Here is a 72,089-nt window from a genome sequence, read left to right as displayed (position 1 = left end):
CCCTGATCCTGCTTGCTGTTCCACTACGCTGATTCTCCAGTTTCCTGATTTTCTGGCCTGTCCTATGATGTGACTACGTTGCTCTGTTTACCTTTTACTATCATTATTATTAAACAAGTGTTGTTTTAACTGCACTTCTGTCTCGGTCTGATTCATGGTTTATGACAATCACAGATAATATCTGGCTACCTTTTAAAGCTGACTGTCATTAATGTTGACCTGCAACACCCCTACTATATTTATTGGAGAAGCCTTATGCAATACTGAATTGCTACATTAGGTAATTTATGGATTTGATGATTGCAAGATGGAAATTTTTAATAAAAATATTTGAGAAAAAATAGTCAATGATTTGAGCCTTGGTACTGAAACAGAGGAGTCAAAGTGGATAGAAAGGGTTGTAAGTGACAACAATGAGTATATATGGCACCATATCCCTAAATATATACAGTATCTCACAAACGTGAGTACACCATTCACATTTTTGTAAATGTTTTATTATATCTTTTCATGTGACCACACTGAAGAAATGACACTTTGCTACAATGTAAAGTAGTGAGTGTACAGCTTGTATAACAGTTTAAATGTGCTGTCCCCTCAATATAACCCAACACACAGCCATTAATGTCTAAACTGCTGGCAACAAAAGTGAGTACACCCCTAAGTGAAAATTTCCAAATTGGGCCCAATTAGCCATTTTCCCTCCCCGGTGTCATGTGACTCGTTAGTGTTATAAGGTCTCAGGTATGAATGGAGAGCAGGTGTGTTACATCTGGTGTTATCGCTCTCACTCTCTCATACTGGTCACTGGAAGTTCAACATGGCATCTCATGCCAAAGAACTCTCTGAGGATCTGAAAAAAATAATTATTGCTCCACATAAAGAAGGCCTAGGCTATAAGAAGATTGCCAAGTCCCTGAAACTGAGCTGCAGCACAGTGGCCAAGACCATACAGCGGTTTAGCAGGACAGGTTCCACTCAGAACAGGCCTCGCCATGGTTGACCGAAGAAGTTGAGTGCACTTGAATGGAGAGCAGGTGTGTTACATTTGGTGCTATCACTCTCACTCTCTCATACTGGTCACTGGAAGTTCAACATGGCATCTCATGCCAAAGAACTCCCAGGATCTGAAAAAAAGAATTATTGCTCAACATAAAGAAGGCCTAGGCTATAAGAAGATTGCCAAGTCCCTGAAACTGAGCTGCAGCTGGCCAAGACCATACAGCGGTTTAGCAGGACAGGTTCCACTCACAACAGGCCTCGCCATGGTTGACTGAAGAAGTTGAGTGCACGTCCATCATGTGCAGAGGTTGTCTTTGGGAAATAGACATATGAGTGCTGCCAGCATTGCTACAGAGGTTGAACCTGTTACTGCTCAGACCATATGCCACACACTGCATTAAATTGATCTGCATGGCCGTCGTCCCAGAAGGGCTTCTTCTAAAGATAATTCACAAGAAAGTCCACAAACAATTTGCTGAAGACAATCAGACTAAGGACATGGCTTACTGGAAATGAAACCAGTCAGTAAAAGCAGGGGCGTAACTAGAAATCACAGGGCCCCATAGCAAAATGTTGTATGGGCCCCCCCCCACCAAAAAAAATGAACTAATGCCATTAAACAACAGACTACCACACCCATGTGGCACAGTACCCAGGCAACGGCTTATATTAATTTTGAACAACAAAGTATGCAGTATACTCTATGCAGCCCCTGAAGGGAACACATTGCTGACCTCCAGGCCTTTTAACCAATTTCTGTTCTGTTATATAAAATGAAATAGTTCAACTCACCATAATGCAAAATCAGTGGGATCCCTGAGCGTGTCACTTGCCATCATCGCCTGCCACCAGATGCAGATTGTAACTTGTCAAACGTTGCGGAATGTCACCTACCACATGTTGCGGATTGTCACTTGCCAAGTCACCTGCCACACATTATGGATTGTCACTTGCCACGTCCTGGATTGTCCCTTGCCACACATTATGGATTGTCACATGCCACGTCCTGGATTGTCACTTGCCACGTCACTTGCCACACATTATGGATTGTAACTTGCCACGTCCTGGATTGTCACTTGCCACACATTAAGGATTGTCACTTGTCACATCACCTGCTACACATTGCAGATTGTCCACTTGCCACGTCGCCTGCCACCAGATGCAGATTGTCACTTGTCACACGTTGCAGAATGTCACCTGCCACATGTTGCGGATTGTCCACTTGCCAAGTCCCGGATTGTCACTTGCCACATTACCTGCCACACATTACGGATTGTCACTTGCCATGTCCTAGATTGTCACTTGCCACGTCTCGGGTTGTCACTTGCCACGTCACCTGCCACACATTACGGATTGTCACTTGCCACGTCACCTGCCACACATTACGGATTGTCACTTGTCACATCACGGATTTTCACTTGCCATGTCACCTGCCACATGTTACAGATTGTCACTTGCCACATCCAGGTTGTCACTTGCCACGTCACCTGCCACACATTACGGATTGTCACTTGCCACGTCCTAGATTGCCACACATTACAGATTGTCACTTACCACATCCTAGATTGTCACTTGCCACACATTATGGATTGTCACTTGCACGTCCCAGGTTGTCACTTGCCACGTCACCTGCCACACATTACGGATTGTCACGTCACGGATTTTCACTTGCCACGTCACCTGCCACATGTTACAGATTGTCACTTGCCACATCCAGGTTGTCACTTGCCATGTCACCTGCCACACATTACGGATTGTCACTTGCCACGTCCTAGATTGCCACACATTACAGATTGTCACTTACCACATCCTAGATTGTCACTTGCCACACATTATGGATTGTCACTTGCACGTCCCGGGTTGTCACTTGCCACGTCACCTGCCACACATTACGGATTGTCACTTGTCACATCACGGATTGTCACTTGCCACGTTACCTGCCACATGTTATGGATTGTCACTTGCCACATCCAGGTTGTCACTTGCCATGTCACCTGCCACACGTTACGGATTGTCACTTGCCACGTCCCTGGTTGTCACTTGCCACGTTGCCTGCCACACATTATGGATTGTCATTTGCCACGTCATGGATTTTCACTTGCCACGTCACCTGCCACACGTTACGGATTGTCACTTGCCACGTCCTGGGTTGTCACTTGCCACGTCGCCTGCCACACATTATGGATTGTCACTTGCTCTGCCACTTTCCTGCTGTGTCACAGAGTCAGCCAGCAGATTATCAGTCAGGCAGCAGAGAGATAATGTCATCTCTCTGCTTCCTGGCTGCCTGCACAGTGAGGGGGAACTGCACTGCAGGGATGAGAGGGCGGCGAGAGATGATGTCATCTCTATGCTCCCTCGCCCGTCAGCTCCCTGATTGGCCAGCCCGCTCACGCCCACTCTCTCACCAGCGGACCGGCCACTCTCATCTGCCTCCCACTATCACCCGCGGAGCCCCCCGCGGACCCGCGGAGCCCCCCGCGGACCCGCGGACTGCCCGCTCTCACCCGCGGAGCCGCCCGCGGAGCCGCAGACTACCCGCGGGCCGCCAGCAGACCGCCAGCTCTCACCCGCGGAGCCGCCCGCGGACCACCCGCGGAGCCGCGGACTGCCCGCGGGCCACCCGCGGAGCCGCCCGCTATCTCCCGCGGAGCCATAGCGCCTGTCCTCACCGGGCCCCATTTGACTGCGGGCCCCATAGCGCCCGCATGTGCTGCTATGGCGGTAGTTCCGCCACTGAGTAAAAGTGAAATGAATTCTGCTACTACAGAGAAGCAATAAGTACAAAGCATTTAGCTAACACTGAACTGGGCTAGTTACAGCAAATAGTTTCAAGACTCAGTAATGTCCCAGTCACACTACAGTGATCTGTGAGGAGACCAGTGTGAAGAATACACTGAGAAGTCAGTTATCTGCAAAGCAAGTTGTTACTGCTAAATTCAGATTGTGTAGATTGTGAAGCTGATAGAAATCCAGCATTTGTCTGTGCATAGAACATCTCCTGCAACCGTGTCTCCTCTCTAAGACGCATATTGGTAAAATTCCATTCATCTTTATATTAAAAAAACAAAAATCTTTGATTAATAGTCTTTAGCAAAATTAAAAAATACAGTGCTTAGCAATAAATGCCTGAGTACACCCCTTTTGAAAAGTAAGATTTTAATCAATATCTCAATGAACTCAAGTACAATTGTCAAAATGTTGACAAAACTTGAGTTTGATAGAACATTTGTTTAACTCATTCCATGAAAGTAAGGTTAATAATATAACTTAGATAGAAAAATCTTCAGTTTTAGTCAAAGTAGCTGATGCAAAAATAAATACGCCCCACAAAAAACTACTACATCTAGTATTTTGTATTACCTCCATGATTTGTCAGGACAGCACCAAGTCTTCTGGGCATGGAATGAACAAGTTGGTGACATATTGCAACATCTATCTTTTTCATTCTTGAAGAACAACCTCTTTTAGAGTCTGAATGTTGGATGGTGAGTAATGCTCAACTTGTCTCTTCAGAATTCACCATAGGTGTTCAATTGAGTTCAGATCAGGAGATATACTTGGCCACTGAATCACTTTCACCCTGTTCTTCTTCAGAAATGCAACCGTGGCCTTAGATGTGTGTTTTGGATAATTGTTATGTTGTAAAAGTGCACAAGGACCAAGGGTACAGAATTATGGTAGAATCTTTTCTTTCAATATAGAGCAGTACATCTGTGAATTCATGATATCATCAATGAAATGCAGCTCCCAACAGTGTCACGGGAAACAATCACCCCAGTTTGGCTTTCTACTTTAGCTAACTGCAGTGAACTTTCATGGCTATTTTCTTCAACCCTTCTCTTCAGAAGATGCTTCTGTCGAGGTGTTAACTTCCATGGATGGCCTGGACGTCTCTGTGCAATGTTTTCAGTTCCATCTTTTACATTTTTGTATCACTTTTGCTACAGTATTCTGACTGATAAGTAAAGCTTTGCTGATCTTCTTGAAGCCTTCACCATTCTTATGTAAATGATTTTTTTTCTCAGGCCTTGTGACATTTCTCTTCCATGTGATGCCATTGCTGACAGCATGAAATGGGAAGGGGCTCTCTTTCTTAACACCCTTTTATAGTCAATTGTCTGTGGGACACCTGTTTAATTAGACTCACCTCTAGTTGAATTCTTGTTAATTAGGATTTTGTTGTCTAAAATGTAGCTTTGCTTCTAAGACTTTCATTGGAGTGTATTCATTTTGCAACATGGCCTTGAATGAATTTGTTAGGAAAAATATTTTTTGTGTGTGCAAATGAACAAATCTTGGTTGCAATCAATGGTCCGCATTTGTGGCAGTATTTTGTAGTATAGTGTCCCATAGAAAATGCTGAAAGGAAAGTTAAAGTTCTCTGACACATCTGTTGGGGTGTACTCATTTATACTGAGCAGTGCATTTGAGTATCTTAGTAAAGTAGTAAAGGAAAGTAGAAATGCAGGCAGAAGTTGCCTTCAAGAAAGAAAAATGGAGGCAGGATCTGCCCGCAAGAAGGAAGAAAAATAGGTATTTGCTGCTCACAAGAGATGAAGGGTGATGCTGCCTGCAAGAAAGCAGAAACAGAAGTGCTGCAGAGGAAAGGCACTAAGGGTATAAAGCCAAAACAGCATATTTTTTGTTACTTATGATGTCAGGAAGGGCTGGCAGCCCTTCTGGTTGGGAACCTCTCCAACTGGAAAAGAAGAACCCTGCTCTCTGGTACTCCAAACTATCTATGCCCCTTTACCACCATCTGGGCACACCTCCCCAGGGATTGGCTAGAGCTGCATAAATATTCAGGTTGCTTGTCTGACTCTCCCACCCACAATATTCTGGAAATATCCAGAAAACAGGGGGAAGCAGTCAAACTTGCAGCCTGTAGAGCCCAGAGCAGCCTAAAGCAATTACACTCTGCTCCACTGATTACCGCAGAGCCACAAAGCTAAATTTGCCTACTCCTCACTGCATTAGTATGGGTTGCCAAGAATAGTAACATTAAAGTAGAAATCCATACAATATCTTTATTTTATTTTTTATTTAATTCATCAGTCTGTCAGACAATCTGATCGTGTGTGGGCTAATCCGATTGTTTTTCATTAAAAAAATCAGACGGACCTAGAAATAGAACATCTGTCTGACGGACTCAATTCGGGAAAACCGTTCGTCTGTATGCTGGTCCGACGGACCAAATATGACGCAAGGGAAGCTATTGGTTACTGGCTATTGAACTTCCTTTTTTAGTCCGTCTTACGTAATCACGTTCAAAATGAACGGACTTTCGAACGGACTTAGTCCATTCGTGTGTGGCCAAGTCTGTTCATTCGGAAAGTCCGTTGGAACTCCGCTGAAAGTCCATCGGGAAGACCGCCAGACCTAGTCTGCTGGTGTTCTGGCAAAAACTGTCCCCCCCATCAGACAGTGTCCGCTTCATACTGTGCAGGCGCATCGCTTGCGCAGTACGAAGGACAAGGAGACTCCGAAATTCTCTGAAGATGAACGGCGCCTGCGCACTGAGTCCAGGTTGAAGCCCCACCATCCGAGTGGACATACGGTAGCAGTTAGTAAGATGGCCCCTCACAGGCTCGCTTTGCTCGCCACGCCTCGGGCACGGCCTCGCTTCGCTCTGCAATTTTTTATTCTAACTCTATGTCTACTTGGATGGTGGAGCTTGAACCTGGACTCAGTGCGCAGGCACCGTTCATCTTCACAGACTTTCGGCGTCTCCATTTCTTCTGTACTGCACAAGCACGGTACAGGGCGGACACTATCCGACGGGGGACAGTATTCGGCACAACACCGGAAAGTCCGGTCTAGACCTATAGGAAATGTAATATGGTATGATTTATATACTTCAGGAATCTTAAATGTTACATGGAATGTGTTAGGTGTTATGTAAATATGTGATTTATATGGTCGTATTGTATTTTTTTTGAACGTCATGTATTTTGTTGCTTATTCTGTTTTTAAAAAAATGTAATAAAAAAAGTTGAAAGAATAAAACACAAAAAAACAAAACAAAAAAAAACAATATGTTTTAGGTAGAGTAGAGAAGATAAATAATAAAAAAAAATACGTTTAGGTGTTTTGATATGTAATGCCAATATTTCATTGAATCATGTACAGTTTGTGCACTATAACACTCAAAAACTACTTCATGCTTGTATTGTATGTACTGTACATTCAGCAAAAATCTTTAAACTGTACCAGTGAATCAAATGGTAAAGTTCTCATACGTACGCCATTTCCCATAAAAAAAAAAAGCATAATTCTACTAGTAATAATGTTAAGTGCATATAAGGTAAGAGAAAAAGATAAATAGACACAGACTGACAATACTGAAAAACATGACATGTATATTTAATAATCATAGTGTGATGGGCAGGTTTTAGAAACCACTAAGCTAAAACAGAAAAAAATTGTAAATGTGAATATACAAATCTCTTTAGAAAAAAAAATTGAAACAGTTCCCCAAGGTGACAGGAAGATATCCAGAAGTTGTGATTTATAAAGTCTGTTTCAGTCATATGTAAGCTCATGCAGTGATTCACAGCCCAGCAGTGTGTGTAGTGATCTGAAGGGGAATTGGTTCACATGATAATGTGTTATCCCTGCTGATAAACTTCTGTATCAATCTCACGCTCACTGGTTTTCCTGTCTTTTTAAGTGCTTACCGATGCCACCTCCACAGAGTCAATACACCTCATATATTATTACTTTGATTAGACCTGTTTTTTTCTCAAAGGTGATCCATTTAGCATCTTAATTTTATATAAGTATGCACTGAACTTTTGCTATGGTACAGTAACATTTTCCTGAAAAATGCATTATTGATTCAGTGAAAAAAAATCCCAACCTCCCACGACAGGAGGGACATTTTTTCTAAACATGTTTACATAAATGCTTACAGTATTACTTTTAATTACATCCTATTCACCCCACGTGACTGAAATGTACCTTGCATTTCATATGCGGTATTCCGGCATCCAGCCTCATTGTATTTTACAGATTCAGATTGTAAATAGGTTTAGGTTTTTCAGAGTGTGTGACATAAATAGCTATCCAATGTTCATAAATATGAAAGTCCATATATCATAGAGGACACCAAAAGTGTGTTGGTATGACAAACTGTAAATTAAAAGGTGCTCTTCCACCAACACCACAGCACACTGGGCCTCTTACCCAGGGCCGCTGATAGAAATCATGGGGCCCCGTACAGCCTGCCTGATGGGGCCCCCTTCAGCTCCACCCTGGCCCCACCCATTGCCCCTCCCAAGACCCCGCCTTGAAACAAAGTTTAGGTTTGTCTACAAGTGATATTTGTTTTTCTGCAACCAGTTATAGGTTTGATTATCCAAAAGAAATACTGTTTTCAGATGAGAACAGACCTCTTTAATATCTATATGTAATACAAACCATTAATGAATAAAAAAATGGTATTTTGGAGAGTATTGGCAGGGTATTTATTGCAGAGTATTGGCAGGGTATTTATTGCAGAGTATTGGCAGGGTAAGTATTGCAGAGTATTGGCAGGGTAAGTATTGCAGAGTATTGCAGAGTATTGCCAGGGTATTGGCGGGGTATGTATTGCAGAGTATTGGCGGGGTAAGTATTGCAGAGTATTGGCAGGGTAAGTATTGCAGAGTATTGGCAGGGTATTGGCAGGGTAAGTATTGCAGAGCATTGGCAGAGTATTGGCAGGGTAAGTATTGCAGAGTATTGGCAGGGTAAGTATAAAGTATTGCAGAGTATTGGCACAGTATGTATTGCAGTGTATTGGCAGAGTATGTATTGCAGAGTAGTAGTAGATGTTGAACTTCAAGCCCCCCCCCCCCCCCCCCCCAAGTAAGCATACACCTCACCTGTGTAACTGTTAGCTCCAGCAGGGCAGCAGAGATCACTTTCTCCCTCTTCCTGAGTGTCCACAATAGCTCGATCGCCCGGCCCCTGTACTCTCTGCTCCTCTCACTCTGCTACTTCTTCTCACGCGGAGAGAGAGAGAGAGAGAGGAATATCACTCTGCAACACCATAGGGTATGCTGGCCGGGACTTGTGCGGAGCAGGAGGAGCGGGCGCAGAAGACGATGATCGGTGGAGGAGAATCTTTTTTTTTTTTTTACTTTGAAGTTCAGGTTGCCCGGGCCCCCCCTGCTGGTCAGGCCCGGTACAGCAGGGCCAGTTGTACTGGCCTATCAGCGACCCTGCTCTTACCCCAAAATATGGACCACTAAATAATAGGTGGTCTAGAAGCGCTCCAACACCCCTCTGGCTCCAACACCCCTCTGGCTTGCTCTTGTTCAACAGATACAGCATCAGAATAATTCCATTAACCCCTATCAGGATATCACTCTACAGGTCAAATATGTTGAAATAAGAATATACACCATCTCATAGTGTAGTAAGTTAGAACATTCAAATGTTTATTAAAAAGCAATTCCAATATGCTTACATTATTCCAATAAAAGTTAGTGTGTCAAATAACAAATGCCCGATGGCATCTAACCAACAAGATGGCCACAGTTCGTGCATGCTGCAATGTGACCTGTAGTATCCAGGCTCCATCTTACACGTTTCGTTCAATCAGAACATCGACAAGGGCCCCTGTGTCACACAGAGGAATTATGGTGTCCTCTGTGAGTTGCTTACAATACCAAATGGGACCAAAACAAATGCAAGATTTAGGTATGTGATTGGGTCATGCACAACTGCAGAGAGAGGAGCACGTATGATGTTTGTACTTGGTGTAAATGTAGATACACAGAAAAAAACCTGTGGATACACTTCCCTGGTTATATACAGTGGTGTGAAAAAGTGTTTGCCCCCTTCCTCATTTCCTGTTCCTTTGCATGTTTGTCACACTTAAGTGTTTCGGAACATCAAACCAATTTAAACAATAGTCAAGGACAACACAAGTAAACACAAAATGCAATTTGTAAATTAAGGTGTTTATTATTAAAGGTGAAAAAAAATCCAAACCATCATGGCCCTGTGTGAAAAAGTGATTGCCCCCTAAACCAAATAACTGGTTGGGCCACCCTTAGCAGCAACAACTGCAACCAAGCGTTTGCGATAACGTGCAATGAGGCTTTTACAGCGTCCTGGAGGAATTTTGGCCCACTCATCTTTGCAGAATTGTCCTAATTCAGTTACATTAGAGGGTTTTCGAGCATGAACGGCCTTTTTAAGGTCATACCACAACATCTCAATAGGATTCAGGTCAGGACTTTGGCTAGGCCACTCCAAAGTCTTCATTTTGTTTTTCTTCAGCCATTCGGTGGTGGACTTGCTGGTGTGTTTAGGATCATTGTCCTGCTGCAGAACCCAAGTTTGTTTCAGCTTGAGTACACGAACAGATGGTCGGACATTCTCCTTCAGGATCTCTTGGTAGACAGCAGAATTCATAGTTCCTTTTATCACGGCAAGTCTTCCAGGTCCTGAAGCAGCAAAACAGCCCCAGACCATCACACTACCACCACCATATTTTACTGTTGGTATAATGTTCTTTTTATGAAATGCAGTGTTCCTTCTACGCCAGATATACTTGGACACACACCTTCCAAAGAGTTCCACTTTTGTCTCATCGGTCCACAGAATGTTGTCCCAAAAGTCTTGGGGATCATCATGATGTGTTGTGGAGAAATTGAGACGAGCTTTGATGTTCTTTTTGCTCAGCAGTGGTTTTCTCCTTGGAACTCTGCCATGCAGGCCATTTTTGCCCAGTCTTTTCCTGATGGTGGAGGCATGAACGCTGACCTTAACTGAGGCAAGTGAGGCCTGCAGTTCCTTGGACGTTGTTGTGGGGTCTTTTGTGACCTCTTGGATGAGTCGTCGCTGCGCTCTTGGGGTAATTTTGGGCGGCCGGCCACTCCTGGGAAGGTTCACCACTGTTCCATGTCTTCGCCATTTGTGGATAATGGCTCTCACTGTGGTTCGCTGGATTCCCAAAGCTTTGGAAATGGCTTTATAACCCTTTCCAGACTGATAGATCTCAATTACTTTCTTTCTCAATTGTTCCTGAATTTCTTTGGGTCTCGGCATGATGTGTAGCTTTTAAGGATCTTCTGGTGGACCTTACTGTGTCAAGCAGCTCCTATTTAAGTGATGCCTTGATTGTGAACAGGTGTGGCAATAATCAGGCCTGGGTGTGGCTAGAGAAATTGAACTCAGGTGTGGACAACCACAGTTATAGTATGTTTTAACAAGGGGGGCAATCACTTTTTCACACAGGGCCATGATGGTTTGGATTTTTTTTCACCTTTAATAATAAACACCTTCATTTACAAATTGCATTTTGTGTTTACTTGTGTTGTCCTTGACTATTGTTTAAATTGGTTTGATGTTCCGAAACACTTAAGTGTGACAAACATGCAAAGGAACAGGAAATGAGGAAGGGGGCAAACACTTTTTCACACCACTGTAGGTCATGTCTAATTAGGTTACAAGTGAGGGGATTAGTTACAGTGGTTGGATGATAGCAGATCAGGCCTAGTACCCTGGACATATTAAAACCTGGTACATACTAATAGTTGATGTACCAGTGGCGTAGCGTGGGTTGTCAGCACCCGGGGCAAGTCAAGTAATTTGCGCCCCCTAACCCATGTCATTTTAGTTTTCCCTTCCACTAGTACAGTATTAATCCCCTTACCCCCTAAGTGCATGTATTGTATTTTGAGAAAACACTGATGTATAGTGATGGACGAACTTCTGACGGGACATTTCGCGAACGCGGACAGCGAATGCGGCCAAAAGTTTGCGAAGTGCAAAGTTCGTGGCGGACCCCATTGACTTTGATGGCAGGCGAACCTTAAAAACCTACAGGTCATATTTTCAGCCACAAAATACTTACTAGATGTGCAAACATAGTCGCACCACATGGACACTGACATAACAAAAGTATTAAGTGAATCTGGGATCGACAACGACAGGCATTCTTTTTTTATCTGTGAAAATTTGACAATTCAGGAGCGCATGAAGGCCATGGAGGAGAGGAAAGGTCAGGACAGGCTGAAGATGGTGCAGGAGATGATCAACCGAACCGTGATAGAGAGCACTGACACCAGCACCGAGATAGAGAGCACTGACACCCCACCAGCACCGTGATAGAGAGCACTGACACCAGCACTGTGATATAGAGCACTGACACCAACACCGTGATAGAGAGCACTGACACCAGCACCATGATAGAGAGCACCAACACCATGATAGAGACTGTCCCTCAGTCCCTACACTGATAAAAGACAGCTGCAGAATCGGGCAGCAGTCAAGTATAATATTCTTTCTATATTTGAAAGAAAGTAGATTATACGTGTACAACCCTATATACTGTACACCTATACCAGTCCTTAAAAGGACCTTTGTGGACCTAGTAGCTAGTGATTTGCAGACTGTCCCTCAGTCCCTACACTGACAAAAGACAGCTGCAGAATTGGGCAGCAGTGCAATCAGCAATCACCAGCACCCTATATACTGTACACCTATATCAGTCCTTAAAAGGACCTTTGTGGACCTAATAGTAATAGCTAGTGATTAAACTGACTGTCCCTGCTCCACACAGCGTCCTGTCCCTACACTGACAAAAGACAGCTGCAGAATCAGTCAGCAGTGCACTAAGCAATCACCAGCACAGCAGTGAACCAGAACCCTATATACTGTACACCTATACCAGTCCTTAAAAGGACCTTTGTGGATCTAGTAGCTAGTGATTTGCAGACTGCCCCTCAGTCCTTACACTGATAAAAGACAGCTGCAGAATCGGGCAGCAGTCAAGTATAATATTCTTTCTATATTTGAAAGAAAGTAGATGATACGTGTACAACACTATATACTGTACACCTATACCAGTCCTTAAAAAGACCTTTGTGGACCTAGTAGCTAGTGATTTGCAGACTGTCCCTCAGTCCCTACACTGACCAAAGACAGCTGCAGAATCAGGCAGCAGTGCACTCAGCAATCACCAGCACCCTATATACTGTACACCTATACCAGTCCTTAAAAGGACCTTTGGGGACCTAATGGTAATAGCTAGTGATTAAACTGACTGTCCCTGCTCCACACAGCGTCCTGTCCCTACACTGACAAAATACAGCTGCAGAATCAGTCAGCAGTGCACTCAGCAATCACCAGCACAGCAGTGCACTCAACCCTATATACTGTACTACACCTATACCATACCAGTCCTTAAAAGGACTTTTGTGGACCTAATAGCTAGCGATTTGTGTCACTACAGTCTCTCCCTGCTCCACACAGCAACCTTTCCCTACACTGACAAAAGACAGAATGTAAAATGGCTGCTAGATCAGGTCTATTTATAAGGTAGGGATAATGTCCAATTGTCCATGTGCTGAAATGTCTCAATTGGCTGTCCTGTACCCCATGATGGATGTGTCATCATGGGTCAAAGTTCTTTCACAATGTAAATGCATATGTCCGCCGGGGCGAACAGCGCCAGAAGTCCGCCGGTTTGGCGAATCGAGAACACTCAAAATTCGCCGCAAACCGACCGCCGGGCGAACCGCAAGGCCATCTCTACTGATGTAATTAAACCCATGTATCATATATACACTGACCCCCCATCACCCCATGTATTTCACACTGCCCCCCACGTATTATATATAACACTGACCCCCTCCATGTATTATATATACACTGACCCCCCCATCAATTATATATACACTGACCCCCCTGCCCTTTTTTTATATACATTAACCCCATATATTATATATACACTGACCCCATATATTATATACGTACTTACCCCCATGTATTATATATACATTAACCCCTTCTATTATGTATACACTATCTCACAAAAGTGAGTACACCCCTCACATTTTTGTAAATATTTTATTATATCTTTTCATGTGACAAAACTGAAGAAATTACACTTTGCTATAATGTAAAGTAGTGAGTGTACAGCTTGTATAACAGTGTACATTTGCTGTCCCTTCAAAATAACTCAACACACAGCCATTAATGTCTAAACCGCTGGCAAAAAAAAGTGAGTACACCCCTAAGTGAAAATGTCCAAATTGGGCCCGAATTTTTAATATTTTGTGTGGCCACCATTATTTTCCAGCATTGCCTTAACCCTCCTGGCCATGGAGTTCACCAGAGCTTTACATGTTGCCACTGGAGTTCTCTTCCACTCCTCCATGACGACATCACAGAGCTGGTGGATGTTAGAGAATTTGCGCGCTTCCACCTTCTGTTTGAGGATGCCTCACAGATGCTCAATAGGGTTTAGGTCTGGAGACATGCTTGGTCAGTCCATCATCTTTACTCTCAGCTTCTTTAGCAAGCCAGTGGTCATCTTGGAGGTGTGTTTGGGGTCGTTATCATGTTGGAATACTGCCCTGCGGCCCGGTCTGTGAAGGGAGAGGATCATGTTCTGCTTCAGTATGTCATAGTACATGTTGGCATTCATGGTTCCCTCAATGAACTGTAGCTCCCCGGTGCCAGCAGCACACATGCAGCCCCAGACCATGACACTCCCACCACCACGCTTGACTATAGACAAGACACACTTGTCTTTGTACTCCTCACCTGGTTGCTGCCACACGCGCTTGACACCATCTGACCCAAATAAATGTATCTTGGTAATCAGACCACAGGACATGGTTCCAGTAATCCATGTCCTTAATTTGCTTGTCTTCAGCAAACTGTTTGCAGGCTTTCTTGTGCATCATCTAGAAGAGTCTTTCTTCTGGTACGACAGCCATGTAGACCAATGTGATGCAGTGTGTGGCGTATGGTCTGAGCACTGACAGACTGACCCCCCACCCCTTCAACCTGTGAAGCAATGCTGGTACTCATACATTTATTTGCCAAGGACAACCTCAGAATATGATGCTGAGCATGTGCAACCTACTTCTTTTTTCGACCAGTTCTGAGTGGAACCTGTCCTGTTAAACTGCTGTATGGTCTTGGCCACCCTGAGCAGCTCAGTTTCAGGGTCTTGGCAATCTTCTTATAGCCTAGGCCATCTTTATGTAGAGCAACAATTATGTAGAGCAACAATTATTTTTTTCAGATCCTCAAAAAGTTCTTTGCCATGAGGTGCCATGTTGAACTTCCAGTGACCAGTATGAGAGAATGAGAGTGATAACACCAAATTTAACACACCTTGTAAAACTAATGAGTGATATGACATCCGGGAGGGAAAATGGCTAACTGGGCCCAATTTGAACATCTTCACCTAAGTGTGTACTCACTTTTGTTGCCAGAGGTTTAGACTTTAATGGCTGTGTGCTGAGTTATTTCGAGGGGACAGCAAATTTACACTGTTATACAAGCTGTACACTCACTACTTTACATTGTAGCAAAGTGTAATTTCTTCAGTGTTGTCACATGAAAAGGTATAATAAAACATTTACAAAAATGTGAGGGATGTACTGACTTTTGTGAGATACTGTACACTGCCCCAACCATCACCCCATATATTTTATTTACACTGAATTTTATATATATACTGACCCCAAAGTATAATATATACACTGTTCCCCAAGTATTATGTATATACTGACCCTCCCCACATATGTACTATGTATATAAATATACACCTGTACATGGGGATCATATAAACGTGATGGTGTCAACATAAACTGCCCGACATGTTTCGTAATACCTTATGTCCTCCTGGGGCACAGGTCATATGTTGATCCATCATTTAAATATTAGTAGGTGTAAACCAGGCCTCAACTTCATCTAGACGCCATTTTCTTGTAGTCCAGGAATGAACCAGATGCCATTTTATTGAGGTCCAGAAATAAACCAGACCTCCCTATCATAATAAATACCAAACTGCCAACCTAGACCCATTCTATTCCGTAAACAAACACCGCCCATCCTCCTTATAATATACAAGGGTACCTAGATGCCTAGATGGTATTACAATGTTACAATCAGGAGAGAAGATTCCCATTCTCCTCTCCGCATTATGTGTATGACTAGCCCCATTTCTATATTAATACAGGGGGCTAAAATAATTAACTAGAAAATAAATAATAAATTAAAATTAAATTACAAGCCCCCATTGAAGTCGGGTCCATTCCTGTACAAACAGATCATACACATTACAGTTTAAATTTGCTGTCGCCTTAAAATAACTCAACATGCAGTCATTCATTTCGAAACCGCTGGCAACAACAGTGAGCACACCCCTAAGTGAAAATGTCAAAACTGGGCCCTATTAGCCATTTTCTCTCCCCAGTGTCACGTGACTCGTTAGTGTTACAAGGTCTCAGGTGTGAATGGGGAGCGGGTATGTTAAATTTGATGTTATCGCTCTCATCCTCTGATACTGGTCACTGGAAGTTCAACATGGCACCTCATGGCAAAGAACTCTCTGATATTGTTGCTCTACATAAAGATGGCCTAGGCTATAAGAAGATTGCCAAGACCTGTAAACTTAGCTGCAGCATGTTGGCCAAGACAATACAGTGGTTTAACAGGACAGGTTCCGTTCAGAACAGGCTTAGCCATGGTCAACCAAAGAAGCCGAGTGCCTGTGCTCAGTGTCATTTCCCGAGGTTGTCTTTGGGAAACAGATGTATGAGTGCTGCTAGCATTTCTGCAGAAGTTGAAGGAGTGGGGGGGGGGGGGGGGGGGTAAGCCTGCCAGTGCCCAGACCATATGTTGCACACTGCATCAAATTGGTCTGCATGGCTGTTGTCCCAGAAGGAAGCCTCTTCTAAAGATTATGTACAAGAAAGCCTGCAAACAGTTTGCTGAAGACAAGCAGACTAAGGACATGGATTACTGGAACCATGTCCTGTAGTCTGATGAGAGCAAGATAAACTTACTTGGTTCAGATGGTGTCAAGCGTGTGTGGTGGCAACCAGATGAGGAGTACAAAGACAAGTGTGTCTTGCCTACAGTCAAGCATGGTTGTGCGAGTGTTATGGTCTGGGGCTGCATGAGTGCTGCTGGCACTGGGAAGCTCATTGAGGGACCAATAAATGGCAAGACGTACTGTGACATACTGAAGCAGAGCATGATCCCCTCCCTTTGGCGAATGGGCTGCAGGGCAGTATACCAACATGATAACGACTCCAAACACACCTCCAAGACGAACACTACCTTGCTAAAGAAGCTGATGGTAAAGGTGATGGACTGGCCAAGCATGTCTCCAGACCTAAACCCTATTGAGCATCTGTGGGGCATCTTTAAAATGGAAGGTGGATGAGTGCAAGGTTTTTAACATCCACCAGCTCTGTGATTTCGTCATTGAGGAGTGAAAGAGGACTCCAGGGACAACTTGTGAAGCTCTGGTGAACACCATGCCCACACTCACTTATGTGAGATACTGTATAATATATATATATATATATATATATATATATATATATATATATATATATATATATATATATATATATATATACTGCCCCCCCCTCATCATCCCATGTAATATATAAACACTGACCCCCCATGTATGAAGCACAGAGCATACAGAAAGCTCTGGGTGCATGTTGGCAATTATCATTTCCCAGTATGTGAGAATGTATCCCCCTCCCAGGATGTGAGGTGTCCCAGAACTGGTAGAAAAGCAACACTTCAGATAAACTTCCTCCCTCATCTCATTTCAGCCTGGCAGAAAACATGTCACCGTGGATGAAGAACCCGCTGTAAATCCCCACTATCCCCGTCCTACCTGATCTGATTCCTTGTTCATTGCTGAGCCTGCTTGTTTCCAGCCAGCCCAGCCCGACACAGCAGTACACAGCCATCACTCACCCAGGCTCTTCCAGTCTCACATATGCAGACATGCGGAGTGTGGTGGAAGCCCGCCCAGGCCCAGCCAGGGATGAGACCTGGACAATGAGGCGGGAGCACTGTCTGCCGCTGCGCCCACACATGACTGAGTGAGTGCAGCCAATTGCAGAGAGTGTCCATCACTGAGGCTGGAAGGCTGGAGAAGCTCCGGCAGCACTAGCACGAAACCATGGAGAGCGGCGGAGATGGGGCGCAGACAGTGGCAGATTCGGGACTCTTGGAGTCCCGAGTCAGAAAATGGGATGGAAGGAGTCAGAACAGCAGGTGTCGGGACTTCCACGCCCCTCTAGATATTGCGCCCAGGCCCACTGTTCCCCCAGCCCCCCCCCCCACTCTACGCCACTGCAATGTACTAATGATCCAATGTTAGTATAGTAAGTTAGTTAGTATCTTCCCTCCCCTGAACTGTTGTGTTCTGACAGGGGGGTGCCCCCCCCCCCGCCTGAACACTTTGATCAGCGCTCTCAGCCACTGGCTGATTGGGAGCTGATTGGCTGCGGGTTTTCCAGCATGCCCGTCCGACAGAAGCCAGCCAAACGACTGCCTTCTATCAGACTGGCTGACATATGCATAGGCCGAATGTCAGACATTTTTTATTGAATAGGTTGATGTCTCCAAACATTTGACCTGTGTGTACTAGGCATAAGGAAGAAAACTGTAATTGTTTCTAGGTTTACAGTACTGAAAGTATCAGCACACATTAATGTTGTGTTTTTAACCTCTTCCTATCCTGGCTATAGTCAAATGACATCCACAGACGGCATCTCCCATAATGGGCGGGCGTCATATGATGTCCTCAGCTTAAAGCCAGTATAGGGGGTGCTCGTGCACCGGGCATCCGCGATCGCTAGTGACAGAGCAGGAATGGGGATCTGTGTGTAAACACACAGATCTATATCCTGTCAGGGGAAAGGAGACAGATCGTGTGTTCCTAGTATATAGGAGCACCGATCGGACTCCTCCCCCAGTCAGTCATATCCACATCCACCCACAGTTAGAACTCACAGTGAGGGAACACAATTAACCCCTTGATTGCCCCCTAGTGTTAACCCCTTCCTTGGCAGTGACATTTACACAGTAATCAGTGCATATTTATAGCATTGATCACTGTATACATGTCAATGGTTTTAAAAAAGTGTCAAAAGTGTCCAATCTGTCCACCGCAATGTCGCTGTCACAATAAAAACCACAGATCGCCGCCATTACTAGTAATAAAATAATAAAAATGCCATAAATCAATAACCTATTTTGTAGGCTCTATAACTTTTGTGCAAACCAATCAATATACGTTTATTACAATTCTTTTTACCAAAAATATGTAGAAGAATACATATTAGCCTAAACTGAGGAAAAACTTGTTTTAAAAAATTGGGGTATTTATTATATCAAAAAGTAAAAAATATTGGGGGTTATTTACAAAAGGCAAATCCACTTTGCACTGCAAGTGCACTTGGAAGTGCAGTCACTGTAGATCTGAGGGGGACATGCAGGGAAAATAAAAAACACCATTTTAACTTTGCACATGCTTGCATGATAAAATCAGCAGAGCTTCCCCTCATTTCAGATCTACCCCTCAGATTTACAACGACTACACTTTCAGTGCACTTTTAAGTGCACTTGTAGTGCAAAGTGGATTTTCCTTTCGTAAATAACCCCCATTGTGTTTTTTTTTTCTAAATTGACGCTATTTTTTTGTAAATACCACCAAAAAGAAGCTCTATTTGTGGGAAAAAAAGTACATTAATTTTGTGTGGATACAATGTCACATGACTGTGCAATTATCAGTTAAAATGACGCAGTGCCGTATCACAAAAAATGGCCCGGGCAGAAAGGGGGTATATTCTTCTGGGGCAGAAGTGGTTAAAGAAGTCACCTTACAATAAATGTTTTTTTTTTGTGTGTTCTGTATAAATATAAAATCCAATTTAAATGTATTCCTAGGTCAATAGAAAAGCAACTTAGAAAGAAAAAGAGTAGTAGTGTACTGTGTGAATGCTTATCATACATTTGCTTTGAAGCAGTGTTTGAAGCTGTTCACTGGCTTAAATGATCAATATTCAATTTCCTTGGGCAGTTTGCCATGATAGTTCTGTAAATAGGGAAACCCTGAACACTAGTGTGTATGAAAAAGCTTTTCTTTTCTTGCAGCATGCATACACAATCAGTATGAATGCATTGTACTTGTTAGATTTTAAGTATTTGTAGTCACCACAAAGAAATAGAGTAGAAAGACTGGGGCTAATTTACTAAAACTGGACTGTCCCGGCAATTTCTGTACTGTTGGCAATTTTGCTATACGTTTAAAAATTGTTACCTGAAGTTCGTCTTTAATTTGTTAGCCAAGTCTGATCTAAATTTGCTAGTGCATCTCATAACAATAAAATTCCTCTATATCTGTTGTCTCTAAATGTCAAAAAGGCATTCAATCGCTTAAAGGATAAGTTCACTTTTCATAATAAATAGAAGTGCTTTCCCATGCCATTTCTGGCCCAGCTATCCCAGTGTACTCACTTACCTTATCCACAGGAGGTTTAAAATCTTGTCAGTTTATTTGTATTTTTAAAAGGATTTTCATATTCCATAATTTCCTGTAGATTCTCTCAGATTTTACTTCCTGTTAGGTCATGTCCCAGAAGCCTTCACTTCCTTGTTGCATCACAGTAGAGGGTGTGATAGGGTGTGTTCACCACTCTGGACCACACCTCCCACAATACAATACTACCTTCCACCCACTTCCTATACAATGTTATTGTACAATCTCCTTTAAAACTCTCATCAGCTATGTAGCGAAAGGACCTGTCTGATTTAATACAAATTTAATGGATTGTTCAGGTGGGCCCTCTTTTTCCATAGTTCTGGTAAATCTAAAGGAAATTGTACATAGATTGTACAATATTATTGCATAGTGTATGGCCATCTTTATACAAGTACATAGGAGGGAGTGGATGGAAATACCATGTAGTAAAAATGTAGTGAAAATGCACATGCCAGCATGCCTTTGTTTTGGGTATTTTGGAGTGTTTTCACACGTCATGCATAGGACAGCCCATTCACTTGAATGGGCTGCCCTACATGCAACAATCACCTCAGAAAAGTTCCAGAACTTTTTTTGGAGAGAAGCGTGATGCGTTACCGCATTTTTTGATGCGTTTGCACAATTGAGGTGGCTTTAACATGTAATGACAACACAAGCACAATGCACATTTGCAGCGTTTCTGAAATGCATGGCAAAGCGTACATTGTGCGTTTTGCCATGCGTTTGGAAACACACAGATGTAAATGGAGTCTCATTGTTCTTCTGTAAACACACCAATTTCACTTTTATGCCCCATTCACACCTAGACTACTGGGAACGCATGTTTTTTGGCTTGTTTTTCCAGTGACAGGACACAGGGAAGCCCGTCGAGTTCTATGGGCTGCGCTATATGTGGCAGAGTAGCTCATGGGACATTTTTGCACGTTTTTTTCTGCACTTCTCACTTGTTTTTCATGTGACAAAATGTGTGTTTGCTTCTGTGTTTGGTGTGCTGTTAACAATTAATGACACTAAAAGTGCAACTAGGTAATTATAAGCGTATAAATGTGACCATACACTATACAATCTGATTGTACAATCTCCTTTAGATTTACTAAAACTATATAATAGGAGGACACACCATCTATCAATCACTCTTTATCCAATTGGCCAGGCCCTTGCACTACATCAGGGTTGTCCAATGGACAGACCATTATAGGTATTTAAACAGTGCTGACCATTTACACAGCACTTTACATTTTTAAGTCAGGCAAATGCATGTGTTAGCAATTTTTATAACCCATGAGAACTGCGTATTTTGCAATTTAATAAATCAAGCTGTAAGAGTGAGCTAAAGCTATTCATAATGTCCATGGCAACGGATGCCACAACAGAGTGAAAATCAACAGGAACTTCTTTATCTGATGCTTAAGGTGGCAAAGCACATCACTTCTGCTTGGATAAATATGCCCCAATGACATGATAATACCACTCTAGAGTATGATAACAGTCTGAATGGCAAATTACAGTGTTTCTTTTTCTCTTGTATTGTGACAGTGGAATACTTTGCCTAGCGAAAGTACACAGATGGCTGCACAGATGGTCAGATATGAAGAAGGGCCATTGTTGTCTTGAAAACTTCTATACCCTAACACCTAGGCAGAATTTTTATGTTAGTTCCATAAAAGGTAACATCATTTCAAGGTAAACCTAGAGACATTTGTTTCTTTGTCGTTAATGCTAACTCTTTGGAATAACAAAACAAGATAATTGGAATTAAAAAGGTAGATGATGTTTTTTTTTTTCTCACAGTAAAGATTTTATTGAAACTGAAAAAAGCAGTACAGATAAGTGTACACAGTATATAATATAATTTTGCTGTTTACAAATCTCCTATGAATAATCATTGTAAAACATCATATATATAAACATTGACATTAGAATAAATGTTGAAGGCTAGTATTTTACTAGACATATAAAGCAGGGGTGGCCTGTCCATTAACCTCCCTGGTGGTATGATTATTTCAGATTTTAGGTGCTGAAAGCGGTACTATTATTTTGCATGGAAATTTGGAGTTTTATATTGTAGGCCTGTAATTCATAAAAATAATTCACTTAAATCCATCCAAACAAGAATCTAATAGACATCACGGGTATGATAAAATTTGAAATATGAAATCATAATATATATATATATATATATATATATATATATATATATATATATATATAATAAAATAAATAACTATAAATAATTATAACAAATAATAATATAATAATAATAAAAATGAAATGTGCTGAGTTGCAGAATTGTCGCTGTCATTACTTTTAGTGTTTGATGACGAATTTTCCCTATCGCTCAATTCTACGAGTGATTCCAGTTTATTATCGCTGTTTTCTAGCTGGTCTAGATGTTTTTGATGTAAACTGAAATTTTTTGGTTGCTATGGACAATCTCCAGTTTCCTGGCATAAAGAACAGTATATATAATATAAAACTGCATGCAGGGCACTGGACAAACCACTAGGGACAAAGGGGATGTGTAATTATTTGATACAAGTACTGTAATCTGTAAGATTACAGTATACTGTATCTATACTGTGGTTTTTACTTTTGAATTTGGCACCGAACTCCATCCCCGTGCGTCGCAACGCTCGCAGGGAACGGAGCTCGGCCCTGTGACAGATCGAGCGAGACACGGCGGCTGGCTGATCACATCGGGGAGACATTGCTGGATCCAGGGGACAAGGTAAGTAACCCCCTCCATGGATCCAGTGATGCAATCCCGAGTCTGGCTCAGGAATACCGCTTATGGTAATGAAATCTTACCCCAAGCCAGACTCGGGAATACCGCCAGGGAGGCTATGGGTGCAAGGGCGCCACCCCCCATCCATCGCCCAACTCCCCTATCCATGTGTCAACAATTGTGTACCGTTAGTATGCAAGACAAGTTCCTGGCACACGCCGTTTGGATAAAAATCAGATGCTCGGTTGGCCAACAATCTGATCGTGTGTACGAGGCTTAAAAATCAGAATCAGTGCATTGCTATACCATAGGGTTTTTGTTCTCAATCAGTGCTACATGAGTAGCTGTACTTCTTCTTGCTGTTAAATTGCCATATTATAGGTTAACATGCATCACTGAGGCTGAAATAATATCATACATGTAGCCATTTAACCCCACTATGGAAATTTAAGGAAACATGCTTTACATGAATGAATGCTCAGCAGCAGAAGGTTTGTGGAAGATGTTCCAGATTTTGTTAAACATATCTAAAATAAAAAAAATAAAAAACACCAAAAAATTGCAGCTTACCAGTTTTTTAGAAGTAGTAACTATGTTTGTTTTTTATTTATTTTTTTCTGGTTATTTTACTTTTATTGTAGCCTGGCAATCCTGAAAATAATACACTTCGGTGAAGATATACTAAAACTGGCACACATGGAATCAGGTGCAGCTGTGCACAGCCAATCAGCTTCTAGGTTTTATTGCCAAAGCTTAAAGCGGAGTTCCAGGCTAAAACTCAACTCTTTTAAAAAGAAGAACATACCTTTTTGGTATGTTTTCTTTAAGACTTCTGTCCCATGTCACTGTGGCAAGGTACGTCACTACCGTGCCCTCCTCTTTCACCCCCATTGCCTTCTAGGACCTGTGTGTGTCCCATAAAATGACGGGGCCATTCAGAAAGTGCCATGCGACTCATGCATGCACAGTAGGAAACCGGCTGTGAAGCTTCACTTCCCGTTTCCCTTAGCAAGGATGCCAGCACCTCCACCCAGAGCCGATGGACAGGTCGGCTTCAGGTGCCAACATCGCGGGCTCCCTGGACAGGTAAGTGTCCTTATATTGAAAGTCAGTAGCTACAGTATTTGTAGCTGCTGACTTTTAATTTTTTTTCACCCAGGCTGGAAGTCCGCCTGGGTGAGTTTAATAATTCTCCCTCTTTATATCTCTTCATGATCTATGTCTCCCCCCCCCCCCCCCCAGTGTATCTATGTGGGCAGCCATTGTTGTCACACATGCAAACATTCAAAGATGACTTGAGGAAGCACATTCAAGTGAAACCCTTTGTCATAGCAATGCCCTACTCTATACTGGTGTGTTCCACTACATCGGAGTGTTGACGGTTTCCTATTGGCTCCTTCCAGCAGTCTTGTCAGCCTTGTTACATCACCTCCGGCATGTCAGTTCTGGCCACAGCCAGATAATTCCAGGAGCTTCCTCCTGCATGGAGATACCCACAGTGGTTTTTACCTCTGTCCTTGGCCAAAGGTAGAATACACCATTAATGCCACACGAGGGATGATGAAAGTGCTATTATTAACGTACCAACTTACTTAAGGGGGCAGCACATACCTGTATTTAAAGACTTTATTCAAGATATATCACTCAGTTATCGAAAGTCCACACTATGGAGACAAGGCTTTGTGTGGTTTTAATGTTTTGTAATGATGTTTACTTAACTTTTTGAGCCCTATCAATTTTGTCAAGCCTCCAGTGGATTACATTTACCAACACTGACTCATGGTGGTGGATACTTCAAGAGTCAGTTCTGGGACATATTGAGGGTCCTAAGTGCTTGTATGGAGATATCATTTGTTAGGACTTCAAACATGTCTACCTTTCTTTAACCCCATTACATGGCCAATACACAATAAATGTAGGATTGTTTGTTCTTTCAGTTCAGCTCACAGGAAGTGACAAGTATACTGAATTCTTGGCAAGATCAACAGGCATTTTCTGTACTTGCTGAAAATATTCTTAGTTTGAAAACAAATACACCCATCACATCAAAGGTCTGCAAAGCTGTAATATATACAATTTTTCTTTTTGGGTTTAGATTTAATTGTGCTTCTCCTGGACCATAAGGATACTGATATCTGTCTTTGCTCCAAAAACATAAATCAATTAGTGCCATGATCACAAAGATTAGTTGTATATTTGTATCACATGATTCTGTTATTTGGATTTAAAGCTTTTCCCTATGTTTAAACATACCTGTAGAAAATAGTAGCTGACATGCCCTACTAAATTATTAGAGATAGATCAGAGGCAGCAAGAATAAGGGCAATGTTTGAATTTCAGACAGTGGACTTTAAAAATTAATAGATGAAACATTATTCTTATCTTGGCTTATTCTGGGCAATTATTGAATTCCAGAGAGTGAACTTTATGATTTATTTAAACATTATAACGTCTGTTGTCTGAAAATCAATCTTTGCATCATTGCCTTTATTCTTGGCATCCAGTTCCAAAGTAACTTGCAAAATGGGTAACTTTTATTTTTATTGCTTTTATTTTAAACAAATATTTTGCTTTAATGTTTGTCTTTCATAACATTTTCTCTATTTTGTATATGTATGCACTGGCAACATTTTCAGATCTTTAAAACATCATTATAACTGCTAGGCAAAGCTGGAGAGCAGATTTTATTTACTGTGGGTTATTTACTAAAGCTGCATGGTGCAAAACCTGGTGCAGCTCTGCATATAAACCAATCAGCTTCCAGGTTTTATTGACACAGCTTAACCACTAATAAAATAAATAACTATAAATAATTATAACAGTGCCACCTTAGGAATAAATAAGTGCCCCCCGTCAGTGCCACCCATCAGTGCCATAGTGCCACCCAGCAGTGCCCATAGTGCCACACATCAGTGCCCACAGTGCCACACATCAGTGCCCACAGTGCCACCCATCAGTGCCCACAGTTCCACCCATCAGTGCCCACAATCTGCCTCAACAACGGTGCTGCACCCCAGTGCCACATATCTGTGCCCATTAGTGCCCATCAGTGCCGCCCATCAGTGCCCAGAAGTGCCACCTATCAGAGCCACCTATCAGTGCCACCTATCAGTGCCCATCAGTCCCATCTATCAGTGGTACCTATCAGTGCCCCGTAGTGCCACCCATCCGTGCCACCCATCCGTGCCATCTTATCTGTGCCCATCAGTGCTGCCTTATCTGTGCCCATCAGTACTGCCTTATCTGTGCCTATTGGTGCCACCTTATCTGTGTCTATTAGTGCCACCTTAACTATGCCAATCAGTGCCCACCAGTGCAGCCTATCAGTGCCCACCAGTGCAGCCTATCAGTGCCGCCTCATCAGCGCACTTCAATGAAGGAGAAAAATGACCTGTTTGCAAAATTTTATAACAAACTATTAAACATGATTTTTTTTTTTTTATTATTATTATTGCATCTTTTTTTGTTTGTTTAGCAAAAAATAAAAACTCCCAGCTGTAATTAAATACCACCAAAAGAAAGCTCTATTTGTGGGAAAAAAATGATAAAAATGTCATTTGGGTACAGTGTTGTATGCCCGCGCAATTGTCATTCAAAGTGCATCAGCGATGAAAGCTGAAAATTGGTCGGGGCAGGAGGGGGGTTTAAGTGCCCAGTAAGCAAGTGGTTAATTGACCAAGTGGAAGTAAGAAGCTGATTGGCTACCATGCACAGCTGCACTAGATTCTATACTAGTTTTATTAAAACCACCCAATGTGTCAGAATTGTGGGCCTCCTGGATCAGAGAAGTAACCGGAGAGTGCGCCTGTACAAATAAACTGCAATGTAACAGCCCCTACTCCGCACTGTGAAGTGACATCAACAAATAAAAATAATGCAATTTCTATTTCCTTATAATAAAAAATAAGTATTATATCCCTATGTGTCACTGCTGCCCCAATAATTAAAATAAAATAGTTAGGCATAAACATTCAGAAAAAAAGTAGTGTTGTGATATCCACAGTACAGGCATACCCCACTTTTAAGTGCACAATGGGTTTATTTAATAACGCTGAAAAGTGCAAAATCAGACTCACTTCTACATGGAAACCAATGAGCTTCCAGGTTTTATTAACAACGCTTAATTGAACAAGCTGGGGTTAGAAGCTCATTGGTGTCTATGCAGAAGTGAGCCTGATTTTGCACTTTTCAGCTTTAGTAAATAAACCCCATTGTATACTTAAAAGTGAAAAATCTTACAGGAATCATTATAGTGCTTCAGTGCCCCACCTCTCCCTAGTAGGTAGAAATTCACCAGAAAATGATCCCTCTGTTGTTACAGATCAGCCTACTGCATTCTATATAATGATGTTGCAGGCAGATTGATTCCTCTTGGACGCCATACTTCAACTTTGCTCCACACTAATAGCTCCCCAATTTTAAATATGGAAAAAAGCAAATGCTCCAACAGTGTAAACCAGTAAAAACATGTTCTTTTATTAAAAAGATAGAAAACTACACACATGGATAAAGAATAAACATTGTACATCAATCCAGCTCATTATATTAAACCCAAGTGACAGCAGTCATCCAATGCATGTATAAACTAGGAAAAAATCTGCCCAAGATATCAGTATCCCACCCCAAATGCAGAACATCACTACCAGTAGCCACTGATATCACTTCCGATTAACGTACAGCCACACCCCAGCTTGTTTCGTGCTTCCAACTTTGTCAAGGAGATGGCTGGAAGGCAGAACAACTCAGAAATTATCCCCTCCTCTCCCAAACTGTTAACCCCCCTCCTCACTGCACAGGGTAGAGTACCAAGTTCCATGATTGGTTCGCAACAACAATGGTGCCATATGAACATATCACAACAATGGGGAATGAGCACTGATGGGGAAGGAGGACCCATGAGAGAGTACACATAGGGAAGAGCCAACATCAAACCCCATAACAAATAGAGAAGTAAAAAAAAACATTTTTAAAACACATTTAAAACTCAAACGAATCCACTTGGCAAATGGGGGGTGTTAAAATGTAATCACTTCAATCACCAGATATAATTCCATTTATTCCATGTTCATAGATCAATAAAAATAGGATATTAAAATAAATAAAATACAATCATTTCTAAACTACTATGCACACTACGCATGTGAAAAGATCACAAATCGCCCAATTTGCCTAAACCAAGATTAAAAATATACATTAAAACTTCCATAAGAACATAAACCGGTGCTTCTTATCATCTCATAATTAATATAAAGCAATGTATGTCTATCTCTATATTCAGTCCATTTGGCCTCAAATAATTCAACATATACATATGAATAAATGTATGGTGCTAATCGTCAAAATATACATTATATCAAGAGTTTCAATGTGTTTTCACCCCTTATATCACAGCATATATGTGATTGAACAGAAAAATATGAACGGAAAACAAATAAAGTCTCTTATTAAAACAATCAATCAAAAAAAGGCTCTTTTGAACAAACTTTATGTGGCTCTCCGATACACCATTTCACTTCACACCACCGCTCCTCCACACCACAGTGCTTCCCTTCCACCACATGCACTCTCACCGGGCAACTATGACCCACATATACATGTCAGGTCATATAAGGCTTTTGTCCCCTTGAAATTTGATCCTTATGCACGCCACATCATTGCAGTGATCTCCTTAAAACTGGATACCACCTCACATTGGGTAAACAGCTTCAGGTTTCCACTTTACTTTATTTTCTCCTTTATCCTCCACCTTTAGTATATTTGTCAACTTGCTATGCTGATTGGAGATTTAACCCCTTGCCGACCAATGCACAATGATATACATTGGCACAATGGCACGGCTGGGCAAATGGGTGTACAGGTACGCACCCTTTAAATTGTGGCATAGTGGGTGCGTGCATGCCGCTGCTTGCCTGCTGCACACTCCGTGAGCGCGCCCATGGGTCCTGCAGACTCGATATCCACCGGGGGCCTGCAATCCTATTAAGGAGTTGCAGAATGGGGAACAAGTCAAGGCATTTCCCTGTTCTGCCTAGCAATATGACAGGAATCTACTGCTCCCTGTCATTGGGAGCAGTGATCTCTGTCATGTTCTAGGTAGACAATCCCCCCTACAGTTAGAATCACTCCCTGGGACACACTTAACCCCTTGATCACCCCCTAGTGTTTAACCCCTTCCCTGCCAGTGTCATTTACACAGTAATCAGTGCATTTTTATAGCACTGATCGTGGTATAAATGACAATGGTCCCAAAATAGTGTCAAAAGTGTCCGGTATGTCTGCCATAATGTCGCAGTCATGATAAAAATCACAGATCGCTGCCATTACTAATAAAAAAATTTATAATAAAAATGCCATAAATCTATCCCCTATTTTGTGGACACTATAACTTTTGCACACACCAATCAATATACGTTTATTGTAATGTATTTTTTTAACAAAAATATGTAGAAGAACACGTATCGGCCTAAACTAAGAAAGAAATTAGTTTTTTTCTATATGTTTTGGGGATATTTATTATAGTAAAAAAAAATGTCTAAATTGTCGCTCTTTTTTTGTTTATAGCGCAAAAAATAAAAACCACAGAGGTGATCAAATACCACCAAAGAAAGCTCTATTTGTGGGAAAAAAGGACGTCAATTTTGTTTGGGTGCAACGTTGCACGTGTAATTGTCAGTTAAAGCGACGCAGTGCTGTATCGCAAAAAGGGGTCTGGTCAGGAAGGGGGTAAATCCTTCCGGGGCTGAAGTGGTTAAAGAGATAACTTTTGTTGTCGAAAATATCAGCTTTTCACCTAGGGTTGTACTGCTAGCATTTGACTTTTGTTTGTTTGTAATTGGAGATATTTATTGTGGCTAACAATAGTGCTACCTTTTTCTGAATGCTTAGTGTGCTAGAACAGTTTCAAAAATTCAAACTTCACCTTTTTCCTTTTTCTCTTCTTCCCCTACCCCATTTTATGATAATCACAGTACAGAGTTTGATGTCTACAAGCAAAACGGTATCTGTGCCTCTCCAGTGTGTGCATCTGTGTGAATTGTTCCTCCTATATTCAACATCACCTAGGTGTACTGCCATGTTTCCCTCTTTTCCCTGCAGAGTCACAACACACCACCTTCACCTTCCCCTTGTAGAATAAAATTAATTTCATGTGATCTTAGAAGAGTTAGCAGCATGTTCCTTGTCCCTAGGGAAGACAACAGGGTGGCTTTCATATGTATTTGCAAAGGTATGCAACTACAACCCATGTTTTTAACCAGAGTAGTTAAAGTGGAAGTAAACCCATCGATTTAAACAGTTAAAAAAAAGGCATGCTGGGAATGTTAACTGCACATTGGCTGTGCTCTCAGACAAACTATCAAACCATCCAATGGCTGGTGTCATAACGAATCACATGTGCAGCACGATAGCAGTTGAAGATTAAACAGAGGCAAAGATGGCAGCTTCATTGGCTGAAAACGATAGGGGAGTTTACTTCCACTTTAAACAGATATTTTTTTCTAGCTAGCTTGAAAGTGTGCTAGGTACAGTTGTTTATAATGCCCTGGCCACATGTACCTTTCCCTTTTTTTACATTTTAAACTGACCAGAACAGCGCATATCTGATTTTTTCATGTGCAAAAGGCACATTCTAGTTTCTGCACGTTAATTGCCAATGCCACCACACACGTATCTGCTAGACAGACTGGCCCGGGATTTACATTAGATTGGAAATAGCTAATGATGTTAGATTTATCCCAGTTAGTAATTGAGTTTGGCAAATTCAAACAGACAGGCATGTCTCATCTATAGTTACCCAAAGAATTTCTAATTTTTAATACATTTTGATGGTACTAATAAGTAAATCATAAAACATACTACTGTTATATTTAGAAGGAGTAAATCTACATCATGTTTCAGATTTGCTGTAAGCTGTCATACATTCATCAGCACTCATGTATAGTTTGCGGCATTATATATTAGTGAAAGAAGTAGTTATAGAATAAAGAAAGTGGATGATTAATCCATCTTTGATGGGTTTTAACATGTCTAAGTAGAAATAACTGCAAATAATTAGCTGTCACATATTGTAGGTGGAAGTACATTTAACGACAGTCAAATACAGAATGTTCAATATGAACTGTTCTACATTCTCAAAGAAGAGATGGAAAAAGTACCAGAGAGGTAATTGCCTGAAGGTGGAATAATTTGCTTATTTTAAGTATTCTCAATTTAGAAGGACTGAATAATTCAAAGGTACCTTGGTACCTTCTGAACTATGATGTAATTTATTAACTCCTGGTAGAACAAAGCTGAAATATTTATTTAGTGTAATCATGAAGGACAAGTGGGGTTTTCTCTGTTTTAGACTCAAGCTAGACCCTTTAAACAATTATACCTGCTCTAGACGGTGCCTTAAAATAACAGCAAGACTTTTAGATGAAATCTTGTTGCACCATCTAGTGGGAAGGAATTAGGAGTCAAATAAGCTTGTTTTTCATCAAGATTTCAAGACTATGTGAGCAATTTTCAGCTCTGCGGGGCAGCAAATCTTTTTAGAATGGAAATTTCATCACCAAAAAAATGGCATGCAAATAGACAAATGGAAACAATGATAGATTTTTTTAAAATCTATATTATTCTATTTGCTGTAGGGGTTAGATAACTTTAATGGAGCCATTTTTTTGTTTGATCGCTGGAAAATCAGTTAATGCCAACAGAGAACTATTGATTTCTCAAGCCATCATAGCTTCAAATCGGCATCAGTCAGTGCACAGGAAAGTCTGCAGCACTCATCATGCCTGCAAACACATACGTGAATTGTCAAATGACCATGGATGAAATTGACTTCCCAGAGATCAATGTTTAAAAATAGAAAGTACTTAGGAAGGAGAGTGTCAGAAGTTTCAGTTTCCACAGTACTAACTCATTAACCTTGTAATTTGCATGCTCTTTTTAAATTAATTGTAACACACACACAGTCTCATAGTGTGTAACCTTTCCCGAACCAATCCTAGAAACCTAGCAATGAAAGTTATTCCTTTTATATCAGCATAGTAACAGTAAATACCTAAATTATTATCCTAGTTAGTGTAGAATCTGGTTTCACAGCATTTTACAGTACACTGCAGACTGAATCACAGTATATATTCTGTTTTTCTTCCATTGTACGCTTAGGCCTTCTACAGGTTGCTGATAAAATCCAGTTATCAATATAGTCAGTACTCTATGACTCCAGTTGCCAGAATAAGTGATGCTGGCCTTCTGGTGTCCATAGTGAGTGGAAGGGCAAGAGTGCATTGAACAAGAGGACATTGTTGATTGATTGATTCTTACTATTGTTGATAGTAACTTACTATTCTTGATAACAATAGTTGTTATTCTTACTATTCTTACTATTGTTTTTTTTTTTTTTGTAAATAATTTTTATTAGAAGAATTTCACAGTATAATCAAGATACAAATCACAAAGAAATCAGGAAATGACCACCAAATAATTACAACATACTCTCAAGATTGTCGCAAAGTCATCACAAAATAATTGCAAAGTAATCATAAAGAAATCTCCACATCCCCCCAACTATTATATCAGACCCTAACCTCCCTCCACCCTGAAAGCACTCCAGCACGCTGAATTAGAGTAGTGAAATGGCAGGGGGGAGGACATAGAATAGTGGGGAGGTGGGTGAGACAATGGGTGATCAAACTAAGAATAAAACTAAGCTTAACATGTGAAAGAAAGGGAGGGAAAGAAAGGAGAAAGGAAAGGAAAGAAAGAGTGAAACTGTCAGAAATTGGTCTGTCATACGCTCAAGGTTGATACTAAGTAGGCACAAGAATGGTCCCGTGTAGACTCCGCATCCTACTAGGAGTAATTGGTCAACGGTCATGGGCACACATCTGGAGTTTTCCTACGCCATGTTTCCCACATTTGCCAATTATTATCAAACTTTAACTTTTTTCCAAGCCTGAGGGCTAGGGTTGACTCATACGTGTAGTGCAGATTAGTAGTGGCCCATACCTCTGAGGCATTAGGTGCTTGATTATTTTTCCAGTATCTAGCTATCAGTGTTCTGGCCACCAGAAAAATATGGGATATCACCACTCTGAAATTAGGTGGGTATTTTTCAATGCCAAGGTTGAGAATTGCCAACCCTGGCTCGGGGGTGGAGAGGAAACCGGTGATGCTGGATATACCGCGAAATATGGCGTTCCAGAAACTGGTAAGGTGCTTGCAGGACCAAAACACATGGAAGAGGGTACCTACCTCTCCACAATTTCGCCAGCACAGGGGGGAGGACTCAGCCAGGCCAAACTTTGAAATCCTATATGGCGTAAGATACCACCGCAAAGCTATTTTTTGGGCTATCTCCCAGTGTCCAACACACTTGGAGGCTGCATAGTTTGCTCTAAATGCATGGCACCATTGTGTCTCTGTAAAGGCTTTCCCCAAGTCCTCCTCCCAGCGCAGGTAGGGACGTGACTTAACAAAGGTAAGCTTGTGTTGGAAGAAATTATAGAATAGAGATATTCCTTTAGGCAGGGTAGGAGTGGCAGCATAAAAATTCCAAAGAGAGTCTGCTAGTACTACATGAGTGGTCTTACTATCCTTCAGTAAATGAGAAATTTGGCAGTATTTGTAGGCATCAGAAGGTTTCAGATAAAAACGTACTTGTAGGGATTGGAATGGAATCAGCTCGGGTCCCTGAAAAAGATCTTGTAGCCTCCGTATTCCCCCCGCGGCCCATTCCCTTACCGTGAGATTGGGGATGATAAAGTCTAGAGCCCGCAACGGGATAGGGAGGCTAGCTAGTTTGATATCCTGTGGGGTGGACTGAAGGAGTTCTCTCCAAGCTTGCAAAGAGGCTCGGAGAGTATCGGGAAGTCTACAGAGGGACCACTGTTTAACGGAGTCTGCAAGAAGGAAGAGCCCCAGATCCCGAGTAGGGCAGAGGGCTCTTTCAATACTACACCACCTTGGCTCCTGGGTAAGGTTGAACCAATGTTTCAATTGGACAAGCCTGGAAGCCAGATAATAATCTCTAAGGTCCACCATACCCATACCTCCCGCCAGCCTATGTTTTGTCAGCAGCATCTTCGAGCATCGCGGTCTCTTGGAACACCAAATATATTTGTGCAGTAGGGAATTCAGTCCGGAAAAGTGTTTCCCGGAGGGGGGGACTGGTAGCGCTCTAAATACGTATAAAATTTGAGGGAGCATCAGCATCTTAAAAGATGCCAGGCGTCCTGACCATGAAAGTTCAGTTTTAGCTAGTCTGCTCGCCTCTTTGGATAGTTTATCTATAAGTGGAGGAAAGTTGGCTTCTGCTAAGTCCTGAGCTGATTTGGAAAGTTGAAGTCCCAGATAGGGGATAGTGGAGTCGCTCCAAGTGTATGGAAGTGCGGTCCTCAAATCAGTGAAGAGGGATGGGTTAGTGCTTAGGTCTAAAATGATTGATTTTGAAAAATTTATCTTATAGTAGGAAATCAAGCTAAATTCCTGAAGTACTTGGTGAGCTTGTGGTAAAGAAGAGGAGGGGAGGGTCAGGAAAAGGATAATATCGTCTGCAAATAAGTTAATTTTATGGGGGCCTTCGTGCATGGGTATGCCTGCGATCTGAGGATGGGATCTAATTTTTTCAGCTAGTGGCTCAATCAAAAGATTAAAAATTGTAGGGGAGAGGGGGCACCCTTGCCTGGTACCGTTCGATATAGGAAAAGGGGACGACAACATATATTCTTACTATTGTTGATAGTAACAATAGTAAGAACATGTTTTCTGACCTGTCCGATTGAGAGCTTCCCATAAAACATCTAACCATTGTAACCAACTAGGTTGGAGATCTCCTGTAGACATTCCATCTATGAGGTGCAGAAATCCAAATCAAATAAAAACCAAATCAAATAAGAAATATTCAAGCCTTTAACACTGAGGGAAAAAACTATCAACCAGAATGCAAATGTTTGGCTAATTGTCCCATTGTTTCTGCTGTAAGGGTGTCTGCCCATCACAGACAAAAGCTCATATAATATGAATATACGTGCATATGTGAATTTTGAGTAGTAGAATGATTGGTTATATTGTTTTCTAACATCTGGCTGCTATTGAATGTCTTTGATCAATTTAGCCCTCGAAGCATCATACTCTGAAAAGAATAAGTGTATCTTTGTGAAAGAATCAGAAAGTGAAAGATGAAAATTATTTATATAAATCTGCAGTTATAATGTATCACTTGATTTGTTGGTAAACTCATTTTCGTATACTGTCCTCTATGCACTCTGTGGTTTCTTTAGTAGATCTGACTCTACGTTACATTTCCACCATTTAAAGGTTTATTTATAAAGCAGCAGCTGTAATATATTTAAAAAAATGTAAAGTAGTGTTGTGTTTTACAAATATTCATTGCACTCTGCTTGCTAACAAACGCCGAAGCAAGTAGAATGAAATTGAATTGCATGATGAAACAAACATAAACCCATAATCAGCTCCTCCTCCAATCAGTTCTATTTACTGCGTTAAGCATAGAGAACTCTGTAACACCAAAAGCTATGAAACCTTGGCTTACATCTTATGAATGGGCCATAATATGTAGGCTGTGGTGTGGAGACACTTTGCAGTATATGCAGTAGCTGAGGGTGAATAGTGTAATTTGTCCTCGCTATAAAAACTTAGCTTTAAGTTGAAAGATGAAAATTGTAGTGATTTCAGCTAAATCTATGTAGCTTAATTGCCTCCACTCTTCAAATGAGCTCAAAAGAGTTGGTGTCTATAGAGAGACATACAGTAGGTTTAGTTTATTGCGTTAACACACAAGGATAACTATCTATATTTTCAGCCATGTTATGTAATTTTCAAATCTCATCAGACTGAAAATAACTTTTTTTTCAAAAATGTAGGTCCTTATTCTGGTGTGTCACATTTGTCACGATTGAGCATCATGTCATGTAAACAACCTATGGAAGGTACGCAGACAAATTTTTGAAAAAAAAAATACACAGAAGATACATTTATCAAATTATATTAACGTTCATATCCAAGGTTGAAAAAGTATCCTAGTCTGCAATAGTCACCTGTACTACAGAGTTATTTCCCCCAGCATTTCTATTATGCAAAAAGATGTTCTTAGTCTTCTGAGTTGGATGATATCCAGTCTCATTCAACCAAGAATACTGAGAACATGTTATCAATGAATAGGTGCAATGGCAGGCACCATCATCACTTCTGCATCATTAGCAAAGGAGAAAATGCAAAAAGGAAATAAAACCCAGTGTGTCACATGATCGGCCTGAGCACATCTTAAAAAGATGAACATAAAAATAATTGAAACCAGGCAGATACCATTGGGGTCTTCGGGGGGGGGGGGGGGGCTTTGGGGAGGCTGTGTGAAGCCAAGCCAAAGTCTTGTATTAACATTATATGTTTATTTCGGCTACATTTACACCTATATGAGAGAAATGTGTTTATTTTCACTGACTTTTTTTTTTTTTTTAATGGTGTGCTTTACACGCATTGTGCATGTGCTCCCATGTATCTCTAGAGAAAGCATGTTTAAATGGAAACCAATACAAAGATGCACCAAGAAGGTTTCTTTTTTATTTTTTTGGCACACTGCAGTGCACCCAAAAGCACTGGAATGAAAGCATTTTAGGAAAGAAAATGACTGTAGATATGAGCTTATCTGGCTGAATATTTATATACAGGCTTATGCTGTACAGTTTTGAAAAAGGTGTTATACAGTAGGACAAGGCTATAAAACATGACAGCATTATAATCTAAGGAAAGTTACAACTCTTTCTTCCAAAACTAAAATATTATTTATGGTGTCTTTAATGGCCAAACATGTTCAATGTACAAATACAGATTATATCCTACCTGGCCATCATTTCTCTAAATGCTGTTGCTGAGATGAGATGAAACAGCAAAAATAGCTCCTATGATGGAACAGGATCATAAGTAAAAAAATAAAAAAGGGAGTTTAAAATGCTGATCTGCATATATTTGTGAAGTAAGTTAACAGTGTTTATTGGTTATTATGTATGAATTAATCTGTTTGAGTTTGGCTTGTGGGAAGTTAGTGAACCCCCAACATAGCGCAAAACCCTATCGAGGTCTATGAGAGGCAAGTCTTCTTATATTTTTCTGGCTATTTTAAAGGTTATAAGCATGTTTTTTTGTTGAAAAGGGCATGAGGGGTTGAGAACTGCCATACACCAATGCAAAAAAGAAATGTAAAAAATACTGTACAGTGTGAAGAAATCTTTTCATTTGGCCTAGAAGATAACACTGAATTCCACTGTGGTAATGCTTCAAAGCCTACAAAACTGTACAATTTTAACTGCATGGGTTCCCCCTAAAATTTCTCACCAAACCCTTATGCATATATGTAGCCTGGGCAGCCAGGAAAGGCAAAGCAACAAGCGTGCAGCCCTCCTGGTCTGTATCAGGCCAAGTAACATGCCTCTAAACATTGGGGTTACTTGAGAAAGAGACGCAGCATATTTGGTCAAAGACATCACCCAGGACTTCTGATACTGTGTTTACTTTGTCACAGTACCAGGGATTTGTCATTTTTGATGGAACTGCAACATATAAAGATTGGTGGGCAATGTATCATCATGATGGATATAGATTCACATCGCCTAATGCCATGATTGATGTGGATTACATCACTGAACATCATGACTGATGCTAGATTAAATATTTTGATTTGTGTTTTTATTTCAATCAAATGGCTTATATGTTTGTGCTCATTCCCCTGGAAGGATGTGGATTTCTGGGTAAACCATTTTTATAAAGAAGGATTCCAGATTTTACAATAAGTCCCCCCATGTTACTTGCACCCCCTTCTTGGGGAATCATAAGCCCTTGTTCCTCAACATTGGGCAAGGATGCTTTGCAAATGGGGAAGCTTTTTTTTTAAGAACCCCTCCAACATTGAAAGGCATGTGGCCTGATCTGGTACACTTTTAATATACATCACAAGAAAGATCCACAGAGTTTCTATCGAATGCTCAGTAAAAATTCAAGCTGAACTTCAGGCCAAAGGTTTTTTATCCAGCAGGGGGACTATACCTGCTAATTTTTTCCTAGGAGAGGGGAGATTTGAGACATACCTAATTCTCCAATACTCCCCCACTGCTCCTGCCCCCCATATTCTAGCAGTCTTATGCGGTGGACTGTTCCTGACATCATAATGCCCATAGACCTGCTCTGGACATGAGGACATCAGGAACGGTCCACCGCTGGAGGAGAAGGGAGCACCATTGGCCACTGGAGTGGAGGGTAGGGTGAGTATTTATGGTCGCCCCTGGAGAAAACTAGCAGTTAACGCACACAGTGTGTACAAAGTTGGGCTTTAATGATACTGAAGCAGTGTAAAATTGGTCAGCAGCAAGACATTTTTTAATGAGGGAGAATAGGCTAAACTGTACCAGAGACAAAGAGCATGGGTAGGGGTTTTTACTTCAATATCAAGAGGACCACAGAGGATACATAGTTCACTCTAGGAGAACCCTATGGACCATAGGTGTGCTTAAGGGGTGTGCCAGGTGTGCCTCGGCACACCCTAATCCTGAAGTTGGCAACCCATCAATTGTGGGCAGGTGACAGGTAAGCCGTGATCCTTACTTGCCGACCCCCAGAACCTGGACAGGATAGGCGGCTGGAGTGGAAATGAATGGACCAATCTGTATTTTCTTCTGCAGCAGCTGAAAGTTGGCTTCTCCTCCTCATCCTTTCGCGGATATTCAGCTGCGATGGAAGGAAAATACAGGGGATTGGTACCAATGTATTCCACCCCTCTTGTCCCAGTTTCTTTTCTTTCTGCTGCCCAGGTCCCCATGTGTGCTCACCTGCTCCACCCTATTGTTTTAGGATGACGAGTGGGGAAGAAGACGGTTAATGTGTCACAAAGGCATATGTGTTGGAGCTTTGAGATGCACACCCCTAATACAATAGGCTGCACACACCTATGCTTGTGACAAAGCATCTTGTCCCAATGTTGATGGGGATAAAGAGCTATTCCCCACATCCCTGACCTGGTGGATGTGGGGATCTGTTGATTTATCAGAATGTGGAAGCCTACTTTAAAAAATGGGGGCCCCCAGATTTCCGCAACCACCCCCCCCCCCCCCTCACCACAAGAATGAGTGAGTGGTACATAGTAACCCAATAGTAAATAAACACAACACACATCTGATAAATTCCTTTATTGACAAAAAAGACAAACAAAACATGTCCCACAGTGTAAATCCACTGTCTATCACATCATCACAATGAATGACACCCATCAACATGCTGAAAACTTACTGACTGTGAACACAAAGCATGTACTCTCACCATGAATGACATTCCTGGCCCTGCAGCTGAATTTAAACACAGGGCTGGGGTCAACGATCAAAACAGAGTTCCACTTATGGCAATCCCCAACTTGGTATTTCTGGGGAGCAATGTTTTGAATTCAGTCACGCGTATGTCTGAGTCCACCACTAACCCAGAAGAGGGGGAGAATCACGAGTGCATCTAGAGCATCTCCTCTCTACATTTGCAGATATGCAGATGGGTCTGAACTCTACTATCACCAGGGCAAACCCACACACAGCCTTTGCATTTATCGATGGCCAGGCTGTTTCTGCAAAAGCACCTCAGAAACATTTGCCAACATTTTTGTTCTCTTTCCAGAGTCAACAGATTGCATTTATATAACTGCCTGCCAGGAGATAGATAACAGGTAAAACAGTTCAGATGTGCAGAAAGTTCAGTAACAAGGGCACATACCTTGTGAAGGACTGTAAACAGAGCAGTCTGGCTGGTACTTGTGATGCACCGTTGGAGAAGTAGGTACAACAGCCAGAGACTGGTTCAAAAAATAAAATTATCTTCTGTACCTTGGATAAAGTGTTTATTAAAATTATACCTCAAGCTGCTGTACACCTTCTATATTTCCCTCAAGGCAAAAATAGTGCAAAAGATACAAAAATAAGTGCAGCGTTAAAATATTTATAACATAAACCTAATGTGCTTGCTATATGTTACTTGCTACTGTAGCTATTACCTTTTCCAACACAAATTAATCTATAACAATTTTTATAGGTGAATTTAAGATGGGAAAGGTAATACCTTGCAAGTGACTAACATAGCAAGCATGTTAGGTTTATGGTATAAATATTTTAGCTCTGCACCAGTTTATCTATCTTTAGTAAGAGACTGGTGTAGCAGGTGCCATTCTTGACGGGTGAGTTGTAGTGGTGAGATTGGTAACACTGAAGGGTCAGGCAAAAGCCTAGTCAAGTCAAGCCAAATCATGATTCAGAGTTCAAACAGTACCAAACCAGCAGTGAAGAAGAGCATAGTCAGAACCAGCCTGGTCATACACAAGTAGATCAGAGTTCAAATAGTACAAAGTCAGTAGCAAGCAATAGCAGGGTCAGAACAAGCAAGAAGATCAGAGAAGATATTAGCTGGGTTAAGCAGGAGCACACAAATGTAGCTATAATATCACGAGCACTGGTGGTGTGTTGACCCAGGTATTTTAAATGTGAACAGGGATTACTCTTGCTTATCAGTCAAGGGCTGTCTTAGGTTGGTTTTCTTAGTCTTAAAAGGACAGTCTGGTATTGACACTGCCTAAATGTGTGCTCTATGAGTAGGTGATTGTGTGTGTGCGGATGCTTTCTCTGGATGAATTGAGGTGTGGCCATTTAGAAAATTGAAAGCCTGGGCAAATGTCAAGAATTTGCTGATGGAAAAAATTTGCAGATTTGGGGTCTCAGAGGGTAATGCAGAGTGATCAAGGCACCCATTTCACAGGACAGGTAATGCAGCTGATAACGGTAGATTGAAATACAGCGGTTTACAACATTTTTTACTCTTTGGAAAGTGGAGAGGTTGAAAGTCACAACTTTACTTTGGCAACTAAAATAATAAAGGTTTAACCCTGAGGTGGGGCTAATATGGAGTCAAACCCTGGAGTCAAACTTACAAGCACACAAACCTTCTTTTGAGATACTCTTTGGGCAAGCTCCTAAGTACCTGAGTACCTGTCACAGTCCATATGAATACTTGAGTACTTTTCACAATCCATAGTTGGACCTGTCACAGTCCATATGAGTACCAGAGTACCTGAGTACCTGTCACAATCCAACTGAGTACCTGAGCACCTGAGTATCTTTCACAGTTCATATGAGTACCGAGTACCTGAGTACCTGCCACCACCCTTTAGAGTACCTGAATACCAGTCACCAGCCCATCAGAGTCCCCGAGTACCTATCTGTAGCCTATCAGAGTACCCGAGTACCTGTCACCAGGCCATCAGAGTACCTGAGTGCCTGTCACCAGGCCATCAGAGTACCTGAGTACCTGCCACCAGCCCATCAGAGTACCTGAGTACCTGTCACCAGCCCATCAGAGTGCCCGAGTACCTGTCAGTAGCTCATCAAGTTACCCGAGTACCTATCTGCAATCCATCAGAGTACCCAAGTACCTATCTGCAGCCCATGCCTCGTAGAATATACGTTGGAGTGTTTGCTTTCCAAAATGGGGTCATTGTGTGGCTAATTCCACTGCCCTGGTGCTCAAGGACCTCCAAAAGTGTGATAGGTAGGAATGAAATGAGATGTGTAATTTATGCTCCTAGAACGCCTGAAGATACTACTTCAATGTTGGGCCTCTGTATGTGGCCAGGCTGTGTAAAAGTCTCACACGTGTGGTATCGCCATACTTGGGAAGAATAGCAGAATGTATTTTGTGGTGTCATTTTTGCTATAAACATGCTATGTGTTAGAAATATCTTACAAATTGACAACTTTGTGTAAAAAAAAGGGTTTTCATTTTTTTTACACATTTTCCAAAAGCGTCTGGAAAAAATGAACTGTTCAAAAGACTCATTATGCCTAATAGAGTATACGTTGGGGTGTTTGTTTTCCAAAATGGGGTCATTATGTGGGCAATTCCATTGTCCTGGTGCTCCAGGGCCTTCAAAAGTGTAATAGGTGGAGGAATAATTCAATGTTGGGCCTCTGTATGTGGCCATGCTGTGTAAATGCACATGTGATATCGCCATACTCGGTAAGAGTAGCAGAATGTATTTTGGGGTGTAATTTTCTGTATGCATATACTGTGCATGAACAATAACCTGATAATATGACAAATTTGTAAGCAAAAAAAAAATTATTTTGCAAAGAATTGTGGGAAAAAAATTACATCTTAAAAATACTCAACGTGCTATTTACTTAATACCTTGGAATGTATACTTTATAAAAAGGGGTCATTTGGTGTCAGTTAGTGACAAGTGACAAGTGTTTGTGTCTCAAGAAATGAGATACATCTGATGTACTGAAGGCCTGATCAGATGTGATCAGTTTTCAGTGTTTGGCACCATAGTTTGTAGACTCTATAACTTTCACAAAGACCAAATAATATACATTAATTTGGGTTATTTTTACCAAAGCTATGTGACGGTATACATTTTGACCAAAATGTATGAAGAAAAATTACTAATTTGCAAAAATGTATGACAAAAACAAAGTAAAGGCATTTTTTCACAAGATTTACAGTCTTTTTTTAATTTATAGCACAAAAAATAAAAAACACACTAGTGAATAAATACCACCAAAAGAAAACTCTATTTGTGTAAAAAAAGGAAGCAAATTTCATATGGGTACAGTGTTGCATGACTGAGTAATTGTCATTCAAAGTGTGAGAGCACTGAAGCTGAAAATTGTTTTTGAATCTGTTTTCCAAACATAGTAAAATGAAGGTTATATTTAACCATGTATTACACAAATTGAATATCCTTTGATAGTGGAAACAGTGCATTTAAAAAGAGGGAAATTAAGTAAAATTAAGTCAAATGTCCTAATTCAAGGAAATATATCTCTGGATATATATTAGAATTAGGGTGTGAAATGAAATCCAGGTTAATGGGGAAATTTGTAAAAATGGGATTAGTTTAGATTAAGATAACTATTTTATAATTTCACCCTTATTGAGAGAAAAAAAAAAGATTAAGATGAGGTTATTAATTGGAATACAGCTGCCATAATATTTAACAAAACCAAGATGGATGGGATACATAAGAAGTTTTTCTACAAAAAATAAATCTAAAGGTTTGATAATAACTTGATGTCCGGTCCATGATGTGAGAGTAATAATAAATACAATTTAAATATAACAGATCCATCACATCAAGTCCACACACCTGTTAGGATAGATCCCATCTGCAGCCAGTTGTTGTATAGATTTTGATGTGGCTGAGAGCTTTCTGTTCTGTCATATACAGATTGTTGGTCCTTTGTTTTTGTTTTTTTTTGTTTGTTTTTTTAACAGTGCGCAAAGCTGTATTCATACAGCTTAATTTCCAATAGTCTTCTTTATATCAGGAATTTTGCATCTTGCTCAAGTTGGTATAGACCTGACCAAATGATCTTCATCTTTTCAATGAAGGTCCTTTGTTTTTATTTATTTTTATTTTTGAAATCCAAAACAGAATGTGTGGATTATGAAAAGATGTGTCCCTTTTCCTTTGTACGTGCCATGGTAAAAGCAGAAGAATACTTTGGACTTATGGACATCTCTGCATGACTGCAGGGTATTGGTATTATTTATTATGTTATGGCATCAGGAAAATAATGGCAAATGGAAACTAAGGACTTGTGTTATCTAGCAGATGTACTACATATAACCTGTGAACAGCACGATTCTTCTCTTTCTTATCTATAACACTCTGATGGGCAGTAGACAATGACAAAATAACATATAACCACCAATCAATACAGTTCGATTAAGGGGAGTAAAATAGGTACCCTTTGTCCCGAAAATACCTTACCAATCAAGGAAGTCTGATAACTCAAAGTAAGCAAAAGGCTTACCTAAGCCGGCTGATTCTCAGAAATTCCTGGATCCTTTCAAGCTCCTCATTTCGGATTCTCAGGATCCCCTCGTAGACAAAGCCCGCCATCTAGCATGGGAATTTATAGATAGGCAACTCCTATCCTCATATTGATTAGTGCCAAATTAATAATAACTACTGCAGTATGGAACAGACACAAAAGATACACTCAGCATCTTTCCAAATAGCCGTTTTGCTTTATTATGATTTTTATACACATGATTATGTAGGTATCACATTAATAATGTTTTCCTTACATGTTTGCATTCTTTCGAGTCCTGATTAAAATTAGTCTGCCTATGTTATGTCCCTTGTTTCATAAAACGTACAACTGTAATAAAGTAGAACAGTTATTTGAAAACATGCTAAGTGTATCTTTTGTGTCTGTTCCCTACTGCAGTAGTTATTATTCATTTGGAACCACTAATCAATATGAGGATAGGCATTGCCTATCTATAAATTCCTATGTCAGTGTGTTCTAACTGTGAGGGGATAGGAGTGATTGGGAGAGGAGACATTGTTGTTTCTACTTAGTAGGAACAAACGATATGTCTCTTCTCTCCTGGCAGAACAGGGATTTGTGTGCTCACACACACAAATCCCAGTTCCTGCTCTCGTGCACGCGTTTGCACCCACTGGCCACGCGCATCGGGTTCCCCGCAATGCAGCGGGCGAGCGCACCTGCTATCGCCCTTAAAGGTACAGACTTACCCAAATGGTGATTCGCGTGAATGAACCACTTTGCCGCCGTATATCTGCATGAGCCGGTCGGCAAGTGGTTAAGTTGTGGTTAAGTCATTTTTTTGCAGGTGTTCAAGTGTATTTTATTACTTCTTTTTCTTATTTGTAATGTGTACTATTACTGTGTCCTTTTTTCTTTTCTATTCTATTCTATGTGTTCTGGAACGCATAGGAAATCGCATCATTATGAATCAGGGCTTACTGGGTGATAAAGTATTGTGGAAAAATAAAATCTAGTTCTAGTTGAATGTTCTTACCTCCATATACACTAAGTCACGCCTTGCCTGAATGTAATTTCACTGGGCATCCTCCAAGATTTTGAAAGATAAAGAAGTAACAGATATAAATATAATGAATAGACAACTAAAAATGGTAATAGACTTTATAGGATGTTCAGACCATGCAGTACCATCCATTTATCAATTTATGGATAGCATACTAGCTCATTATGAAATATTCACCTTAGATCGAAGCCCCTACTGCGGTCTCTGCATACTTGTCATGAAACGGTTCACCCGTTGGTGGCGTGGTCGGTCTCAGTGTCCACCAGCGTGTGTCTTCCAACACCCAGGACCTGTAATAAGAGGACTCACCTGCTGGTGGCACTGTTGGATCCTTGTACCGTAGTACCGGTGTCCACCAGCGGGTGTATTCCGGCAGTATGAAACAGAAAACACTTCCTGCGCTCAGGTGTGACGTGAGGACAATTACAGTCTCATAAATACCCTGCAAGCCCTCACATGCTTGCCTTGGTATCTCTCTCCCTGTGCCCGGACCTCGCTGTCTGTATCCTGACCTTGAGCCTGCATCTGTCCTGACCTGATCTGATCTCACCTGATCCCTATCCCAAGCCCATCCTGGACCTGTCCTTCCTGTTACCTGATTACCTTGGATCCCTGCTCTGCAGCCTATCCATCCACCCTCTCCCTCTCCTGTTTGTTTCCCGTCCTTACCCATCTGTTGATCTCCTTGTGTATGACCCCAGCCTGGCTTTTGTTTATGATTGCGGTATCTCCCATTATTGTATATATTATTTTTGTTTGTGGGTCTTGTGGTTTGTAGTGCACTGTTGTATTCACTTGCTTGTCACCTATTTTAATAAACACCATTATTATTCACTTTTGGTTTCCTCTGTGCAGTCCATACAGTCTAGTCTATTCCCTGATAATTCCCTGACAATATTGCTCTGGCCCCCGACATCTGACATCGCTCCCAGAGTTATTTCCGGGTATTGTGGGCTCTTGTGCTGTGATTGTGGCAGAGCCGTGATGACGTCAGTCCTGCGCATGCATGTGGGTGGCGCCGTTAATGGCAAGTCAGTTGAAGCAATGGCACGAACGAGCTGTTGCTTCAGTGCGCATGTGCCGATGATGTTGCCACATGCTGATACAGGGGATATCTCCTAAACCATGCAGGTTTAGGAGATATCCACTGTAGCTACAGGTAAGCCTTATTATAGGCTTACCTGTAGTAAAAAGTGGATTGTAAGGGTTTAAAGATGTATGGAATATTTTTGAATTTTATCTAAAGAGAAAATTAAAAACAAATTAAACAAATTTAACAATTACATTTACTCTATATATCATCCTACTTCCTAGACATCAACTTCCTATCTAATCATCACCCCCAACACTCATGTATATTAAATACAAACCAGGGAGAACAACGGGGTAAGAAAGGGATTGGTCCTACAATACTTCATTATTTTATTGATATAATCTCAGATTAACCTTTCACCACACCTGCCCCATGTAATATTCACTTCTACTCCTCCTAAAGTACTGATTAAATATGGACCTATACTTCTCAGCCTAAACTATAGTACCATTCTCAACCTCTAGCCTGGTAACCCTCATTGTGTTCCTATCTTAATACGTGGCATGCAATGCCAAGCTGTTCCTAACAAAGCAAACAGAATATTGGCATGCATTAAAAAGGGGATTGATTCCAGAGATAAAACTATAATTCTCCCCCTGTACAAGACTCTGGTCTAGCTGCACCTAGAGTATGGTATCCAGTTCTGGGCACCAGTCCTCAGGAAGGATGTACTGGAAATGGAGCGAGTACAAAGAAGGGCAACAAAGCTAACAAAGGGTCTAGAGGATATTAGTTAGGAGTAGGGATGAGCTTCATGTTCGAGTCGAACGTACGTTCGACTCGAACATTGGCTGTTCGTCCGTTCTGCGAAATCCGAACACTTGGTCCGTTCGCGTCAAAATTCGCGTGGCGCTCACGGCCCACAATGCACTGCGATGGCGCAGTGCATTGCTGGCTCATGATTGGCCAAGCATGCACTGTGACCCTGCATGCTTGGCCAATCGCAGCGCCAGCAGCGAGGAGAGCCATGATTGGCCACAGGCAGGATGCCTGTGGCCAATCATAGCTCAGGCTGTGTAGTGCACGCCCCACACTATATAAGGCCGCCATTGAGGTGGCCTCGTGTAGTATGTTGGCATCTGAAGCAGTGGGTGTTCTGTGTACCTTCAACACAGTACACACCAATCGTTTTTGGCTGATTTCCTATCTTGCTGTTGTGTAGTGGTTATTGCCCTGACAGCAGTATACACCACTATATTCACCTCACCTATATAGCTAGTGATCTATCTTTAATAATAGAGCTTGCAGTCAGTAGTGTTAGGAGATAGTGCGTGCTGTGTGCGTGCTCTGTACCCAGTACATACCGCTATAATCCACCTACATAGCTGTTCTCTATTTGAGCCCAATTGCCATCTGCAGGAGTTATTGGAAGTTGTGTGTGCCTCCAGCACAGCACAGTATACATCTGTATATACCCCTTTATCTCTGCTGTTTTCTGGTTATTGTCTGCGTGCCCTGACCGCAGTATACACCGCAATATTCACCTCACCTATATAGCTAGTGATCTATCTTTAATAATAGAGCTTGAAGTCAGTAGTGTTAGGAGATAGTCTGTGCTGTCTGCGTGCTCTGTACCCAGTACATACCGATATAATCCACCTACATAGCTGTTCTCTATTTGAGCCCAATTGCCATCTGCAGGAGTTATTGGAAGTTGTGTGTGCCTCCAGCACAGCACAGTATACATCTGTATATACCCCTTTATCTCTGGTGTTCTATAAAAAAGGCATCTGCAGGAGTTAGTGGGTGTTGTGTGCCTCCAGCACAATATAAACTACCCAACTGCTGTTTTACCCAACTCCCTTCAGGCCATTACCATGTCTGGAAGGCCAGCAAGGAGAGGCAGACAGGCGCGAGCCGATAAAAGAGGGCAAGCAGGCTCTGTGTCTAGAGACAACAGTGCTGGTCGTGGACGCGGTGCATTGTCATCAGCACGTGGCCATGGGACATGCTTGTCCTTCTTTTCGGCAGCTGGACATGTTGAACCGCAACATGCCAATGACTTGGTAGAGTGGATGACCAAGCCCTCTTCATCCTCCTCATCCTCTCTCACCCAGTCTCAGGGTAGTAGCAAAGCAGCTGCCAACGCATCGTCTTCCCTCCTCTCAATGTCATCATCAGTGACTCCTTCCCTAGACCCACCACGTCCTCCTGACGAGTCTCCTGAACTCTTTGAGCACAGTGTTGGGTACATGCTCCAGGAGGATTTCCAGTGTTTGGTGGGCTCTGATGATGACACCCAGCTAGAGGAAGGCAGTAGCGTGAGCGCAGAGAGAGGGGATGCTCAAGAAGGACAGCAATCTGGCAGTCATGTTCCACAAGCTGCAGCATACTGCCAGGTTTGCTACAGCGATGAAGAGGGAGGGGATGATGAGGGCACTGACTCCACGTGGGTGCCTGGAAGGAGGGAGGAGGAGGAGGAGGAGGAGGAGGAGGCACATGTCCAACGAGGCAGGATGCCCTCCGGGGGCCAGCTTAGGGGCAGCACACCGACTGAATCACGCCGCAGAGCTCCGCCTGTGCAGGGCGCTGCCTCTGCGCGTTATTCTAAAAGTTCTTTGGTGTGGGCCTTTTTTGAGACGAGTGCATCAGATCGCACCGCTGCTATTTGCAACATATGTCTCAAGCGTATCTCACGTGGCCAAAACATCAGCCGCTTGGGCACCACATGCTTGACCAGACATATGTTGACCTGCCATGCAGCTCGTTGGCAAGCGTACCTCAAAGACCCACACCAAAGAACAAAGCGGACCTCTCCTTGCTCCTCATCAGCTGGCATCTCCAACCCCACTAGACCTTCAGTCCTCTCTGAAACCTGCTCTGAGAGGAATGAAGGTGTAGAATTAGGTGTGTCACAGCCAAGTGCTTCCGGGAACTCTGCTAGTGGTACACCCACGTCCGATTATAGCAGGCAAATGTCCCTGCCCCAGCTGCTGGACCGGCGTAAGAAGTTTACTCCCAGCCATCCACATGCCCAGCGGTTGAATGCTAGCTTGGCTAAATTGCTAGCACTTCAACTGCTGCCTTTTCAGTAGCTCACTCTCAAGGCCCCCTTTATCCAGACAGTGTTCCTGCTGTGCCACCCATCACACAGGAAGAGGATGAGGAGGAGGAAGAGGAGGAGGAGGATGATTGTGTCAGCATGGAGGTGGAGGCTGGCACTCAGCATCAGCAGCAGCAGCAGTCTTGTAGGGATGATTTACAGTCCCAAGAAACACGTGGACTTGTACGTGGCTGGGAGGAGGTAGCTGCGGATCATGTTGTCCTTAGTGACCCAGAGGACTCCGGACCGAATGCCTCAGCTAACCTACGCTGCATGGCCTCCCTGATCCTGCAAAGCCTGCGGAAGGATCCTCGTATTCTTCGGATCAAGGAGAGGGACCATTACTGGCTGGCCACTCTCCTTGATCCACGGTACAAGGGTAAGGTTGCCGACCTTATCTTGCCATCGCAGAGGAAGCAGAGGATGAGACATCTCCGGGAGGCCTTGCAGAAAGGTCTGTGCAACGCGTTCCCAGAGACTGGGAGGTTACAAACTCCTGGTCCTGGACAACGTGTTGCTGAGGCATCGGTCAGAAGGAGCGGTGGAGAAGGTGGCCGTCTGACTGATGCTTTCAGACAATTTTTTAGTCCGCAGCCCCAAGGTATGATTGGTTCCAGCACCCATCGCCAGCGTCTGATTTACATGGTGCAGGAATACCTAGGGGCAAGGTCAGACTTGGACACCTTTCCCACCGAAAATCCTCTGGCTTACTGGGTCTTGAGGATGGATCACTGGCCAGAGCTTGCACAGTATGCAATTGAGCTACTGGCCTGTCCTGCATCCAGCGTTCTTTCGGAACGCACCTTCTGTGCTGCTGGTGGCTTTGTTACCGATCACAGGGTGCGCCTGTCCACCGAATCAGTTGATCGACTGACCTTCATCAAGATGAATCAGTCTTGGATCACCCACAGCTACCAAGCACCTGAAGCTGATGTAACCGAATAATTTTTTTTGAAATACCACATCCCTTCAAGACTGCCTATGCTGATGCTGAGTGACTGTCCTGTTATGTTGATTGTCTATCCTCTTCCTCCTCCGCTGATATGTTGGAAGAATATTTTTGGTTCTGGGTGATGCCAGCAGCCCAATTTTTCTGCCCCTGTTTAACAGGGGTGTTTAATTACAATTTTTGATGCAATGCTTTGCAGCAGGGCTAATTCCTGCAATAAAACTAGAGTATATGGCAGAGGTTGCAGTGTGGTGGCACCAGCACCAGTGCCTAAGGCCCAATTTTTCTGCCCCTGTTTAACAGGGGCGTTTAATTACAATTTTTGATGCAATGCTTTGCAGCAGGGCTAATTCCTGCAATAAAACTAGAGTATATGGCAGAGGTTGCAGTGTGGTGGCACCAGCACCAGTGCCTAAGGCCCAATTTTTCTGCCCCTGTTTAACAGGGGCGTTTAAGTAAAATTTTTGATGCAATGCTTTGCAGCAGGGCTAATTCCTGCAACAAAACTAGAGTATATGGCAGAGGTTGCAGTGTGGTGGCACCAGCACCAGTGCCTAAGGCCCAATTTTTCTGCCCCTGTTTAACAGGGGCATTTAAGTACAATTTTTGATGCAATGCTTTGCAGCAGGGCTAATTCCAGCAAAAAAACTAGAGTATATGGAAGAGGTTGCAGTGTGGTGGCACCAGCAGCAGTGCCTAAGGCCAAATTTTTCTGCCCCTGTTTAACAGGGACATGTAATTACAATTCTTGATATAATATTTCACAGGAGGGCCCCTTCCTGTGCCCACCCAGAGTAACGGTGAGGACTTATAGTGTTGTGGCACCAGCACCACAACCACCAAAGGTCAATTTTTCTACCACTGTTCAACAATGGCATGTAATTACAATTCTTGATACAATCGTTCACAGCAGGGCGCTCCAGCGCCCACCAAGAGTCACTTTGAGGGCTTACAATGTTGTGGCAAAACCAACACCTTGTTCCGCCATTTCTGCAGAGCATATAGGGCAGGCCCCTACTTTCAAACATCCAACTTACAAACATCTCCTACTTGCAAACGCAAGGAGACAGCAGCAAGTGAGATGAAAAAAGATGGACGACAAAACAAATTATACAGGGGTGATAACCCTTCCCTATGTTTTCCAAAAAGCTTAAAAATAGTTTTTTTGACTGGAGCTACACTTTAAAAATTTACCAGTTGAAAATGACAAACAGATTCAACTTAACACAACAAACCTACACAGTCCCTGTCTTGTTTGCACCGCCTGTATACTGCTGTTCTGAGTATATAGGGCCTGGGGGCCACACGCATTTCCTTTTTTTAATATGGGTACAGGGTTCCTCTTAATATGCGTACAAGACCCAAATAGGCTGGTAATGGGCAGGGAGGGCTACCCATGCCATTTTTCTCAATGATTTTCAACCATATTGCAGGAACCAGATATAACATTAAAACCGCAAGCAGTTTTAAATGGTGTTATTTCCGTTAAATGTCATTTTGTGCAGGGACTGTTCTAAACACGGGAAACACGTGGCACTTCACAGGCATACTACAGACACCCCACAGGCACCATATTTAAAGGAATATTTCACTTTTTTTTTTCACTTTAATCGCCATTAAAATCAGTGCTCCCGCCAAAACGGACGTTTTTAAAACTTTTTTTTGCATTGACCCATGTCCCCTGGGGCAAGAGCCAGGTCGCCAAACCCTTTTTAGGACAGTATCTTGCATATTAGCCGTTAAAATTAGCACTTTCCATTTCGAACGTTCGAGTCCCATAGACTTCAATGGGGTTCTAGCGTTCGTAACGAACGTGGGGTCCGTTCGAAAGTTCTGGTGCGAACCGAACCGGGGGGTGTTCGGCTCATCCCTAGTTAGGAGGAAAGGTTGCAAGCACTGAACTTATTCTCTTTGGAGAAGAGACTCTTGAGAGGGGATATGATTTCAATTTACAAATACCATACTGGTGACCCCACAATAGGGATAAAACTTTTTTAGCAGAAGGGAGTTTAACAAGACTCGTGGCCACTCATTAAAATTAAAAGAAAATAGATTTAAACTACGTAGAGAGTGCTTTACTGTAAGAGCGGTAAGGATGTAGAATCCCTTCCACAGGCGTTGGTCTCAGTGGGGGGGGGGGGGGGGCATCCATATCGATAGTTTCAAGAAACTATTAGAAAAGCACCTGAACAACCAAAACATACAGGGATATACAAGATAATACTGACATATAATCACACACATACAGTGCCTGACCGCCTTGATTGTGTTTCCAGTGCGATCCCATCGCGCTGGCTCTCGGGGTCAGGGTACTGTACATCTCGCGCTGGCTGCAATAGGAAAATTAGAAGAAAATAGGTTTAACCTTAAACTACATAGAGGGTTCTTTACTGCAAGAGTGGCAAGGATGTGGAATTCCCTTCCACAGGTGTGGTCTCAGCAAGGGGAATTGATAGTTTCAAGAAACTATTAGATAAGCATCTAGTGATGGCCGAACGGTTCGCCCGGCGGTCGTTTCGCGGCGAATTTCCGACATTCGCGGTCCGCACGTTCGAACGCCTTTTTCCGTCGTTCGCCGCGGCGGACTTACGTGTTTAATGTATACAAGAACTTTAACCTTTGGTGACACGTTTATCATGTGATACAGGACAGCCAATTGAGACATGACAGCACATGGACACTTGTACATTCCCCCTAACCTATAAATACACCCGATCCGGTGGCCATTTTACATTCTTTCTTCTGTTAAGATAGGGACAGGTTCCTGTGTGGAGTAGGGAGAGATAAACCACTAGCTATTTGGTACACAAAAGTTCTTTTCAGGACTGGTATAGGTGTTAGGTGTTGATAGGTTTGCTGTGCTGCTGATTCTTGCAGCAGCCTGAGTGTCTTTTGTTAGTTTAGAGAAAGGGAAAGGACGGTGTATGCTACAGGGACAGCCAGATTAGTCTTTCATCATCATCATCATCATCATCATCATTAGCTGTTACTATCAAGGTCCACAAAAGAGCTGTTCCAGTAACCACTAATCGTTCTCTTTTTTTGCCAATTTGTATAGGGACAGGAAGGAAGCAGTGTTGTCAGGCAGTGAGGGTAATTTTAAAGACTTGCTGTTATTATTAGTTCCACAAAGGTTCTTTTCAGGACTGGTATCAGTGGTACAGTAATAGGCTTGTACATGTATAATATTCTTTCTTCCAAATATAGAAAGGATATTATACTTGACTGCTGCCCTTCTGCTGCAGTCTGCTAAACATTCACAACTCACTTGTTCCACAAAAGTTCTTATAAGGACTGGTAACTTGGTATAGGGTGCTACGGTACATAGGCTTGAGTGCGATACAGTCTGCTGTTCTGTAAGGACCGCTATCGGTCCACAATAGATAGGGTTGACGTGCACCACTGCTGACCGCTCACCTATACTGCAGCAGTCCTTCAGCGGTATAGGGACTAAGAGTTTTGTCACAGGGTCATTTAAAAAATGACATGCAGAGGAAGAGGCAGGCCCTTCCGCAGGGGTGGTAGGGGTAGGGCAGGAGCAACAGGCTTGAGCCAAAGTGGGAAGTTGCAGAAGGTGCGTTCAATTACTTTAAAGGATGCACCAGACTTGGTTGAGTGGCTCGCTCAGCCTTACTCTTCTGCACCCTCCTCATCCTCTCGATCTGCACCCTCTTCTTCACTCTCTGCTATGTGCACCCCCAAAGACACTACCACCAACAACACGACCACCACCACCACCACCACATACCTTCCGCTTGAGTCACTGGAATTATTTTCCGATCCATATCAAGAGGACATTTCTGATGCGCAGCCACTCTTGGTATTGGATCAGGAAGAGGAGGTAGCAACAAGCGCTACTCAGCAGTCTGACGCCAGTACCCAGATCAGCCCAAGGAGGAGGTTGGTCTCCGGTGTTGCTGCCTACTCCGAGATCTCTACTTATAGCGGTGGGGAAGGTGACGTTGATGATGACGTGTCTAGTGATGTCACGTGGGTGCCCACAAGAGAGGAAGAGGAGGGGAGTTCAGAGGGAGATATGGACCAGCAGATAGGGAGGAGAAGCAGCAATGACTTACATTGCACAGCAGGGACAAAGCAGACTGCAAATGTATCAGGAGCGAGTCATCGACCATGTACGGTCACATCTGGCGCTCCCAGGACACCGGCACATGGCTCCGCAGTGTGGGCTTTTTTTAACGTGTCCGCTGCTGACAATAGCGTTGCCATCTGCAATCTTTGCAGTCAACGCGTTAGTCGCGGTAAGCCCAATACTCACCTAGGGACGACCGCCTTAAGAAGGCACATGAGCAGCCATCACCGAGCCCAGTGGGAGCAACGGAACACACAAAGCCACACTGCAGGCTCTCACCGTCCAGCCTCGTCTTCTACTTCTCCTTCTCCTCTCTCCTCACAATTGTCCTCCACTCCACCTTCCATCACGCCAAGCTCACATTTTTCTGCAAAAAGGCAGGCTTCCGTGGGCCTAATGTTTGAGCGTAAAAAAATGATGATGCCGGATAACCCTCTTGCCCAACGGTTGGCGGCTGGCTTGTCAGAACTCATAGCCCGCCAACTACTGCCATATAAACTGGTGGACTCGGAGGCCTTTCGCAAATTTGTGGCCATTGGAACACCACAATGGAAGGTCCCAGGAAGGAAGTATTTCTCAGAGAAGGGCATCCCAGAGCTATATGGCCATGTTCAGCGGCAAGTGAATGTATCTCTGGCACACAGTGTCGGTGCCAAGATACATCTGACCACAGACACGTGGTCTAGCAAACACGGGCAGGGAAGGTATATCAGTTTTACTGCCCACTGGGTGAACCTTCTGACGGCCGTCAAGCATGTAACCCGTGGCACCCGTGTAGATTTGGTTTTACCGCCACGGATTGCATGCAGGCCTGACTCTTCTTCTCCTCCTCCTACTCCATCCTCCTCCCTCTCCTCCTCAGCTGCCTCCTCCTTTTCCGCTGCTAGCGTCTCTTCCACTGCACCGCCCAAGCTCCCCAGAACCTATTCCACATGCCAGGTGAGACGTTGCCATGCCGTGCTGCGTCTGTTGTGCCTGGAAGCAAAGAGCCACACTGGCCCGGCACTCCTTTCAGCTTTGCGTTCACAGGCAGATGAGTGGCTAACACCGCTCAATTTGACAGTTGGTAAAGTGGTGTGTGACAACGGTGCCAATCTGCTTAGCGCATTGAAACAGGGCAAAATCACGCACGTGCCGTGCATGGCACACGTCTTAAACTTGGTCGTGCAGCGATTCCTTGTCAAATACCCTGGGGTCCAGGACATCTTGCGGCAGGCAAGGAAAATCTCGGCCCATTTCAGAAGATCTTACACGGCCATGGCTCGCCTTGCTGACATTCAGCGGCGACACCATCTGCCGGTCAGACGTCTTATTTGCGATTGCCCGACGCGATGGAACTCAACCTTCTATATGCTTGATAGGCTGCTCCAGCAGAAACGTGCAGTTAACGTCTACCTGTATGAACTCTGCGAAAGAAACGGTTCTGGGGAGCTGGGTTTTTTTTCACCGCGCCAGTGGCTGCTCATGCGCGACACATGCAGACTTCTGCGGCCATTTGAGGAGATCACCAAACTGGTCAGTCGCAGCCATGGCGCCATCAGTGACATGGTACCTTATGCCTTCTTTCTGGAGCGTGCATTGCGTCGTGTCATTGATCAGGCTGTGGAGGAGCAGGAGCGGGAAGATGAGGAAGTCGCAATGCTGGATGAATTCCCAGGGGGGGCTACTCTATCTGAGACAAGTCAACAACAGGAGTCTGATGAGGAGTCAGAGGAGGATGGTGCCGGGGCGGATGAGCAGGAGCAAGAAGAGCATGCTTTAAACCTTTCTGGGATCCCTGTTGTGCGAGGATGGGGAGAGGAGAATGAAGAGGACGACATTATCCTGGATGATGAGCAGGAGCCAGGCCACCACACCGCTTCCACTTTAGTGCAAATGGGGGCCTTCATGCTCCAGTGTTTTAATAGGGACCCCCGTATAAAAAGCATGAGGGTCAAGGACCAGTACTGGGTGGCAACGTACTTAGACCCCCGGTACAAACACAAAATGGCGGAAATGTTACCGCCGTCGCAGAGGGCTGTCAGAATGCAGCACTTCCAGGCCTTGCTTCGAGAAATGCTGCATTCTGCTTTTGCGTGCGCTGGCAGAGGAGCAATTCCCACTCCCAGAGAAGGATTTGCGGGTACCAATCCAACAGCGCCTGCAAGAAGAGGCCGGTTTGAAGATGTGTTGGTGACTTCGGATATGAGGTCATTCTTTCAGCCGACCCATCGACAGGTGTCATCCGGATCCAGCATCAGGGAACGCCTAGACCGTCAGGTGTCCGACTACATTGGGTTAACGGCCGATGTGGACGCTCTGAGGAGTGATGAACCCCTAGACTACTGGGTGGGCAGGCTTGACCTCTGGCCAGAGCTTGCCCAATTTGCAATCGAACTGTTGGCTTGCCCCTCATCCAGTGTCCTGTCCGAAAGGACGTTCAGCGCAGCAGGGGGGATTGTGACCGATAAGCGTACTCGCCTAGCTCACCACAGTGTTAACTACCTCACATTTCTAAAAATGAATGAGGCATGGATCTCGGAGGAATTCAACACATGTGACCAGTAGACCATGTATATGTCTATAAACTATTTTTTTAATCAAGCACACAGACCTTCTTAATTCATTTGGCTCACTTCCTTGACCCAAAAAAGCACACCGTACTATATGCCCCTACCCTCCTCTTTGAAGAGGTTGAGCGGTGTCATATTTCTACTGGGGCTGCTTATGATATCCCTGTGCTGTGCTGACTTCCTCCTGGGGGTTCTTATTATGAAGGGATCACACTATCCCTGTGCTGTGCTGACTTCCTCCTGGGGGTTCTTATTATGAGGGGATCACACCATCCCTGTGCTGTGCTGACTTCCTCCTGGGGCTGCTTACGGTGCTGCTGTCAGTGCTGTATGTCACGGTGCTGCTGTCAGCGCTGTATGTCACGGTGCTGCTGTCAGCGCTGTATGTCACGGTGCTGCTGTCAGCGCTGTATGTCACGGTGCTGCTGTCAGCGCTGTATGTCACGGTGCTGCTGTCAGCGCTGTATGTCACGGTGCTGCTGTCAGCGCTGTATGTCACGGTGCTGCTGTCAGCGCTGTATGTCACGGTGCTGCTGTCAGCGCTGTATGTCACGGTGCTGCTGTCAGCGCTGTATGTCACGGTGCTGCTGTCAGTGCTCTGTATTACGGTGCTGCTGTCAGATGCCTCTATCACGGTGCATGTGTCATTCCGGTATGTCACGCTGCTGGTGATCATCTCCTGCACCCTCTTCTTTGCCTACCCTGGTCCCTGACCTTCCCTCTCCTCCATTGCCTTCATTAGCTCCATAGTCCTGAATTGTTAGAACAATTTCCCAAATAAAATAAAAATGCTTGTAGTTATCGATCCCAAATTCACCTCATACATGTATTATGTCATTGTCCAGATGGTGGGACTACGTTTTACCCCCTAATAATTACCACGTGGCCGCAAATTCGACATGAAGGTTTGCAAAGTTCGCCTCCCATTGAAGTCAATGGGGCCCGCGGCGAACGGTCGGTTTCGCGAACGTTTGGGTCCGTTCGCATTTCGCGTTCGCGAAACGTCCCGTCGGAAGTTCGTCCATCACTATAAGCATCTAAACAACCACAACATACAGGGATATACAATGTAATACTGACATATAATCACACACATAGGCTGGACTTGATGGATTTGTGTCTTTTTTCGACCTCACCTACTATGTATCTATGTAACTATATGTGCAAAGGTTCCTCGAGAATCACATCCTGTCCAACAAAACAGAAGTAATTCTGTCTGAAACCTATGTGCTCTGACAGGAATCACATACAATCTTGCTAACAACTTAAAGCACATCTCTGCTGTTTTTATGTCAATTGAGGAAAAGCACACTAACTTTAGTAATTTTGCTATTTTAACGTCACCGAGGAATGTATCTAGTTCTTATTCCCACTTACTCAAACATGGTGGTATTTTGGGATGTGTTACTTTATGATCCATTTTAATATCACCAGTAGGGATGAGCTTCGTGTTCGAGTCGAACGTACGTTCGACTCGAACATTGGCTGTTCGTCCGTTCGGCGAAATCCGAACTCTTGGTCCGTTCGCGTCAAAATTCGTGTGGCGCGCATGGCCCACAATGCACTGCGATGGCGCAGTGCATTGTTGGCTCATGATTGGCCAAGCATGCACTGTGACCCCGCATGCTTGGCCAATCACATCGCCAGCAGCAAGGAGAGCCATGATTGGCCACAGGCATCCTGCCTGTGGCCAATCATAGCTCAGGCTGTGTAGTGCACGCCCCACACTATATAAGGCCGCCTTTGAGGCGGCCTCGTGTAGTGTGTTGGCATCTGAAGCAGTGGGTGTTCTGTGTACCTTCAACACAGTACACACCGATCGTTTTTGGCTGATTTCCTATCTTGCTGTTGTGTAGTGGTTATTGTCTGTGCCCTGACCGCAGTATACACCACTATATTCACCTCACCTATATAGCTAGTGATCTATCTTTAACCACTTAACAACCGCCCATTGCCGATTAACGGCTTCAGGGCGGTTGTTTAACTCTGAGCGGCCGTTAATTAACGGCCTCCCAGAATTCTGCTCTCGCGCGCCCCCTGGGGCGCGCACTCGAGAGCATCCGTGACCGCCGGGTCCACAGGACCCGGCGCATCACGGATCACGGTAAATGGACGCTCGTCGCGGCCGTTTACCACGTGATCGCTCCGTCAAATGACGGAGTGATCACTTGTAAACAAACCGGAGTCATGTTATGATGCCGGTTCCTCCCTCCCCTCTCTGTACCGATCGGTACAGCGGAGGGGAAAGAGATCGGTGTCAGCAGCGATGTGGGCTGCATCTGCAGTGCCCACATCGCTGCTCACCGAATTTAACCCCTCAATTCCCTGCCAATACTCTGCAATACCAGTGCATACTCTGCAGTACCCTGCCATTACTCTGCAGTACCCCCCATTACTCTGCAGTAACCCCCATTACTCTGCAGTACCCTGCCATTACTCTGCAGTACCCCCCAATACTCTGCAGTACCCGCCATTACTCTGCAGTACCCCGCTATTACTCTGCAGTGCAGTACCCTGCCATTACTCTGCAGTACCCCCCATTACTCTGCAGTAACCCCCATTACTCTGCAGTACCCCCCAATACTCTGCAGTACCCGCCATTACTCTGCAGTACCCCGCCATTACTCTGCAGTGCAGTACCCTGCCATTACTCTGCAGTACCCTGCCATTACTCTGCAGTACCCCCCATTACTCTGCAGTAACCCCCATTACTCTGCAGTACCCCCCAATACTCTGCAGTACCCGCCATTACTCTGCAGTACCCCGCCATTACTCTGCAGTGCAGTACCCTGCCATTACTCTGCAGTACCCTGCCATTACTCTGGAGTACACCCCAATACTCTGCAGTACCCTGCCATTACTCTGTAGTACTCCCCAATACTCTGCAGTACCCTGCTATTACTCTGTAGTACCCCGCCAATACCCCGCCAATACTCTGCAATACCCTGCCATAAATTGCCATACCCAGCCATACTCGGAGATACCCAGCCTTACTCGGTGATACCCTGAAATACCCAGCCATAGACGCCCCCCACCCCTCACCGCCCTCCGGTGCTTCTACCAACTCGCCAGTACGATCAAAGCCAGAATCTTTTTTTTATTTTTTATTTTTTATTTCAGGCTTCCCAGCCTAGAGGTGAGATGTGGGGTCATATTGACCCCCAGATTTCACTGTAAAGAGGACCTGTCACCCCATATTCCTATTACAAGGGATGTTTACATTCCTTGTAATAGGAATAAAAGTGATCAAAAATATATTTTTGGGGAAAAAAATGTCAAACTAAAATAAATAAAGTAAAATGAACAATAAAAAAAAAAAAAAAAATTTAAAGCGCCCATGTCCCCATGTGCTCGCATGCAGAAGCGAACGCATGCGTAAGCCCCGCCCACATATGAAAACGGTGTTCAAACCACACATGTGAGGTATCGCCGAGAACGTTAGAGCGAGAGCAATAATTCTAGTCCTAGACCTCCTCTGCAACTCAAAACATGTAACCAGTAAAAAAAAATTTATGAAGAAAAAATTACTAATCTGCTAAATTTTATAACAGAAACGAAGAAAAATTCATTTTTTCGCAGAATTTCCGGTCTTTTTTCTTTTATAGCACAAAAAATAAAAAACTGAGAGGTGATTAAATACCACCAAAAGAAAGCTCTATTTGTGTGAAAAAAAGGACAAACATTTCATATAGGTCCAGTGTTGCATGACTGAGTAATTGTCATTCAAAATGTGAGAGCACCAAAAGCTGAAAATTGGTCTGGTTATTAAGGGTGTTTAAGTGCCCAGTGGTCAAGTGGTTAATAATAGAGCTTGCAGTCAGTAGTGTTAGGAGATAGTGCGTGCTGTCTGCGTGCTCTGTACCCAGTACATACCGCTATAATATAGGGCAGGCCCCTACTTTCAAACATCCAACTTACAAACATCTCCTACTTGCAAACGCAAGGAGACAGCAGCAAGTGAGATGAAAAAAGATGGACGACAAAACAAATTATACAGGGGTGATAACCCTTCCCTATGTTTTCCAAAAAGCTTAAAAATATTTTTTTTGACTGGAGCTACACTTTAAAAATGTACCAGTTGAAAATGACAAACAGATTCAACTTAACACAACAAACCTACACAGTCCCTGTCTTGTTTGCACCGCCTGTATACTGCTGTTCTGAGTATATGGGGGCCACACGCATTTCCTTTTTTTAATATGGGTACAGGGTTCCCCTTAATATGCGTACAAGACCCAAATAGGCTGGTAATGGGCAGGGAGGGCTACCCATGCCATTTTTCTCAATGATTTTCAACCATATTGCAGGAACCAGATATAACATTAAAACCGCAAGCAGTTTTAAATGGTGTTATTTCCGTTTAATGTCATTTTGTGCAGGGACTGTTCTAAACACGGGAAACACGTGGCACTTCACAGGCATACTACAGACACCCCCCAGGCACCATATTTAAATGAATATTTCACTTTTTTTTTCACTTTAATCGTCATTAAAATCAGTGCTCCCGCCAAAACGGCCGTTTTTAAAACTTTTTTTTGCATTGACCCATGTCCCCTGAGGCAGGAGTCAGGTCCCCAAACCCTTTTTAGGACAGTATCTTGCATATTAGCCGTTAAAATTAGCACTTTCCATTTCGAACGTTCGAGTCCCATAGACTTCAATGGGGTTCTAACGTTCGTAACGAACGTGGGGGCCGTTCGCAAGTTCTGGTGCGAACCGAACCGGGGGGTGTTCGGCTCATCCCTAATCACCAGCCTCAAACAACGGTAATGCGTTTCCTCCAGAGTATAGTGGCTGCAGTAGTGAGTTTACATAATTATGTATTTGGGGGGACCTCTATTCATCTAACTGCAGATACTTCAATTTCTGGTGTAATTTCTACAGTTTACAAAGAGTGTTACCATTTATTACATCTTTTAACTTGAAATGTCTTATTTTTAGTCCAGTCCGAAGACAAAACCTCCCTCTTCTTTCCAGATATAAAATATCCAGTAATACAATGAAGCTGACTACTCAGTATCATCCATTACAGTGATTCTTTATTGGCTACATGATGGGATATAACAAATAACAAGCTCTCAAAAGTTTAAAGTTATAAGATTCTTGTCTCCCCCCAACTTGCATAGAAATTATTTAAATGCTACTGTCACTGATATTAACATAATCAATACTTAAAAAAAGGACAAGAAGCAGAAGAGCTGTCAGCAAAGTTAGAAGATTACTTCTGATCAGTGCTTTGCATAAAAAATCATGGTTGTAGTAGCAATGATAGTAACAACCATATTGATGTTTTATATTACATCAAAGCTATTATTTCTTAAGATCCTCTCTAATAGGGCTCCATACTGCAGACTCCCAGTTTTCTCCCACAAGACACCAAATACTCCATCATACACAGACAGTTCACCAGACTGCATATGTTCTGACCCAGAAGACTGAACTAAACGTTTCAGAATACTATCAGGGTCCTTATATAACAATGGTTACCAGAAAAAAAGCATCAATACAAACATAAACATTGCTTTAGCAACTCTCCTACAATGCAAAGTGGAACAAAAACAAATAACTGTGCACCTCTAGTAATATATAATCCAACAGTAGAAGGGATAGGAATGGTAGTAAAGACATGCAATCCATCATAAAGCAGCCCATAGATTATGGAATTTGTTTCCTTCCACCATGGGTGAAAGGAAAGAAAATCACTAATTTCCCCCATCAGCACACTCAGTGTTGATGGAGGAATCCTTCCCATGGCACTATTGTGTTCTGTCAGTGGGGAACGCAGGAGCCTTCCCTGCCAGCAGAACACAGTAATCACTGGCTACCTGGCTATAACCGCTGGCAGTGAACACAAAAAAATTCAACAGGCTGAATGTACTGAAGTCAATTGATGAATCGACTTCAGTACAACCAGTCCGCCCATAGATGGATGGAATCTCTGCAGGTCCTTGCTGAACCGGCCTAGATTTAATCCATCTATAGCCGGCTTAAGAGAGGATAAAACCCTGAAAAAAATACTCTAACAACCCGACTGAACTCAAGCAAAAATTCGGCCCTGATTCATTCCTGAAACATAGAACAGGGGCGCACCAGACCCCTTCTGCGAACCACATCCGTTGGAGGTGTGAACCCAGGCTAAAGCCGCGTACACACGGTACAATTGTTGGCCAACCGAGCATCTGATTTTTGTCAAAAGGGCATGTGCCAGGATCTTGTCTTGCATACTAACGTTACACAAATTGTCATCGACAAAACAAATGTAGTGACATACTACAAGGAATTTCAGCTCCTGAGCGCTACCCTTTGGGCCCCTTCTGCTAATTTTGTGTTTGGTGAGCATTAATTCCGAGCAAGCGTGCTTGTACTTTCAACTTTTGTGCGACGGATTTGTGTACTGACTATATGAAATTCTGACGTCATACCGCTGTCCGCTGAAAATTTACTAGCCTGTCATCCAACATTTCTTGCCCGAAAGTTGGACAACAATTGTCAAAAGGAGCATACTAATGGTAAGATTTTAAGACAAAGATCTGTCAACAGACAATCCACTTCCAATAATCATACCATGTGTACGAGGCTTAGATCTACTCCATTTTAATTTCACTAATTATATTTAAAACAAAAGAAAATGAACTTAATGTGGACCTCAGTTTTCTCAATCACTATTCAAAAGTTTTATATCCACTGTCACCTCTGTGACACTTTCTTCCTTACATTCCATAGGCTACTCCTTTTCTTATCTTACCAACTATCCAAATGTAATTATCATTGCTGTGTATGTTTGTGTGTTTTTTTTGTTTTTTTCAAAGATTGTTTTATTTAACATTTTGCTAAAAGTTTGTGTATTAGTACTGGACCTTATAAGAAAGGGTACACCCCAAAAGGTTGTCCTAAAATGCAGTTAGTGTAAATATAAAAAAGTATCACAAACAGCACACAACTGTTTTTATATAGTAACAAAATATTATATATTAGTAGATGATACAAATATTTAAATATGTTTTGTCATACTTCAAACTAAAAGTGTGCCTTACAGACTACAGGATAAAGATATTTTCTTCAAGACCAAATTTGTCATTGCCATCTTTACATCACTGTTCCTCAAAGTATAAATGAAGGGATTTAAGAGTGGAGTGAGAACCATGTATATATGAGCAAGAAATTTTTCATTTTCAGTCCCAGTAGGTCTGAGGTACACAACAAGAGCTGCTCCAAAGAAAAGACTGGTCACAAAAAGGTGAGAGGAACAGGTGGAGTTTGTTTGCCTTCATTGACTGTGATTTTTAAGATGGCGATAACGACGTGAACAAGCTATGATAATTAAGGCTGGATTCACACCTATGCAGGTTGCAGTTTGCATATTCCAGGTGCATTTTGTGTTTTTCAATACACATTTTTGATCCATTGAAGTATACAGAACCAAAAAACAGAAAAAAAAACCCTGGCACTTTCCATAAAATGCACAGCTGTGAACTATATTCATAGTAAACCATGTTAAATGGACTGTAGTGTTTCTGCAAAACAGAAAACGCACAAAAAAATGCATAGGTGTGAACCAGGCCTAAAACTGGAAAAATTATGGTAAGAATGTAAAAAGGGGGCGCACCTTCTGAGCACACTTTCTTGGGACGGCGGCCACCCAGCCCTGGTTAAGGGTAAGATGCAGGTTAGCTGCATAGGTTAAGTGTGTTTAGGATTGGTGGGTGTACTGTCTCTTTAAATTATTTATATTAATTTCTAGGTGGTCCAATGGAAATCCAGGGAATTTTCTGGAAGTTCCTCGGGAAGTGATAAAAGGGGCTGCTGAGGTTCTCTAACTACTCTTGCAGAGGCCAAACCTGAAGGAGAACAAGCTCCCTCCCTGTCGCAGTGTATATTATGTGGTTGGGTCACCCTGGAATTCGGGGGGGGGCATATTTCTTTGTTAAATAAAGGTTGAGTAGCCCGTGTTCTGAAAACTAGGCAAAGGTTTGCTGTATATATTTGTTTTCATCTGAATATTTGAATTAATATGTTTATATGCATGAATTTTTTTTTAAATTCTTTATTTAAATTTTACAATAATTTTTAATACAAACAAGCTAAAAAAAACGAAGGATCCAGAGAACATCTGTACCATACACTTAGGCCGCGTACACACGCGCGGACTGTTTGCCCAACCTTGTTCGTCAAACAGTTTCGGCAAACAGTCCGCTCAAAAGTTGCATGAGCGGACTTGCCCACACACGAGCGGACTGTTTCAGCAAACTGTTTGCCAAACAGTTCGCTCAACTTTTGAAATGAACGGACTCGCCCACGTAAGGAGGAGGCAAATCCGCCCATTTCGAGCGCGTGTACAGGTAGGCGGGGCCCACGAAGGAGACTTCGCGGGCTCCGCCGCCTGGAATGGGCTTAAAGGGGAACCCCAACGCCGAAAAAAATCGGCGTGGGGGTTCCCCCAAAGTCCACACCAGACCCTTGTCCGAGCACGCTACCCGGCCGGCCAGGAAAGGGGGGCGAGCGAGCGCGCCCCCCCTCCTGAGCCGTACCAGGCCGCGTGCCCTCAACATGGGGGGTGCCTTGGGGAAGGGGGGGCCGCGCGGCCCCCCCACCCCAAAGCACCTTGTCCCCATGTTGATGAGGACAAGGGCCTCTTCCCGACAACCCTGGCCGTTGGTTGTCGGGGTCTGCGGGCGGGGGGCTTATCGGAATCCGGGAGCCCCCTTTAAGAAAGCGGCCCCCGGATACCGGCCCCCCACCCTATGTGAATGAGTATGGGGTACAATGTACCCCTACCCATTCACCTGTGAAATAAAGTACAAAAAAAAACACAACACAGGGAAAAAATATTTTATTGCACAGCTCCGGGGGGTCTTCCGTCTTCGGGGGTCTTCTCGCCGGACTCCTCCGCTATCTGTGTGTAGCTCTTTTACTAGCGGAGGAGTCCGGCTTTCTTCCTCCCCGCCGCCGGCCTCTTCTCCCGACTTCGGGGGTCTTGTCCCCCTCTTCGGTTCTTCTGCCGGGCCACCGCGCCTTCTTGTAGCTCTTTTACAGGCGGTGGCCCGGTCTTCTGTCGCCGCTGCCTTCCGTTCTTCTGTCGCCGCCTTCGGTTCTTCTGCCGGGCCACCGCGCCTTCTTGTAGCTCTTTTACAGGCGGTGGCCCGGTCTTCTGTCGCCGCTGTCGTCGCCGCCGCCGCCGCCTTCCGTTCTTGTTCTTGTTCTTCTTCTTGTTCTTCTTCTTCTTCTCCTGGAGATGTTGACTCGACGAGCTCTCCGGCCGGAATGCCAGGGCCGCGCTGTGCGGTCACTTATATAGTGACAATGGGGCGGTGTCACATGGTATATGTCACATGGGTTGGTCACATGGGTTGATGTCACATGGGGACTATGACATCGTAAGGGGGCGGGGTCACCATGTGACCAACCCATGTGACATATACCATGTGACACCGCCCCATTGTCACTATATAAGTGACCGCACAGCGCGGCCCTGGCATTCCGGCCGGAGAGCTCGTCGAGTCAACATCTCCAGGAGAAGAAGAAGAAGAACAAGAAGAAGAACAAGAACGGAAGGCGGCGGCGGCGGCGACGACAGCGGCGACAGAAGACCGGGCCACCGCCTGTAAAAGAGCTACAAGAAGGCGCGGTGGCCCGGCAGAAGAACCGAAGGCGGCGACAGAAGAACGGAAGGCAGCGGCGACAGAAGACCGGGCCACCACCTGTAAAAGAGCTACAAGAAGGCGCGGTGGCCCGGCAGAAGAACCGAAGAGGGGGACAAGACCCCCGAAGTCGGGAGAAGAGGCCGGCGGCGGGGAGGAAGAAAGCCGGACTCCTCCGCTAGTAAAAGAGCTACACACAGATAGCGGAGGAGTCCGGCGAGAAGACCCCCGAAGACGGAAGACCCCCCGGAGCTGTGCAATAAAATATTTTTTCCCTGTGTTGTGTTTTTTTTTGTACTTTATTTCACAGGTGAATGGGTAGGGGTACATTGTACCCCATACTCATTCACATAGGGTGGGGGGCCGGTATCCGGGGGCCCCCTTCTTAAAGGGGGCTCCCGGATTCTAATAAGCCCCCCGCCCGCAGACCCCGACAACCAACGGCCAGGGTTGTCGGGAAGAGGCCCTTGTCCTCATCAACATGGGGACAAGGTGCTTTGGGGTGGGGGGGCCGCGCGGCCCCCCCTTCCCCAAGGCACCCCCCCATGTTGAGGGCACGCGGCCTGGTACGGCTCAGGAGGGGGGGCGCGCTCGCTCGCCCCCCTTTCCTGGCCGGCCGGGTAGCGTGCTCGGACAAGGGTCTGGTGTGGACTTTGGGGGAACCCCCACGCCGATTTTTTTCGGCGTTGGGGTTCCCCTTTAAGCCCATTCCAGGCGGCGGAGCCCGCGATGTCTCCTTCGCGGGCCCCGCCTACCTGTACACGCGCTCGAAATGGGCGGACTTTCCGAGCGGGAACAGTCCGCTCATTTCGAAAGTACAGCGGACAGGCCCACACACGGGCGGACTGTTCGCTCAAACACAGTTTCAGCGGACAGTTTTTCGGAATTTCCGAAAGACTTTGTCCGTCCAACTGTCCGCTGAAACTGTCCGCTGAAAGCCCACACACGAGCGGACTGTCCGCCCAAACACTGTTCAGCGGACAAGGTTGGGCGAACAGTCCGCCCGTGTGTACGCGGCCTTACAATATTATATACTTTTCTCCTTTTACCTCCCTTTCTCCCCTCCCTCCAATCATCCCCGCCCATCTTCCATATCTTGTGGGCAGGAGAGTGGGGAGTTCCCTCCCTCCTCCCCTCCTACTGCCCCATTACCTCGCTGTAGTTCTTGGTTAACTTAAATGTTTTCCAATTCTCCCATTTCTTATGAGACCCTCTACTTCCTCTCTCCTCATCTACTCCTAGTCCTTCCATTTTATATATTTCTTCTACTTTTTCTAGCCACTCTCTTACTTTGGGCACTTCTGTTTCCTTCCATTTTTTTGGGATCAAGCTCTTTGCCGTGTTTATCAAACGACTTGTAAGGGAATTTCTATACTCTTTTATTGGGGTATCTACTCCATGGAAGAGACATGTCCATGGGTTTTCTGGTATCTGGGTTTTAGTTATTACTTTAATATATCTTAATATTTCTCTCCAGAACTCTTTGATCCCAGGACAATACCACCATATATGTGCCATGTTTCCCGTTTGTCCACACCCCCTCCAGCATTTCCCAGATTGTCCCTCTTGATATTTTGCCATTATATCTGGTGTCCTGTACCATCTATCTAAACATTTGTAATTTGTTTCTATCATCTTAATATTTTCCGTGGATCCATGTACCATCTTCAATATTTTTTCTATATTCTGTTCCCCACCCTGTGGTCCTATTTCTTCTTCCCTTTTTTTATGTATGCTGGCACCTCCACTTCACATTCCTGTCTCAGTACCTTGTAAACCTGGGCAATACCTGCCCGTGATGTTTTCCCCTCACACATCCGCTCAAAGACTGTTAATTTTTCTCCATCTCTCAGCGGTTGTGATAACCCTGAGACAAAATGCCTGAGCTGTAAGTACCGCCACTCATTTAAATCCATCCAATGCTTTTCTTTCTGTAGTGTTTCTAGTGTTTTTATTTTCCCCTCTTTTATTATGTGTCGCAATTGTATGTTTCTTTTTTTACCCACTTCCCTCCTTTAGTGCTTTTACCCGGTGGAAAAAAATCATTATCTTTTAAATACATTAATGGGGAATTATATTTCCATTTGTTGTGTTTGTGTTCTCCCTCCCAGACTCTAAACACATTTTTTGTAAGTGAAGGTGTTGTCTCCCCTAGTGATCTATATTTTGGAGGTGTCCATATTTCCTTTCCTAAATTTGTTCCTGACAAACAGTGTTCTATCTTTACCCATCTTTTTTTCCTATCTAATTTTGTCCATTCCACCACCCGTGTTAATACTGCTGCTTCATAATACTTTTTGAAGTCCGGTACATTTAATCCTCCCTGGCCTTTTTCCAATTGCAAAATCTTTAATGATATTCTAGGTTTCTTATTTTTCCAGATGAGCTTAGTGATTAGAGACTTAATAATTCTAAAATACACTGGAGGAATGTAAATCGTGAGCATCTGGAATTTATACAGTATTTTAGGCTGTATAATCATTTTTAGGGCATTAATTCTTCCCATCCAGGACAGGGGCTTTGTTCCAATTCTCCTTATTTCTCTTAACTCCTCCAGAAGGGGGATATAATTTATTTGATAGATTTTCTCCATTGATTAGGTCAGGTTTATCCCTAAATATTTGATTTTTGGAAAAAATACACTTTTTTGAATGAAAAAATAAGACAACCATAAAGTTAGCCTGATTTTTTTACATTGTGAAAGATAATGTTACGCTGAGTAAATTGTTTCCCAACATGTCACACTTCAAAATAGCGCCCGCTCGTGGGATGGGGACAAACTTTGACCCTTAAAAATCTCCATAGGCGACGTTTAAAAGTTTCTACAGGTTACCAGTTTTGAGTTACAGAGGAGGTCTAGTGCAAGAATTATTGTTTTTCGCTATAACAAATGCGGCAATCCTCACATGTGTGATTTGAACACTGTTTTTTATATGCGGGCATGACTTACATATGCATTCGCTTCTGCGCGGGAGCTCGGCAGCACAGGGCACTTTAAATTAATTTTTTTCTTCTACATTTTACTTTTTATTATTTATTTTTACACTGTCTTTATAAAAAAAATGTGGGTCACTTTTATTCCTATTATAAGGAATGTAAACATCCTGTGTAATAGAAAAAAAGCATCACAGGACATCCTAAATGTGAAATCTGGGGTCAAAAAGGCCACCGATCTCATATTCACACTAAAATGCAATAAAAAAAAAATTTATGTCATTTTTTTTCTTACAAGAAAAAAAATTTCCCCTTTAATACCATTCACCTTTAAGGCCAAATTGGACGTCTCCAATGCTATGGAGCTGAGTGGGGACCATCATTCCCTCACTTGGCTCCAGGCAGTTGAGGGGAAAGGACCTGATCGTCTTCGCCGCTACTGACGGATCCGGTAAGCAGTGGAGATGACGGAGCACGGTGTGGGAGGGGGCCCTCTCTCACCCCAGATAAAAGTGATGTTGCTGTGAATCTGCTGCTAAGACCACTTTTATCTGAAAGCTGACTGCCTGCTGAAGAAGAAGGTACTGAGGTTATGGCAGATAGCTGCTGCCATAACAACGGTATTCCTCTTTAAACAACCGACGTACAATGATTGTGGGTGGTCGGCAAGTGGTTAAAGGACAAGTTAACTTTAAAAAAATAAAAATAAATTAAAAAATTTTTGCAGGTAAAAAATGTACATTTATTATTTTTTGTTAGAGGAGCCTGTAAAGCATTGCACCAGCAATCAGCCATGCAGGTCTCCTGCAGATCTGTGAGTGTATCAGCTTCCTCGTACCTCATACATTCTGACAGGAAGACTCAATGAACTACCACAGCGCTCACAGTGCCGTGGTAGTTCACTGAAAACAACAAGCCGACAGCTGCAGACCTTGTAGTTTTTCATTCACAGAACACTGTGAAAACAATATATCTAATATGATGCCTTTTTCGCATATTTCAATTGATATACCTTTCATGCATCTTGTAACTAGACCACACAGTATACAGAGATGCACTGGTGGAATATACAGTAAGTAAGAATATACAGTAAGGTACAGTCTCACTGGCCCATGAGAAAAAGATCGTCAGAGTAGAGCTCTACAGGAAATGTAAAAAATAAGGAGCAATTTATAGTAGCTGGCTAAAATTGTGAGTAATTATGTGAATATATTAAGGAGTGTCCTCAACATATGAAAATAATAATTATTATAATAATAATTATAATAATAATAATAATTTTTTATCAATATAATTGTAGTGTAAACAGGTGAAAACAAATAAAAATCCATGTATGCATGTGATAAAGTGATGGTGTAACCAGCTATATAATATGTTCTGTAGACCAGTGCTCTAAAAAATTATAATGCAGAGAGGGAAAAAGTATTTGATCCCTTGCTGATTTTGTACATTTACCCACTGACAAAGAAATGATCAGTTTTTCATTTTAATGGTAGGTTTATTTTAACAGTGAGAGACAGAATATCAACAAAACAAAAACCAGAAAAACGCATTTCAAAAAAGTTATAAATTGATTTGCATTTTAGCCAGTGAATTAAATATTTGACCCCTTTGCGAAACATGACAGTACTTGGTGGAAAAACCCTTGTTGGCTTTTACAGAGGTCAGACGTTTCTTGTAGTTGGCCACCAGGTTTTCACACATCTCAGGAGGGATTTTGTCCCACTCCTCTTTGCAGATCCTCTCCAAGTCATTAAGATTTTGAGGCTGACATTTGGTAGCTCAAACCTTCAGCTCCCTCCACATATTTTCTAGGGGATTAAGGTCTTGGAGACTGGTTAGGCCACTCCAGGACCTTAATGTGCTTCTTCTTGAGCCACTCCTTTGTGGCCTTGACCATGTGTTTTGGGTCATTGGCATGCTGGAATACACATCCACGACCCATTGCCCTGGCTGAGGGAAGGAGGTCCATCGTCCCTTTGAGCAGTGAAACACCCCAAAAGCATAATATTTCCACCTCCATGTTTGATGGTGGGGATGGTGTTCTTGTGCTCATTGGCAGCATTCCTCCTCCTCCAAATACGGTGAGTTGAGTTGATGCCAAAGAGCTCTATTTTGGTCTCATCTGACCACAACACTTTCACTCAGTTCTCCTCTGAATTATTTAGATGTCCATTAGCAAACTTCAGATGGGCCTGTATATGTTCTTTCCTGAGCAGGAGGACCTTGCGGGTCCTGCAGGATTTCAGTCCTTCACAGTGTAGTGTATTACCAATTGTTTTTTTGGTGACTATGGTCCCAGTTGCCTTGAGATCATTGACAAGAAGGTCTTGTAGCCCATTCCAGCCTCGTGTAGGTCTATAATCTTGTCCCTGACATCCTTGGACAGCTCTTTGGTCTTGGCCATGTTGGAAAGATTGGAATCTGATTGATTGATTACTTCTGTGGACAGGTGTTTTTTTAATAGGTAACAAACTGAGATTAGGATTACTCCTTTTAAGAGAGTGCTCCTAATCTCAGCTTGTTACCTGTATAGAAGACACCTGAGAGACATAAATCTTGCTGATTGATAGGGGATCAAACACTTATGTCACTCAGTAAAATTCAAATGCATTTTTAACTTTTTTTAATTAGTTTTATTTTTTGTGGATATTATTGTTGTTATTCTGTCTATCACTGCTAAAATAAACCTACCATTAAAATTATAGACTGATCATTTCTTTGTCAGTGGGCAAATGTACAAAATCAGCAGGGTATCAAATACTTTTTTCCCTCACTGTATAATGTCTATGGCATTAATTCTGTCTTTTAAGTAAATAATGACAATTAGCTGGAGTTTGTGAGCAGTTCTATGACTGTG

Source organism: Lithobates pipiens, unplaced genomic scaffold, assembly GCF_037356315.1.
Source record: "Lithobates pipiens isolate NorthernLeopardFrog02 unplaced genomic scaffold, aLitPip1_a1.2 Scaffold_18, whole genome shotgun sequence".
Lineage (NCBI taxonomy): Eukaryota > Metazoa > Chordata > Amphibia > Anura > Ranidae > Lithobates > Lithobates pipiens.
Note: the sequence above shows the minus strand (reverse complement) of the source record.